General features: G+C 40.4%; 1 protein-coding gene and 1 non-coding gene across 2 annotated transcripts; both read right to left on the bottom strand.

Annotated features, from left to right (window-relative positions):
- Positions 1–923: 923 nt before the first annotated feature.
- Positions 924–32555, bottom strand: DCTN4 (dynactin subunit 4). Its single transcript, XM_007093399.3, has 13 exons — positions 32402–32555; positions 29930–30000; positions 27218–27396; positions 22123–22166; positions 19699–19806; positions 17938–18011; positions 17596–17708; positions 16767–16876; positions 11411–11484; positions 9215–9269; positions 8125–8232; positions 5811–5908; positions 924–3531 (listed from the first exon to the last, which is right to left on the bottom strand). The coding sequence occupies exons 1-13, from the start codon at positions 32534–32536 to the stop codon at positions 3318–3320; spliced, it is 1383 nt and encodes a 460-aa protein (XP_007093461.1). The 5' UTR covers positions 32537–32555; the 3' UTR covers positions 924–3317.
- Positions 18736–18839, bottom strand: LOC122232108. Its single transcript, XR_006209467.1, has one exon. It is a non-coding gene; the product is annotated as a U6 spliceosomal RNA (small nuclear RNA).
- Positions 32556–60948: the final 28393 nt, after the last annotated feature.

Genomic DNA, 60948 nt, shown 5'->3' with positions numbered 1-60948 from the left:
CATCACTAAGAGTGAGCAGAGACAAAAGCATAAGGAATGAGACCTGGCACACTCCAAGCTTGGGACGACAGGAAAGGGCCAGCAAAGGATATGCAAGAAAAGTTGCCAGTAAGATGGAAGCAAAATCAGCTGTGTTCTGGAAACCAAGAGAAAACAGGTTTTCAAGAAGGGAGAGATCAGCTGCCAGATGCTAGTGAGAGATTAAGTAGATAAGGACGGAGAATTAGCCATGTGGATTGTTAGAGAACTTGACAAGAGCAATTTTGGTGACATGCTGGGGTGGCGGCCTAGGTGGAATGGGCTCAGGTGAGTACAGGAGACGGAACTAAAAGTTTTTGAAGGAGTTCTGCTGAAAAGGGAGGAGAGAAATGGGGTGGCAGCTGAAGAGGGGCGTGAGGTCAGCTCCTAAGATAAGAGAGATCCTAGCACGTATATGGCAACGATGCAGGAGAGCGGAGGGCGCACTGCTGAAGGGGCGTCTGGGGACGGGTGAGAGGACGAGACTGACTGTGCCAGGTGGTGGGGCCAGCTTTAGACAGGGGCGCGAATGGGTCACCCACAGTCCTGGGGCGGGGGGAAGGCAGGGTCACAGAAGTCCAGGTGAAGGTGGAGTGGCGGCCACTCGTTGGGGGTGGGCCATTCTGGGCAGCTGCAAGTAAGCTTTGGGAGCAACGACGCAGGATAAAAGCTGAACATAACATTTATATCATGGTTCTGAGAAGACGTCGATAAGGAGCTCAGGCAACATCTACCTGTATGTTACAGGGAACTGACTTGACACGAGGTTTTAGCTTCGTTCATTGAAAGAAATGGAAGAGGGAGCAGGCCCCACCACCTCTCAGACTAACTCTCTTCAAGCCAGTCTTTGGACTCTGAGCCGTGCTATTCCAATCAGCCCTCAGGAAAGCAAACAAAAGACACGCTCAAGCTTTGTCTGCTTTATTTCACTACATTAAGTTAAGCTATAAGGCAAAACAGGAACCTGTGATTCATAAGGATCAAGGAGTGCCTCTCATTCCCAAAAGGGACCAAAAAGGATGTTTCTTCACAAATATGCATGACATTTACTTAGCTCGTTACACCTATAAGCACTGTGAACAAAAGAAACCTTTGGTGGGCTAATCAAACCACAAATCCAAAGTAACCTAACCTTAAGTTTCCAAAACTGTAGTTTCTGGTGCTAATGCCATCTTATTCGCCTGCAGAGATGCACGCTGCCTGTGCACTGGCAGTCTTGCACCTGATCTAATATAAACAAGTAACAAAATTCTGAATTCACCAGCTGCAGGTGTTGAGCCGTTTCTACTAATACACAGAATACTGGCTTGCACTGAAAATTATCTTGAGGAAACATTTATACAATGACTCTGTTATTCTTCACGTTAATTTGACTTCTAAAGGCAAAAAAAAAAATCTGTGATCAAAAGTATTTTTGTGTTTCTGTGTCACCTGGGGGTGATGAGACCCATGGCTTCAACATTATCACTTTTGGGAACGAACACTAGCTACATGCCGTAAACGCACAATATACAACTGTTGTACAGTCTGCAGATGTGTAAACACAGGAAGCCATTCTCCGCTCTGACGTCCAGCTTCTCCACCAGCAAATATGGAGCAGTGGCGTCAGAGCAGGCTCTAGCAGGTAGTGAAATAAAAACTGACTTGACACTGTGGGGTCACAAAAAATTAAACTGTATCTACAGTCTGCAAATTGTCATTATACAACCCCCTGCCCCAACTCCTAAGAGGCTAAACCTTACTAATTACTCTCATAATGTTAGAGATATGTGTATTTTTTTCTCATACTGCAGCATATATATTACTCTGTGGAATATTGTTTCATAAAGTCGGCTTAAGCTTTAGAGTACAATTTAGTGTCTTTCAAAGGCTTCCTAAGTATTTTTATCTTCCAGAGGGAGCTAATAAGTTACTATGTCCTGTCTATGTTCTAGACTACTACATATCTTAATTGTTTTTTAACTAAAGGCTTGAACTTAAAAACAAAACGAGGACAAACAGGAAATTTCTCTTCTCCCCAAAAATGTGTTGGCCACTTGCTAACAATACATTTACAGACAATGTGGTGCAGCTGGTCTACTTGGTCAAATCTCACTTTAGAAAACACAGAAGTTAAGGTCAGCAACCCAACTCCAGGATACCAAGAGAAAACAGCACATGTGCTGTTAGGCAAGTATGCTGAACTGTTTTATGGTTTACAATCAAAATGGTCTTATTTGACACACCATATGATAAAAGTCTTAAACTCAGGAAGAGGAAAGGTTCCTTATCTTAATATCTAGTTTGGGATTCAAGAGATTCTAATCGTTATGTAACCCTTCAAATCAGTGGAAAGAACATTAGTTTTGGATCATGCTAAAAATCTGCATTCCAGAAGTGAACTTGTCCACCAAGTTTTCTTTGGGCTCTTTCCAGGTGCCAAATGTCCAGAACAACTTATTGAGTTAAAGAGGCAGGGCAGAGAGGAGGGGAAGGGAGTGAGACACAGAAGGGCTGCCTCCCAGTGACAGCGGTAACCCCTGGATATTGTGGCAACATTTAAAATGAATGGGATTCGCCACCCCCTTGACATGACATGTGATTGCTTGCTTCTTCAATTCTTCTCAAAAGAGAGCTCCATGTTCTAACAACAAAGAAATTTTAAGAGGAACTGATAAGTAAGTATCCTGTATTCACTTAGAAAAAGGCAAATGGGAGCGCCTTGAGAATCTCACGGGTTTTTTCAAACACCGCAAAACTAAAGACGATGTGACAATTTCTACTTTTCTGTCCAGTGGAAACCTAAGCAAGATGGGAGCCGTGGCAACCAGTGAAGGGGTATGTTTAGAGTGCTAGATTATAGCTAAATGGGATGCAGAGAGCAGACCAGTGCTGGATCATTAACAGCAGGTCCACCTTTCAGTTATCATTTTAGGTTTCATCTGTGAGACCGTGATCCCTTGTGAGATCAGACTGGGAGACAGTATGGTCAGAATTTCTCAGGTGGTAAATCCAATGCCACGCCAAAGAAGAGCCACCACCCCCTTTTTTTGGGAGGGAACTATGCTGCCGTTATTCGACGTGCGGGGTTCAGTAAGGGAGACAGTAATTCACTGGTATTAGCAGAAGTGAGAGCAAGAGAACAGGAGTTACCCCGTGTTCCCAACGCCTTGCCTGTGCCCCCACCTTCCTAGGAATAGGATTCAGTAGTGCCTGGGTACATCGTTACAAACAAGGCTTAACAAAGCAGCGGCTTCCACATTTTAACGTGGGCTCGTGGTGGTACTGTCCTTTGGGATCCGCCCCACTGGTGGCACCTTTTAAGGGAGAAGTGGGCCCAAGCTGAGTTCCACATGCTGGGTGAGCCAGATGACTTCTGTGCCCTGGTCACTTTCTTCGATGGGGCGGATGGGGGCTGCCAGGTTTTTAAAATCATGCTTCATCTTAAAGCACACGGTCACTTCACCCTCCTCACGTTGTGGGGTCACTTTGATGAAGATACCCACTTTGTTGGCCTTTCTGAAGGCTATAATGCTATGAAAAAAAGAAGCACAGTATTAGGCAGGTCACAAGTCAGCCAAGCCACTAAGACTTACATTTTATCTGATGACAAGTTATGACCACCATTCCGTTTATCAGAGATGAAGCATTCTTTCAGCAAAATGTCAATCTATCTTTTTAATATTATAAAAGTAAAATACAGTTGTGGAAAATTTAAATGGGAAAATGTAAGTTCTCCCTCATTTTCCCCCTCAGCACACAGGGAAAAACTACAAACACTTTGGTTCTTAACCTACCAGATATTTTTCTATAAACTTATACTTTCCTGCTTTTCAAACCAACACAAAAGGGGCACACTATTCTGTTAACTTGGTTTTTTCCTCTCAGTTTATCACAAACACCTTTCCATACTGGTATATAGAGATCTTCTCCATTCTACTTAACGACTGCATAGTATTTTCTCATAGAGTTACTATAGTTGGTATATACTGACGTTATTGCCAGTTTTCCTCTGTTATAGACAATGGTGCTACGACTACCCCTTTACATTTATCTTTGTGTGCATGTGGTAATATTTCTATAGGATACAGACTGATATTAACTCAGAGCTGTAACGGAATTTCTGGAACACCACAGATTAATGTGTTTTTGTAAATAAGCTCTGTAAGTTAGAAATTTTTAGAACAGAAAAATGATCTCTTTAGTTGAAGTTTCAACTTTCATCTTCTGTGACATGCACTTGAACTTTGTGCCTCAGTAACTTAGTTTCAAACAAAAAGCTAAAGGGCAATGAGACAGAATTTGATCTACTATCAAATGATACTCACTCTAAGAAAACTTACTGGATTTAAACAGTTACCTACTTATACACTATTATATAGTATTAATGTCCAAATACCTGAAAGTCCTAAAAGTACAATGTGAAATATAGTTCATTCAATTTTTTATTAAATCTGTCATGTAACCTGACTAGAAATTTGTTATCGCAGATGATCTTTTCAGAAACCAACCTTGGTTTAACAAATTTCTATTACCTAATTAATGTCATTTAAGGACCCACATAAAGCAAGGATTATAGAGAATGAATTCTGTATTGGACTAACTCAATGCATTTTGTACTACAGTAAATAACTGAACCCTTGATTTGTATCAGATTCATTAAAAAAAAAACTCGGAAAAAATTAGTGTCTTTCTAGCTGACTTCTCAGGTAACCACTAATATCTAGGAAGCTTTTAAAAAAAAATTCAGATGTCTGGTGCCCCGCTAGACCTGCTAAAGAGAGTATCTGGGTCGGGGCCTGGGACTCTACAGACTAAAAACAAAACAAAACAAAACAAAACAAAACAAAACACAACACCTGCCCTGATGCTTTCTGAAGTTCACTCAAGTTTGCTAATCATTGTACTAATCTCATCTTTGCCCTTTATCCACACCGCCCCGCCAACCCCATCCCATGTTATTTCTTCTTTCTAACGTCTTACTGAGGAAGCTTTGGATCATTCTGTTTAAAAAGCTTATGTGTTCCTTGTGCCTGTATGTGAAGCTATTCTTTCAGCTCCAAGCCCACCTTCTACATCTTGCTTTGTGACACAGGATTCTGCTGTCCATGTTTCTGCTTTGTAGGCTGGCTCCCGACAGGGAGCTTAGGAGGGGTCTAAAGGAGACTGGAAATCTGAAGGGGCAGGGGCTTGCTCCTGCCTATGAGCTTCCTATTTGTGCGTGGTTCCTGTGGGCATCATTCCAGCAATGCTTCCCTCAGGAAGGAGCAGTTTCCAGCTGCAGTTTTAGACTGGTGTACTGATGTACCCTCACCCAGGGAAAGGTTTGGTTGTTACTTCTCAGTTATTAGGTATGAGAGAGTAAAATCTTTTAGTCAAAGGGCAGGGGCTGAGTGGTACATGGACAAATCTAATGATAAAACTATAGGGAGAGAACACTGGATCCTGTCCACACTATTAAAAATCATGTACTTGATATTTTTTATTAAGAGGGACAAATATATTTAAAAGGAAAAAAAGGTTAAAAAACGGCTTACAGAATGATCCCAATGATGGAAGAAATACATGGAAGGCCAAAGACCAAAATGTTAATGGTGCTTTTCTCTGGTAGTGGGATTTTATTTTATTTTCTTCTTCATCATTGTAGATGTATTCAGCAAATTGCTATAGTAATTATTTTTATCATAGGAAAAAAGTATCTCAAAAACCAGGATGAGAAAACTGGGATCTGCACGTGGGGCTCCCATATGAGCCAGCTATGGTGTGTGTGTGAGGTCGGGGTGGGGGGGGGCGGTCACTGAGCGCTCACTCACTCAGGATCGTCCTGGAAGTCCTGCGGTTCTGCCAACTCGTCGTACTCGGCTGCTGCATCCTTGCCGGCCAAGATGAGCTCTTTGGGAGGCACCACAACCTGCAGAGTGAAACAGAGAAGTTTGCCTCCGAATGGGCCAGTGAGTTGCAGGCCATTCATTCGACAAAATACAGCACAGTGTGACACTGACCTAAACACACAGAAGATTCAAGTTTCAAGAAATACACAATATTACTTCACTATTTATACAGTGTTTGAAAACATACTGTTTAGGAACACAGACATTTCCAGCAAAAGTACAAAAACAAAGAACTGTTAAGCATTCTTCAGACTCAGCCTTATGTTGTAAGGAGGCCTCAACTTTGCTATGTCAGAGGTTAGCAGGTAACAACGTCAACCATATTTGTAATTATGGATACAAATGAGCCTGGGGAGGTATGAAGAGAAAGAGAGCAAATCTACAAGCTGGGTGTACATATCAGGCACTTCTTTCTGTCTCACAGGTTATTAGTATTACTAAAAAAGCAAGTTGCAACCACGTGGATGGAACTAGAGTGTGTTCTGCTAAGTGAAAAAATCAGTCAGAGAAAGACAAATATCATATGATTTCACTCATATGTGGAATTTAAGAAACACAACAGATTAACATAGGGGAAGGGAAGGAAAAATAAGGTAAAAACAGAGAAGGAGGCAAACCATCAGAGACTCCTAAATACAGAGGAAAAACTGAAGGTTGCTGGAGGGGAGGTAGAAAGGGGGATGGGCTAAATGGATGATAGGAGCGGGGAGCCTGGGTGGCTCAGTCGGTTAAGCGTCCAACTTCAGCTCAGGTCATGATCTCACGGTCCGTGAGTTCAAGCCCTGCGTCGGGCTCTGTGCTGACCGCTCAGAGCCTGGAGCCTGTTTCGGATTCTGTGTCTCCCTCTCTCTGACCCTCCCCCATTCATGCTCTGTCTCTCTCTGTCTCAAAAATAAATAAACGTTTAAAAAAAAATTAAAAAAAAAATAAATAAATGGATGATAGGAGGGCATTTGTTGGGATGAGCACTGGGTGTTATATGTAAGTGATGAATCATTGGGTTTCACCCCTGAAACCAATATTACACTGTATGTTAACTTACTTAAAATTAAATAAACACATTTTTTAAAACCACAAACTTTTAAAAAGACTAAGGACAGATGAGTGTCATCTCTCTTTGAAAATGATGCTAGTAAGTGAAATCATTAAAAAGCAGAATGAAAGGTGCACCTGGATGGCTCAGTTGGTTAAGCTTCCGACTTCGGCTCAGGTCATGACCTCGTGACTCATGGGTTCGAGCCAGGAGCCTGCTTAGGATTCTGTGTTTCCCTCTCTCTCTGCCTCTCCTTGCTCACATACTCTCTCTCTCAAAAATAAATAAATATTAAAAGAAAAAATTTAATGGAGGGGTGCCTGGGTGGCTCAGTTGGTTAAGCATCTGACTTCGGCTCAGGTCATGATCTCATGGTTTGTGGGTTCAAGCCCTGCATCAGGCTCTGTGCTGACGGCTTGAAGCCTGAAGCCTGTTTCAGATTCTGTCTGCTCCTCCCCTGCTCTCAATCTCTCTCTCTCTCAAAAATAAAATAAAGCATTAAAAAAAATTTTTTTTTTAAATTAAAGGGGTGCCTGGGTGGCTCAGTCAGTTAAGTGTCCGACTTCAGCTCAGGTCATGATCTCACAGCTCGTGAGTTCGAGCCCTGTGTCGGGCTCTGTGCTGACAGCTCAGAGCCTGGAGCCTACTTTGGATTCTGTGTATCCCTCTCTCTCTGCCCCTCCCCCACTCAAGCTCTGTCTCTCTCAAAAATTAAAAAACAAAACAACAACAACAAAAAAAAAACCCATCAAGTTTTTAAAAAAAAAAAAAAAACAGAAGGTCATCCTGGAAGAAAAGATAGAGGGAAGGCCATTAAGCTCTTCTGCTATGCTGAGGAATCTGGGTTTCTTTCCCAAGTCAGAGGGATGCCAATGATCAGCATGTCATGATCCAAGTTAGATTTTAGAAAGATCACTTCGGTGGTAAGACAGAAGATGGGCTGGAATGGAAATGTGGGTGGACTCAAAACAAGGCAGCCAGGAAGTTACTGTCACAGTGCACGTAAGAACGGAAGAGACCTTCCAACAGAGTAATGGTAGGGTGATTGTGCATAAAGTAAAAAAAACTCAAGAGGTAAAATCAAAAGAACTTGATGACGACTTGGATATGGAAACGGAAGACAGCATGGAGTCCTTTAAGCCAGGTCAAAAGGCCCCTCCAGGAAAAGTAAGGGTCCATCAGGATGAGGCAAAATGCACCTACCTTAGCAGTGCTATTGATATTATCCGGGTCTCCCTCCTCACACTCCACCAGTGTCACATGGGTGAGGTTCTCCACTGGATTCGTAAGCGTCAGGAGCACCTGGCTCTCCTGGGGAACACGAAAAGCCTCTCTTAGACATGTTCTACTACTGCCACCTAGGGCCACTTTCTTAGTTGCTATACCAAGCATTTCACAAAATTGTCACCTTCCCCGCAATCCCCCATTATTTCTGAGTAGTTAACACCTACCTACACCTCTACATCACTGGGTCCTCCAAGTGCTCACTGATTCCTATTCTATTATTTATATGTCAGGCTATGTATGCTCTGGAGTTGCTATCACATGAGGAAATAGGACAGATCCCACAGAAAGGGCCAGTTACTAGATCCAGAAAATCTGGGGACTATACATTATCTAAGCAATAAAAGTTTGTAACTCTTGTTCCACCCAGCCCTCCACTTAGGGACTGAAAAAGAAGTCCTCATAAATATGAAAGCCACAGGGTAAGCAGACGTAGAAAAAATCATTCATCAAGACTTAAAAGATTTTTATGATTTCTTGAACCATAATTTGCCCTTATTTGGTACTTTGTTGAGATTAGCAAAATCTTTTAAATGAACATGGACTACATAAACATCTTCATAAGCAGCATGGAAGGAAACAACTAAAGAGGCTGCTGCAGAATATTCTACAACTCATGGTGGGGGGCAGGAGGAGGGGGCGTAGATAAGGACCTCAAAGAAGAGAAAGGCCATGGTAAAGAAATCCAGTTGATTCCTGATTATCTGATACACTCACAGGCATGAGATGGTGGAATCACGTGGCTAAAGATGCTTGTGGGGTAAAACATCTTCTTTCTTTCCCCACCCATGATTCCATCTTTGTATAATGTACACACTACTCCTTCTAAATGTATGCCAAAGATGCTGTTGTCAAGAATCCCTGCTTAAAGAAATTAAAAATCGCAATTCCTTTATGATTCCTTTCTTTTCTATCCCTTGCTCTTGAATCTCACACAGCCACCCACATACATACATGCACACATCTCTGACCAATCCTTTGTCTCCCTGTTAACAAGCGAAGTACTAACCTTCATGTAGCGAAGGTTGGGAATTGACATGATTCTCACTTCTGGAATATAATTGCTATGCATGAATAAAAAAATACATTAATGTTCACTGAAGTCTCTTAAAATTATTGTTACTTTTTTTTAAGTGAGTACGGCAAAGATTTCTTTGATTAGAACATGGCACAGAAATAGAATTTTAAAGAATCATATGATATCATCATAATTAGAACTTAAGAAATGAAACCAACTGCTAAGAAGTTCTTTCTTAAATCTTAAGCACATTTCTAGTTTAGGGCCCATATATCTGTGTGTATCATGGTAGACATCTTCCTTATACGTTTGCTAGACATATTTTTTGAGATTTTATTAATTCATTTCTGTAAATCTAAAAGGCAACTGGTTATGGGACCCAAGACTGACTTAGTAACACCATCCAGGGGTGCAAAAACACCACCACATTACTTACCAAATACTTTTACAAAGCACTATGCATGCCAGGCAATGTTTTAAACACTTAAAAAAATTAACTTACATAATCTTCACTGTAACTGCATGACACAAGTATTATCATCATCATCCCCATTACGGAGATGAAGAAACTAGGCTTGGGAGAAGTAACTTACTGGTGAGTGGCCAGGATTCAAACTCAGACAGTGTAGCTCCACGGTCCTTGCCCTTAACTACCGTATGTTTTGTTGCCTTTTTTTTTTTTTAACGTAAATGTTTATTTTTCAGAGAGTGTGTGTGTGAGCAGGGGTGGGGCAGACACAGAGGGAGACAGAGGATCTAAAGCAGGCTCTGTGATGACAGCAGAGAACCCAACATGGGGCTTGAACTCATGAACCATGAGATCATGACATGAGCCAAAGTTGAATGCTTAACTGACTGAGCCACCCAGGTACCCCTTTGCTGCCTCTTTAAGTAAGAAAATAGAATATTAGACTCACATGTGCTTAGTCTGAACTCAAAACTGCCCAGAGTCAAATCCCAGCTCGGTGTTTATACACCTATTCTCAATGTTTTTGACTGCTGAGACGACTTATGTAGAAGTGCTGCATAATATTCTATACCCTGAGTGTACCTCAATTTAATCAACTAGTTTTTAATGGTTAATTGGCTTGACACAGAAAGCGTTTCTAGCTTTTTGTCATTAAAACGTTATAATACACATCCTTACATATGCATCTTTAGATATTGGTGCTTTTGCTTCAAAGAATAGATTCCTGAGACAGTACTCCTGGGTTTAGTCTATGTAATTTTGTCTGGATATTCCAGACCACTCTCCAAAAAGACTCCATAAAGCAATCTACAAGCCTACCAACAGTGTATGCAAATACGTTTCCCCACATTCTCATGAGCACTAAATGATCTTTATTAAACTTCTCCTAACAAGTCTCAGTATCTTTCCATGTATTCAATAACCATTTGAAATTCCTCTTCTATAAGCTGCTAGTTCAAATCCTTTGTCCTACTCCCATTTTTACCTTTCCAATTTGTGGGAATTCTGTCTTCCAGGGACATCAAATTTTTATCTATCATGGAATACCGAATACTCTTTCCTACTCTACTGTCTGTCCCAGGACTTTGTTGTCTTTTTTTTTTTTTTTTTTTTTTTTTTGCTAAGAGCAAAGCTGTCTATTTTCTTTAGTGGTTTCTGGGTTTCCTGCCTTACTTAGGAAGGTCTCTCTTGCCCTAAAATCAAGACAATTATTTTCCTAATTTCTCAAACTACTTTTCTTGTTTGAAAGGTGATTTTCGTACATAAAATTCCCTTCTCTTGACAAGTCCCAGTGAATTAACACTAATAATCACTTTTATCCCACTCAAAGACTGTTATCAGAACATAATTAAGATGAACAATGAAAGGGATACTCTTCGATTTGCCATACTTTATTATTTTTTACTTTGATATTTTGGATCAATACCAAAACTCGGCACTTTGTAATTTGTAATGAGTGACCAGTGACTCTCTGTCCAATAACAAACAAAACAATCTCTGCCCCGGACCACCCTGTCCCTGTGTCCCTAGTACAAACACCCTTGATTCTAGGTCTATAATTTGTATTTAACTTCATGATATGTAGTTCAAAATCTAAACAGAAGAAATAGCAAAACTGTTCTGATGTCATTTTCTTCTTGTAAGCCCAGAGTAAATACATTTCATATTGAAAAAAGCCAAAAAACGGTAACTAAAAACACCAATCCCAAAATACTCACACAGCAACCAGCTGGATTTTGAATTTGATAGATGTTGGATTAAATTCTGGCTTGCTCAAATTATGTTCACATTTCTAAAAAGAAAAAATTCTAATACGTATCAGAGGAAAACAAGAACACCCATGCTGGATCCACAGAGCTGCTAAATTCAGAAGGACAGCATTTACTCAAGGTTTGTCGTTTCATTCTGCTCTAAGACCACATATACTTTGAAACAGTGTGTATGCTACTGATTACCACAAGTTACAAAAGATGATGTTTTGGACTTGTGGATATAAGCAACCACACTATCAAATACTATCCTACCTTTGTGGGGCCTAACAACTGCTGAAATAATAACACATACTGGGTACATACTATGTGTGTTGAGCAATGTGCTCCTTAATTTAAGTGGATTTAAACATCACATCCACTTTATGAGGAAAGTTACGTACCATAACTATTATTGTCCCCATTTTACAGGTGATGACAATGGGGCATGGGAAGGATGAGTAATCTGTACTACTTCACGGATCCAATAAGAACTGAAGCTGGGATTTAAATCCACATAGTGTGTTTCCAGATTCCATGCTTTAAAATACAGTAACAATTATTTACTTACTTTCTTGAATGGGTACTACATACGTCTGGTTAAAAAAATTTCTTAATAGTACAAAAAAGTACAGCATAAAGGTACCCATCACTTGTCCCCTTGTCCCGCTCCCCAGAGCCCAACCAGTTTCTCGTGTTTTTTTCACAAATAGCCTATGCACGTACAAGTATACACAGACATCATCTTTTTTGCAGTAACACAAAAGGGAGCACTTTATATACTCCTCCGCCCTTTGTCTTCACTTCCTGTCTTGGTATTCCATGTCCGCACACAGAGGTACCTCTGTAACCTACTGTCATCATTTTTTATGCCCAAATTGACGGATATCTAGGATGTTTCCACGACTTTGCTACTATAAATAATGCAGCAATGAGGATTCTTGTACAATCATTTCCCACGCGTTATGTTTTGCTAACCTGGTAACTATCAAATGGTGTCTCACTGTAGTTTTAACAGACACTTTCTGGATTACTGTAGGAATATTTTTCATGTTTACCGGCTACTGGGATTTCCTCTGCCATGACTTGCATGTTACTATTTACTGGGTATTTTTATCCCGTTGTTACCTTTTCCTTACTAATTTGCTAAAGTTCTTCATGTATTCTGGACACTAATCCTTTATTATTTTTTTAAATGTTTATTTATTGGAGCGCCTGGGTGGCTCAGTCAGTTGAGTATCCAACTCTTGGTTTCAGCTCAGGTCATGATCTCACAGTCTGTGGGTTCAAGCCCCACACTGGGCTCTGCACTGGCAACGCGGAGCCTGCTTGGGATTTTATCTCTCTTTCCCCTCTCTCTCTGCCCCTCCCGCACTCTCTTTAAATAAATAAAGAAATAAACTTAAAAGTTTTTTTTTAATGTTTATTTTGAGAGAAGAGAGAAAGAGTACAAGTGGGGGGAGGGGAAGAGAGCATCCCAAGCAGGCTCTGTACTGCCAGCAGGAAGCCCGACATGATGCTTGATCCCATGAACTGTGAGATCACGAACTGAGCCAAAATCAAGAGTCAGATGCTGAACCGAATGAGCCACCCAGGCGCTCCCCCCTTTCTTTTCTTTTGGTAGACAGTCTGTATCAAGTAGAGAAAGTTCACTATTCCTGTTTTCGAGAGTTTTTCTTCTTTTTATCATGAATGGGTGTTTGATTTTGTCAAATGCCTTTTCTGCATCTACCGATATGATCATGTGATTTTTTTTAAGTCTGCTGATGTGACGGATTTCACTGATTTTTAAATGTTGAACCAGCCCTGCATCCCAAGAATATATCCCACTTGGTTATGGTGTATAATTCTTTTAATACTTTTTTGGATTTGATTTGCTAATATTCTGTTGAAGATTTTTGCACATATGTTCATGAGACACTGATCTGTACTTTTCTTGTAATGTCTGCCTGGTTAGTATTAGGGTAATACTGGCCTCATAGAATGAATTAGGATGTATTCCCTTTGCTTCTACCTTCTAAAAAGCCATTATAAGAATTGGTATAATTGGGGCGCCTGGGTGGCTCAGTCGGTTAAACATCTGACTTTGGCTCAAGTCATGATCCCATAGCTTTTGAGTTCAAGTCTCAAATCCAGCTCTGTGCTGACAACTCAGAGCTTGGAGCCTGCTTCAGATTCTGTCTCCCTCTTTCCGCTCATACTCTGTCTCTCTCTCCTTCAAAAGTAAACAAACATTAAAAAAAAAAAAAAAAAGAATTAGTGTAACTAAATATGTGGTAGAATTCACCAGTAAACACGTGTGAGCCTAGGACTTTCTGTTTTGAAGGTTATTAGTGATTCAATTTATTATTTAATAGACATAAGCCTATTCAGATCACACATTTCTTCTTTTATCAGATTTGTGGGCACAGAGTTCATAGTATTTATTATCCTTCTGATTTTCATGGATCTCTAGTGATGTCCCCTTTTTCATTTGACTAGTAATTCGTGCCCTTTCTCTTTTTTCCCTACTTAGCCTGGAGAGAGGCTTATCAATTTTATTGGTCTTTTCAAAGAATCAACTTTTGGTTTTGTTGATATTCTCTACTGATTTCCTATTTTCAATTTCATTGACTTCTGCTTGAATTCTTATTATTTCTTTTCTTCTGCTTACTGTGGATTTAATTTGCTCTTCTTTTTCCAGTTTCCCAAGGTGAAAACTTAGATGACTAATTTTAGATCTCTCCTCTTTTTCTAATCTATGAATGTAATACTATAAATTTCTCTCTAAGCATGGCTTTCACAGCATCACACAAATTTTTCTTTTAAAAACATTTTTTTTAATGTTTATTTATTTTTGAGAGGAGAGAGACAGAGCATGAGCAGGGAAGGAGAGAGAAAGAGGGAGACACAGAATCTGAAACAGGATCCAGGCTCTGAGCTGTCAGCACAGAGCCCGATGTGGGGCTCGAACTCACGGACCGTGAGATCACGACCTGAGCCGAAGTTGGATGCTTCACCGACTGAGCCACCCAGGCGCCCCAGCATCACACAAATTTTGATAAGTAGTTTTCATTTTTATTTAGCTTAAAGTATTTTTAAATTTCTCTTGAGGCTTCTTCTTTGACACATGCTATTTAGAATAGAAATGTGTTGTTTAATCTCCACGTATTTGCTAACTTTCTAGTTTTCTCTTACTTCCTAGTTTAATCCCACGGTGGCCTGAGAGTAGACATTGTATGATTTCTATTCTTTCAAATCCATTATGATGAGCTTTTTGTTTTGTTTTGTTCTTTTTCTGGCCTAAAATGTAGACTGCCTTGGTGAATGTTCCAGATGAGTTTGCGAACAATGTATATTCTGCTGTTGCTAGGTGAAGCAGTCTCCAAATGTCAATTTTATCCAGTGATGGATGACGTTGTTGAGTTCAGCTATGTCCTTACTAATTTTCTGCCTGCTGCATCTGTCCGTTTCTGAGAAAGGGGTGATGAAATGTCAACTATGAGGGTGGATTCACCTATTTCTTCCTGCAGCTCTATCAGGTTTTGCCTCACATAGTTTGACACTAGTGTTAGGCATATACATGTTAAGAACTGTTATGTCTTCCTGGAAAATTAGCCCCTTTATCATTATGTGATGCCCTTCTTTATCCCTGTTAACTTTCTTTACTTTGAAATCTGCTCTGTCTGAAACTAAGATAGCTACACTTGCTTTCTTGATTAGAAAGATTAGTGTTAGCATGTTTATCTGTCTACATCTATTTACTTTTAATCAATACATGTCTTTATACTTAAAATGGGCTTTTCCTTCCTTATTTTTTAAAATTTGTTGAGTACAGTTGACATACAATGCTACATTAATTTCAAGTGTACAACGTAGTGACTCAACATCCCTTTAAGCTATGCTGTGCTCACCATAAGCGTAGCCACTGTCTGTCACCATCCAGCACTACTACAACATCATTGACTATATTCCTTATGCTGTGCCTTTTATTCCAGTGACTTATTCATTCCACAATTAGAAGCCAGTATCTTTTCCTTTTTTCTATGTTTTAAATGTTATTTATTTTTTGAAAGAGAGAGAGAGAGAGCGCACGAGCAGGGGAGGAGCAGAGAGAGAGGGAGACAAAGGATCTGAAGCAGGCTCTGCGCTGAGACCAGAGAGCCTGATGTGGGGCTCGAGCTCACAAACTGATAGATCATGACCTGAGCCGAGGTTGGACACAACCAGCTGAGCCACCCAGGCACCCCTTTCCTTCTTTTTTGAAGAGCTCTTTCATTATAGAAATATTCTTATATATGCAAAATACAAATTAGTAGTAGAAATTCCTAGTACATGTCACACAGCTTCAACAAATTAGCAACCTGTTAGCAACAATGACCAATCTGGTTTCATCTATACTCTCACCCATTCACCATGCCTGATTGTTTTGAAACAAGTATCAGACATCATGTCATTTCATCCATAAATGTTTTGGTATGTATCTCTGAAAGATATTTTTAAAAATAACAATACTATTTTTATCCGTTAAAAACATGGCAAGTTCTTTCGATAGCATCAAAAATCCAGCTAGTGTTTAAATCTCCCCAAAGATTTCATAAATGTTTCTTCCTTTCCTCCCCGCTCCCTGGCCCCTTTCTTATGTTTTGTTTGAATTGGGATTTAAATGAAGTCTACATACTATGTTTGGTAGATCTCTTCTAGAGCTGTATTGTTAACAGTAGCCACTGGTCACAAGTGGTCATTTGAAAGATTTAGCACCTCAGCCACATTTCAGGTGCTAAATAGCAACATGCGACTAGTGGCTACCATGTTGGACTGTGCAAATACAGAACATTTCCATCATCAGAAGAAGTTCTGCTGAATAGCACTGATCTAAAAGGTTTCTTTCCCCTTTTTTTTTTTGTTTTCTTTTATAATTTATTTATTGAAAAAATTCAGTTGTTTGTGTTATAAATTCCTAGAGGCTCGATTTTGCTGTTGTCTTTCCTTTCTTGCTTTCTTTTAAATTATTATTACTCCTTTTCGTTTCCTCTTTATTAGCCTAAAAGTTACATATTCTTTCATGATTTTCTTAGGGATTAGTGCTATGAACTTATTAACCTGTAGGTACCTCAGTTTCCACATCTATAAAACAGGGGTAACAATAGTACCCATATCTCATAGTTGTAAGGATTTTTATCTTGAAGGCGTTTAAAATGATGCCTAGACACCTAGTACATTCTCTGTAAGCATTCTTTATATTTACTACGTCCCCCAAAGTTTCGATGTTAGTCAGATCCCAATGTTTAATTTATTTTTGCTTTTCTCTTATACAAATGGCAACTCTACAAAATGGAATAATTACCCGACAGCGCAGGGACCGCTTGATCAGAAGATGTTTGTGACGAGGATAGAGCTGTGAGGCACAGACTGGCTGGAAGTCAGGCTGCAAGAGGCGCTGCTGAAGGGTGGTCACTAGTATGAAAGGCAGGAACCAGGCTTAGTTTGTAATGACTTGCTCAAAATCAGGCTTATATGAAATTATCACATGAAACAACACTTCCCTTGTGAATAGTTCTTCAAAAAGCTACTATATTGAAATTTGACATTTTAAAGTTCCTCAGGGGTGCCTAGGTGACTCAGTCAATTAAGCATCAAACTTCAGCTCAAGTCACGGTCTCACAGTTTGTGAGTTCGAGCCCCCCCGTCGGACTCTGTTGACAGCTCGGAGCTTGGCTTTGGATTCTGTGTCTCCTTCTCTCTCTAACCTTTCCCCACTCACACTCTGTCTCTCTCTCAAAAAAAAATTTTTTTTAAAGTTCTTCAAATGATTGTATCCATCTCACTTGCTACTTGATTTATTTTACTACTAACAGCTATGGCATTAAAAATCTCAAAACCCAGGGGTGCCTGGGTGGCTCAGTTGGTCAAGTGTCCGACTTTGGCTCAGGTCATGGTCTCACAATTCATGGGTTCAAGCCCTGTGTCAGGCTCTGTCCTGACACCCTGGAGCCTAGAGCCTGCTTTGGATTCTGTGTCTCCCTCTCTCTCTACCCCTCCCTGGCTCATACTCTGTCTCTATCTCAAAAATAAATACCCATTTAAAAAAAAACAAACTCAAAATCCAGGGCATTTAGTAACCAAAGCAGATTAGATGTGAAATAGAAACAAAGTAGAATAATGTAAAATATTACCTTCTGTTAAATTGACTGGCCTTGTATAGTAATCTTCAGGTAGAGGTTCTACTTCGTCCACGGCCTGAGCTGGCTCAATCTTTATCTCTTTTTGGTCCTCTCCTTCTTTAAGGCTAAAAGATAAAAAGCACTAATTTCTCAAAGGTCCACCTGATTATATTCAAAGTCTATGATAGCAATAACTGAAGCATTCTTCTATTGTAGGACATTCTTTCTCTGCTCAGGTCTTTTCTAAGCATGAGACTCTTCTTCCCCAGTAGGCACTGTTTTACGTCACATTCCTTCAATATTCATTTTGATACCTGCTTTTCTCCTCCAAGCCATTTTAATGTCCAAACTTACGACAGTCCGGCAAGAGTACTGATGGTTGCACCAGCTCGTGGTCGCTGAAGCCTCGTTCCAAGACCATATTTGTCCTAAAGAGAGTTCAGAAATCCCGATTACAAATCCCGTATTTATACATCCTATTTACCAAAAGAAAGATTTTGGGGTGGGACAGCATGAGAAGCTCAGGGAAATAAGCAAAAAACAAAAACAAAAACAAAACAAAAAAAAAAACCAAAAAGCTAATTTAAAGTTCCTTTTAAAGAAATTTGTAGCCCCACATCATTTTATTCTTAAAAGAATAATAAAAGCATCACACATGGAGACTGAAACTATATTAGTACAGCAAAATTGAACTAAATGTGATTTTTATTTTATTTTTTACTATTAATCTAAAAGTATCTAAGCAATGGCTCTATGGCTTAGACCAGAACTATGTGGAGTGTCTAAGCTACATGATGAATGTCTTCATGGAACACCAGTGATCACCTGCTAACTTCTTCAGGGTTAGCAAGAATCATAAAAGAGAACTTACCACTACATGAATAGTGTGTTGCTGTAGGCCCCCAAATAGCAGCAGGTTGCAACAGAGACAAAAAAATGCAGCATAAGATAGAAGCAAACTCATACAGCAGGCAGGTTATAAGGGAAGCTGGAAGAATAATGCCTTTAATTCAAATTCCTCTCCTAAACATAGTAGTGCGTATGCTGATTATAGCACTGAACTATTCCGTAAGTTTTATTTAGCCTTCATTAAAGTCTCTGGCAAATGTAGATGCCTTGCATGTCTTAATGTTTTATTAAATACTAAGTTTTTTTTTTATAGAACGCTTCACAAATTTGCATTTATCCTTGTGCAGGGGCCGTGCTAACCTTCTCTGTCGTTCCAATTTTAGTATATGTGCTGCCAAAGCGAGCACAAAACTAAAGGTTTTTATATGGACCTCACCAACCCTTAGAGTTTCAGTGATTTAAACTAATTGTCATACAGAAGCAGGATGGTAAGTTACATTTCCTCAACTGTCAAACTACCCTACAGGATTTTTGTGAGAATTAAATAAAATGGGAAAAGCACTTAGCACGGTGCCTGAGACATCACTGTCCTTCAATAAATGTTATGTATTCAATGTCAACCTGCTGGGCCCCCAGCAAGCATGGAGAAAAGAAATTGTTCTGTGACAGCAAATGAAACTTGGGGGACAATAACAAAAGCGCCAAATCCTAACCTTTTGCGTCTGGATTGGTAGTACAAATAGTCGACAGTGACTTCCATAAATAATTCCTAACAATTACACGTACATATGTTACTATTTATTTAACCACCCAAATGTATTGCGTAAAAGTCAGTGTTCTTCACACTGGAGAAACATAGGAAGGTGCCAGAAATAATCATGAGAGCTGGAAAACCATTACTACAGGATGTCAAAGGTGGGCTACTGGGTAACGTGAATAAAATCTACCACTTGCCCACCTTCTTCTGACTTTCTGTTTAAGAGTTCTGTGATGCCTACAAAATTAAACATGAGCTGTGGGGAATAATCAGGAGAGGGAGGACAGTGATGCAAAAAGGAACACAAATGTCCTTAAAACTGAAAGAACTCAAATAGAACTCGTGATATGGCAAAAGCGTTAACTGCTAGACTTAGACACTAGGATTCTCTGCTACCCATCATTCAGGAATCTAAGGACAGTGGCCAATTTCCGAAAGGGTCACTGTTCTCATGCCACACAGGCCTCGATCAATGAAATACACACTCCTTTTTTGGACCAAGTCCTCACCGAAAAAGCCAAAGGCATATAGTTTCTACGCCGTGCTAGTTTCTTGCGATCTCGTTCAACCTTCTCTTTCTGAGCAAGCTGCTGGTAATACTCAATCAGTTTGTTCATCTGTAAGAAATCAAAGATGCAGTATTTGTTGCATAAAAAGCTAACAGGAAATATGCAAAATTAATCAACACCACTGACTGGACACATAACGAATGAAGGAGACAAATTACTACAGTAGTCAAGTTTGCCCTTCAAAGAGAATTTCTCTTTATCACATTTCTCTCAATTATTTGCAGAATTAAAATGGAAACTGTGGCAACAGGAAGAAACGGGCAATGAAAAGGCTTGGAAATTTCAAGCCCTCTTTTTATTATTCTTTTACTTCTTTACTTGTTTCCCCTCACAATTGCTCCCATTTTCTCCGCATGGCCACAGGACATCTAAGACTGTGACAGCTTGTACTGTCTTCACCACTCATACCTTTTCATTTTTAAAACGTATTTTAATCCTAAGAGCAATATATGTTGTGAAAAGTTCAAACAATATTTAACATAAAGAATAAAAACTGATACTTCTCTTTTCTCTTGTGCCCAAGTCCACCCTTCCCCTCACCAGAGGCATCCACAATTATCAGCTTAGATAGCATTCTTACACACAGACATGGGTATGATAATATTACAATCTGCCTACATTAAAACAAAAACCCCATGTATACATACGTAGCTTTCATAGGTCTGAAAACACTTTTCATATAGGAGAAATAAATTATAACTTTTTATTTGACTAGAAGTATTAGGAACTTTTCATCCAGTCAACAGATCTCATTGTTTTCAAGGCTGCATCTTATTGTGTAACACAGATATCTGTTAAGGTATTTAAGCACTTCCTATGATGCGACTTTAATGGCTTCCTGATATTCACTTTCAGTTCAGCAGCAATTACTTCTTAGAAGCACTAACGTGATCTTGTCAGCACTTAGTTTAAAAACAGTTCAAAGCTTCTCAATCTCCCTGACTTGGTCCAAGTGGTCCCACATGGTCCAACCCCACATTCTTCTGTCCATTTGTCTGATACTGTGCTGTGCTCTGGTCACACTCCCCTTCTTGTCTACAACTTGTTTTGCTTCTTCCATTTATAAGCTCTCTGTATGTGCTGTTTCTCTGCCTTGAATTCTTTCCCTTCTGTGCCTGTTTGTCCTCAGAGCTCAGCACAGTCCTCAGACATGGACTCAACTAGCTGAAATCTCCCTAATAAAGGTTCACAAGGGGCCCAGGTGGCTCAGTCAGTTGAGCATCTGACTCTTGGTTTCAGCTCAGGTCATGATCCCAGGGTCGTGGGATCAAGCCCTGCATCAGGCTCTGCACTAAGCATGGAGCCTGTTTTAGATTCTCTCTCTCTCTCTCTCTCTCTCTCTCTCTCTCTCTCTCCCTCTGCCCCTGTCCCCCACTCTCTAAGATAAATAAAGAAATAAAGATGAAAACAATTTCTTTAAATGTTCACATGGCACAATTTCTTTCTCCTTCACATCACATATCACCCTTTCTCCTTTATCTGGGGATAATTTGATCAAGTTTTATTTCCCCATTGGACTTCAGCTCTATAAAGAAAGGGACCATGTATCCCTACTGTTCAGCATGGCCCCTGGGACATAAGTGCTCAATAAATGTCTGGTCAATGAATATACATATCTTTGTGCATAAATGCAAGTATTTCCGTAGGTCACAGTTCATATAGATGCTGTTGAAAGCTCAAGAAATCTGTACTAATTTACACTAACAATAGGGTATGTGAAAGGTCCAATTCCTCACACTCTCATCCATGGTATTTCTAACTTTTGCTGATATCACAGGTGAGTGATTAGAAGTCACTGCTTAATGTACAGCCTGACCGTAAGTCCTTCATTTCACTACCACGTCATCTTCTTTCTCATGTTTGAGTTTCTGCGGCAACGAATCAGCTCGGGTACCTCCCAAACAGATCAATTCACTTTAAACTGTTAAAGAATGCTCGAGTCGTGCTTCTATCAGCAACCACTGCTTCGTCCAAGGGCATCTTATATGTGTGGTGTTTCTAGGAGTTCAGACATCTATATGTCCATGGTATTTCCAAGAGCATTTGAGAACAAACAGAACCTTAACTTAGTTGGCGGATACATGACAAACAGAAACAAACGCATACTATGTCCTTATTCTGATTCACAACCTGGCCACAGAACTAAAGCTACAGCTAGGTTTTTCTATGAACTTAAGTCAGACTGGAAAACACAGCCATTGTGACTTAATGTCTTATGAGAGCACTTTCTATACGTAACAGATACCAAAAAACACATCACAGATTTCTAAGCATATGCCATATCCATAGTCCGTAACATGGAAGATCTTCAGCTTTCCCTCCATCTTTTTAGCTCATCCTCTCTCTTGATGACACTTCACTCACCCGTTGCGTGTGAGGATTTTCGGGTTCCTGCCAACCACCACTAGCTGCAAGACAAAGGAACGTTAAGCATATTTTCATAATTTAATATTTACATTTTCATAAAAACCAGATCATCTGCGGGCCAAATAATGCAACTTAAACACATAAAATCACAGAATTTCTAACAGTCCTATAAATTATATAAACCAAGACACTCAGAACAAAATTTTCACTAAAAATAATGATGGTGATAAAGATAACCGCTCCCACCACAACTAACACATGCATAGTTTCTGTGCCAGGTATTTGAAATGTATTACATACCCTTTTATACTCATAATAACCCTCTGAGACGGGCATTCTTATTATCAGTCTCATTTTACCAATGAGGAAACTGAGGCTCAAAGTCACATAGATAGTAAGTGGTGAAGCTAGGATTCAAACTCAAGTAGTCTGATTCTTAAGACCCTGCTCTTACCTGTAATGCTGTGCAATTTGTATGTTCTATGACCTTGATTTAGAGAAGAATTTCTTTCATAAGAAATACACCACACAAATCATAATGGAAAAGATTATTCCAGAAAGTTAAAAGTAAAACCATAATGAATATAGCTGACCGCTGAACAACATGGGTTTGAACTGCATGGGTCTACTTATAAGTGGATTTTTTTCAATAAGTACAATACAGTAATGTAAATGTATTTTTTTCTCTAGCTTATTTTATTATAAGAATATATATGTATACAATACATATAACATGCAAAATATGTGTTAATCAACTATTTATGTTATCAGTAAGACTTCCAGTCAACAGTAAGCTATTAGTAGTTGTTTTGCTGGAGTCAAAAGTTATAGCAGATTTTCGACTGCATGGTGGGGGGCGGGGGGGGGGGCGGTCAACATCTCTAACCTCTGCACTGTTCAAGAGTCAACTGTGACTGTGTATCTCAATAAAGCTAACCAAAAAAAGCTGAAAAGCAAACCATAATGAGATACCACTTTATAACCATCAGTTTGGAAAAATCTGGAAGAAGTCCAACAATACTAGACCTGCCAACAATCTGGAGCAATGGGTAGTCTACCCTTGTTACTGGTGGGACCAAAGTTGGGAAGCCATTTTGGAGCACTAAAGATATACACAACTTAAGCAATTTTACTTTCAGTTATGTAGAGAAAACTTTACTCTTGTGACTCAGGAAATATGTACAAGAATGTTTCTAACAGTACTGTTGTCCAAATCCAAAAAATGAAAACAGCCTAAGTGTCCATCAGAAGAGACTGAGTGGGTAAACTGTGGTAAGTCATGCATAAATCAACTACATACCACGAACATAATGCTGACAGAGAAAAGTTGTAGCAGAATGCATGCAGTGTTTTTCCATTTGTTTCCAATTGAAAAGCATTTGGCAGTGGCTACATACATATATGGAGAAGTATAAAGACAGGCATGGGCACTGATAAACTCTAAATTCAGGACTGGGATGATTGCTTCTCTTTAGGAGGCAGAGGAAGGGGGATGCGGTATGGAAAGGCCTACACAAGGGCTTAAACTGTTTTGGTTCTGTTTAATTTCTGCAGCTGGAAGATAAATACAGGAATGTGTATTATTTGTATAACTAAAAATAACCTTTTTCCAAAACAAAAAGGACACTTGTTGAAGGTGACACCATACCTTCTTGCAAGAAACTGCAACAATTAACATCCTTTAGTACAATATTTGTATTTTAAAGGCTGCCTTACTTGAGACAAACATGAAAAACAATTATGTGAAAGCAATGTTTTAGTTGTAATATTTTGAAAACTCTGGATGTTTTTACCTAATTGCTTCCTTAGAACTGGTAATTTATTCTGAAGAGCAATTTGGGAAACATAACAATCTCATTTCTCTGCACTTTACAGACACAATGGCTTACTTACAAATAAACAAATAGTTCTAAGTGGTTTCAGAGCTTCTCACACGCCAATGACATCATGGAAGAAAAAATTGTCTGTACTCTTTAAGAGCTCCTAGTATTCAATTATCATTGTCAAGATACCCTAGAGAAGATAGATTTCTGAAGTAAACACAGGTTTTGAGTTCTGAAATATAAATTTTCCAACCCTAATGGCTCATAATCTAAAAAGCATAAAACATCCTCTACAGAGTAACACTGAGAAATCTATTTGGACTTCTGGGCGTTGTTTCTATAATTTGATAACAAGACACAAAATACAAATGTAGAAAAATACACTTCAACTCACTGGGGCAAATGTACTATGCCACTGTGGGTTGTTTTTCATAATTAACTTAAATTTGTAAGCAAATTCAAACAACTTACTTGCCACACCGACATTAAAACACACACAAACAGGGGCGCCTAGGTGGCTCAGTTGGTTAAGCATCTGACTTTGGCTCAGGTCATGATCTCATGGTTCGTGAGATCAAGCCCCACATTGGGCTCTGTGCTGACAGTGCAGAACATGCTTGGGATTGATTCTCTCTCTGTCTCTCTCTCTGCCCCTCCCAGACTCATACTCTTTCTCTCTCAAAATAAATAAATGAACTTAAAAAAAATAAAAAAAATAAAAAAAACCATGCAAATATTTACTAATGATCTAAAAAGATGCTATAGGAAGGATCTTTCTAACACAAATCACATTTCAGGAAATATCTATCCACCAATGAACATTCTTAAGGAACTAAAGATACACTTGTTAACTTTTGCTTTTGAGGAGTATTTTATCAACCTCATGTACAAAGTCAGAAAACAACCAAGAGCTCAAGCATTCTAAACGAAAAGAGCAAACACCACAGAATCAAATCTTAAATTTTTAAGAACAGAGTTGAATCTAAAGAAACTTCATCCATATTTACTTCTAAAGTATGTGAAAATCTGTAAGTTTTTAGTGCCCAGGTGCCTCAGTCGGTTAAGCATCCAACTCTTGACTCTGGCTCAGGTCCCACGATCTCACAGTCGTGAGACAAAGCCCCGCTTAGAGCCTGCTTAAGATTCTCTCTCCTTCACCCTCTGTGCCCCACTTCCCCCCCACACGCACACACACGTGCTCTCTCACACACAAAAAGTTTTTAAAGCCCATCTTCACTTTTGTTATGTCAACTGACATAATGAGTTTGTTATGGGCTTCCTCATAGACTAGTAAGCTGAAATTTTAATGAAAATCCCCAAATACAAATTTTTAACAAGTCTAAATCAAGTTTCAGAATTGAAATTTCATTCAATTTCAGAAATAAGACAATGAGGAGTTAGCAATACTACTGTTTTTATAAAAACTAAATAGCAACTCAAGATTTTGAACTGACTGTACACAGTTTCTACTTTCTGGTGTTAACCATGGAGTATAGATGAAATGTAAAAATAAAGGAAGTTTCCTTTACTGAAGATAAGTGCAATCTCTGCTCTGAAATACTCAAATGATGGAGAGGTAATTAGGGCCTTAGGTCTTTAGGTCCAAACCAACACAGTTTTTCTGTTTCACTGACAAACATTTTACATATGCACATTTGAGGATGTGTTTGAATGCTCCGGGATATTTGGATATGGAATTGTTGGGGAGAAGAATAAAAGCAATTTAATTTTAATAAATGGTGAAGGTGGAGCCCCTGGGTGGCTCAGTCAGTTAAGTGTCTGACTTTGGCTCAGGTCATGATCTCATGGTTTGTGGGTTCCAGCCCTGAGTCAGGCTCTGTGTTGACAGCTCAGAGCCTGGAGCCTGCTTCAGATTCTGTGCCTCCCTCTCTCTCTGCCCCTTCCTCTTCTCCATTCACACTCAGTCCCTCTCTCTCAAAGATAAACAAACATTAACAAAAAATCTTTAAGTTAAAATAAATGGTGAAGGAGATTTAAGAATACACTATCATGATGAGCACTGAATAATATATAGAAATGTTGAATCACTGTATTATATACCCGAAACTAATGTAATACTGTATGTTAACTGTACTGGAGTTAAATAAATAAATAAAATGTCATTTATTTTGTTAAAATAAAAATAAATATAAATAGAGGTGCCTGGCTGGCTCAGTTGGAGGAACATGTGACTCTTTATCTCGGGGTTGTGAGTTCAAACCTCATGTTGGGTATACATTTTTTTAATAAAAATACATTTTAAATAAATACATTTTTTTAATAAAAATAAAAAGAAATAAATTTAATAAATGTTATCAAACTGCTCTCCAAGGCAGTAGTACATGAAATGACTATTCTCCCATATTCTTGCCAACCCTTGATATTAACAGATTTAAAAAGTTTGTCAAATCAATGAAGTTTTCATTTGCATTTCCCTGATTACTGGTAAAGTTAAACATACCTTTGTGCATATTTATTGACTTAAAAAATTTACCTCACCAAGTTGCGTGTGAAAACAAAAATCCAATCACCTGAACAACGAAAACTAAATGAAAAATTCAGACATTCAAAACAAAGTCTTTGTTCCCAAGAAACTCCTAATAGTGTTAAAAACACCTGAAAAACTCACATATACAGAATATTAATAGTACAAGGCATTTCATGATATTCAAAGAAAGAGTAGAAATAAAAAGAAAGGCCTAAAATATTTCAAGGGTAAGGAAACACGAGGGATGGGACTTGTGAAAATAGAGAATCATTTTAACCCTACTGTGGGTCCTTCCATGCACACACTTTGGTTATTCATCATTTTTATTTCCACTCCTGAGAGCTGCTATTCTTATCCTTAGCCCAATGTTTCTTTGGGGTCTCTTCCTTGATTTACAAGGGTTCTTTATTTTTATTTATTTACCTTTAGTCTGTTATATATGATCCAAATATTTTTCTTAGTCTTGTTACTTTTATCTTTTAGATCTGTTCATGATGTCTTTCATCATCAGGAGTGTTTCTTTTTTATGAAGAGCATTAATATTTTGATTCTAAGAAAGTGTCAGATTTATCCATACTGTTTTACTAACTCTAAGAAAACTAAATAGTTTACCCAGTTTTAGATGAAACATCGTAGCCCACAAATGTGAGAATTTGGGAACATGAAAGATTTAGCTCGGAATTTAGCTCCTACCTTCCACAGGTAACAGAAATAATAATCTGTGGGCGATTACAGCACTGCCAATCTCACAAAATCTCATGCTGAAGTCCACCTGACTCACCCACAGATTTGTCTGCCATGCCCACATCTCTAGATGTCCAGCGACAAAATCCACAGGCCAGGTAATAGGCTTTCTTCATGGTGGTCTTGGCTGGGTCATCTGGAAGCTGTGTGGAGATGCTCGTTGCCCGAGTGGAGAGAGTGTGCATACAGCCGGGACAGTCAAAGCAGTTGGCACACCTATAACACAACAAACACAACTGTCCATTCATTTGACAAATATTTATCAAGCACCTGCCATGTGCCACACATTGTTCTAGGTGTTAGGAATTCAAGAGAGAACTATAAGGAAGGAGTGACCCTCAAACAGTAAGAAATAAAAAAAAGTATTAAAACCTTGTTTAAAAATTTTAAAAATAGGGGCACCTGGGTGGCTCAGTCGGATAAGGGTCCAACTTTAGCTCAGGTCATGATCTCGTGGTTCACGAGTTCGAACCCCACGTCAGGCTCTGTGCCGACAGCTCTGAGCCTGGAGCCTGCTTCAGATTCTGTGTCTCCCTCACTCTCTGCCCCTCCCCTGGCTCATGCTCTCTCTCTCTTTCTCATAAACAAATAAAAAACATTAAAAATTAAAAAAAAAATTTAATATATTTTTATAATAATAATGTTCATTATTTTTTGTAAAAAAAGCAATCAGCACCAAAGTCCCTGAAGAATTAGAGCCTAACCCAATCCTACTCCACAGAGGGAATCACTGTTAAACAGTCTGGGGTTAACTGTTTCAGACTCTTTTTAGGCTTGTACAGATCACGAAGATTTCCGATGAAGACAAATGTCACAGCTCATGCCTTGAGAGAGGAAGAGCAGTTGCACAATGGAAACCTGGGAGGCAACAACACAATAAGCTGTGAAACTGGGTTTGGAAAATAACTGCTTGTGTGCTGTGCCAGAACCGACCCAGCAACCAAACAGTGCCATCAAACTGCAGCAGTTCAGAAGCAGTGCATTTTCAGGGCTTTCTGCTCTCTCCTTAGGCACTACTCTTCCTAGTGCTCAGCCAATGTTTCCCCTCCAGGGGCCCCTGGGCCTTGCTGCTTTTAATTTTCACCATCTGAGATTATTAAGATTTCACTTCCACTCCTGGACTTGTTCTGAAGCTCTGCTCCATAACTCTAATTATGCGGTATTTTGCCATGTGGATAACATCCTCATATAAGGATAATAATAGTACCTGCCCACTGTTTACTGCTCACTGATATTTTGAGGATTAAATAAAAATTAATGTGTGGACAGCATACAAAAAACAGTGTCTGGATCATCAGGAGCTATTTCTTGGGTTCAGGAAGGAAAAATAATAGCGGTTCGCATCCATGGAGGTATACATGCTAAGCTAAAAACCAAATGGCACCCAGTAGCAACAAACATACCTACTACCCAGGTCTTGGTTTTTAATACCAGTTTTCTAATAAAAGGAACCAGGACTCTTTAGAGAAAGAGACTTTAAACTCTTTAGACTAATTAGAGAAATGGCTAATTCAGGACTGAGGCAGAGTCCTGGGATGAGCCTGGATTATCTTGCAATACCAGAAAGTCAGAAAATGCTCAAACAAATGAACAACCTCCCAAACTCCCCGCCCATGCAATGGTGGGGGTAGTAAAAGGGTTACAGGAGTCTACAGAAAGAGCTCCAATGGCCAAAGCTGGAGGGAGGGAGGGAGGGAGGGAGGGAGGGAGGGAAGGAGGGAGGGAGGGAGGGAGGGAGGGAGGGAGGGAAGGAAGGAGGGAGGGAGGGAGGGAGGGAGGGAAGGAAGGAAGGAAGGAAGGAAGGAAGGAAGGAAGGAAGGAGTATTGGATTATATCCTAAGGTATATGAAATCAATATTCATGCTTTAAGTAAATGATTAGATAAATAAATAGGGGAAGAGAGAAAAATCTTCCATGCAAAAGAATTCCAAATAATTGGTGTAGATAACCCTCACAGAGGGGAAGCATAACTCCCTACGATTTGAGTGTTGACTGTAATAGTGGCTTTTCTTCCAAAGAGTGCAGTATAAAAAAGGAGAAAAAGAGTAACTCTACATCAGAGAAACCTGAAAAATACTAGCTCAAGCCAGGTGATCAAGGTTAACATCAACAGTAATAAGTCCTATTGATGGTATGTGCCCCTGATGTGATGTAACAAAAGATGCACTTTACCTCTGTTGTCTTCCTCCCTAAAACACATTTCCCCTGCTGACGAGAAAAACATCAAATTCCGTTTGAAGCACATTCTCCAAAATATCTTACCTGTACTCCTCAAAACCTTTAAGGTCATCAAAACCAAGAAAAGTTTAAGAAAGTGTCACAGCAAGAGGGGCCTAAGGAGACATCACTATTAAATATAATGTGGGTATCCTAAATAGAATCCTGGAACATAAAAAGGAGATTAGGGAAAAACTGAGGCAACCTGAATAAAATATAGCATTTATTTAATAATAAAGTACCAATGCTGCTCATTAATTTGAAGGAAATATACCATACTAACACAAGATGTTAACAATAGGGGAGTCTGTGTATGAAGTAATAGAATTCTCTGTACCATCTTCACAATACTTCTTAAGTCTAAAACTGTCCTAAAATAAAAAATTAATTTAAAAAATCAAAGGACATTTCATCTTTAGCAAAGGTGATGCTAAAAAATGAAAATCAGCTAGTTAAAAATGAGAGTTAATTCCATGTGTTTTATTCAAAAAATAGTTGAGGAAAACAGAAAAAAAATGGATCCCAGTCTTACCTATTCTTTTTTAGTTTGGCTTCAGCCGATGGCATATTTTCTAAGCAACTGGGACAATAATGGGAGTCCACCTAGAAAGAAACAAGAAATAAAAAATCAGAGAAAAAGGCACTCGGTCTAGCTTGTATATATGTCTACGCCAAATAGTGAATTCTAAAATATACTGCAGTGGCAAGTGAGAAACCACTGATCTGCCAAAGAATCTAGACTGTTTTCAGCTTAGGGTTTATTCTTCAACCAAGTTTTTTCTTATCCTCTGGATTTCCTAAAACCCTTCCATTTTTCCTTTCTGCTCTTTCCTGTTCCCTTTCATCAGGGTATCATGTATGAGATGTGTTAAAAGTTGTCTTTGTAAAAGAAGAACTCTATGATAATCTAAGGAACAGATTAGTGAAATAAAATAACCCAATTTGTGAAGCTGTGATCAAATATCCTTCCATCCTGCTTAGCTTTAATGGACTGTAATAACTTGACCACACTTAAACTGTTAAGGAAGACTTAAAAGTTTTCTCCTTACTGAAGTATTACACATTTGCAGAAGTATAGATTAACATTTACAAAATCAGCTAGAGCCAACTATGGAAATATTTAAATGGCAAATTAAACTACTAAGCTAGCAAGATAGTCTTATTGTGTTTAACTCAAAAACACAGTAGAAAATTAAATTCATTGTATTTTTTAAGGTCTGAATAATTATTTTCTTTAATGTAGGTAGATCCTGTTTGACAATTCTAGTAACCCTAATCACCTTCAGATGTAAACACAGATTTATTTGAATATCAGCATGATGATAGAAATTGGCTTCTTCTTTCATCATCTGCTATACACAGGACTACCTTTGAAAAAATAAAGGTGCTGCTCAAATAATCTCCAGGAACATACAGTATTGCTAACTAATATTTACACGTATTCATCATAAAAGGCCAACTATAATTTGTTCCTTCCTGTGGCTCTTTTCAAATTATGCCTGTCCCTTCATATGCAGATCCAATCCCAGGTTCTCACTAAGAACTTTCTGGGTTCCTCCACCCCTCACTAGCCTCATCCTTCTCCAAACCCCAAACGCCCAGGTACACACCAGTCTGTCTGTAAAAGTTGTGGTCACAGACAGACTCTCTAACAGATCCTTAGAAATCATGGAGACTGATCTCTCTAATGACCACCAAATGGGACTCTAATCCAATAAATTCTGGAGGTGAAGGTGGAATAGGAAACATCTAAAAGACAAAGGACCCGCTAAAGAGATATACACAGATAAAATACTAACGGAGAAAGAAAACACATGGATTTTTCTCTCATATTATTTAACTGCTTTCTCTGACAATTCTTAATACTATGAAAAATACACCCAACAAGATAATTATTGTTAATAATAATGTGTAAAATGGCTTACAGTATAGGACACGTTTTCATATGCACTTTTAACAGTCCAGGGATCTTCAATGAAGTTCTCTGAATCGGGTTTCAAATCCTGATTTGAAAGGCTGCAGTTTCAAATCCTGATCCTCCCTGCCACCCCCAAATTTTTGGCTGTGTGATGTAGGGCAAACATTGCGCCTGTTGCTCTAACTACAAAATAGTTTTTTAAAAAGGTATTCATTCTATTGGCCTTAGGTAAACCACAGCATACAGAAAGCACTGACTAAACAGTAACTGTTACCAGTAGTTTTCCTTAACCAGATCATGAATCACTCAACAGCAGGATTTCTGTCTTACTTGTCTTTTAATTTCCGAAGCTTACTAAACGTATTAATAACAAGATGTGCCAAATGGTGCAGAAGTTTGGGAATTTTATTTGATAATTTAAAAAAATGGGGTAGGTCTTTTACGTTCTGAGCAATCCCACTTCCAACCCCACTTGTGCCTGCGAAGGCCAGCACCATTCCCTCTGGAGAAGCGCCATGAATAGAACCCTTTGAGCTTCTTACACGACAGACCTTATTCTAAGCGCTTTTCACTCAATTTGCCCCAACCCAACCTCTTCCTTGCTGCAGGCCTAGGCATGAGCCAGAACACAGCCCGGGCAGACAGAGGAAGGCCCAGTTTCTGGCCAAAGTAGGGGCAGAACTTCCAGGATGGGAGGAGCATGAATGAGAATGCCTGCGGGCTCCACCCGGTATCAATCAGGAAAGACTGTATCTTGCCCCTCAAGTAGCCTGAATAAGCACCTTTACACCTTCCTCCCGACCCACCCAATTACCAACCCACTCCCAGGAGACGGCCAGGGTCCCCAAAGTCAAGTCTATCCAATCAAAGGGTGCTCTAGAACCAAAAGATCAGCTCAGCCCCACCCTAGGCCGCTCCTTCTTTCCAAATGACAAATTATAAGCAAATTAAATCGCAAGCAAATTTGAGCGACAGAAGACACAGCCAATCACCAAGCTAGGAAATAACTACCCGCCAGTCGCGGTGACTAGGACGAACCCTTCTCCCCTCCCCCAACACACACACTTCATGGGACGACTGCGTTACCTCGTGAGACACACATTCCAGCGACCGCAGCTCGCTACAATAGCGGCAGAAATAAAGCTGCGAGAGCGGGGCCCGAACCTTCTTTTCTCCCTGGACTAGGTACAGAACCCGCTCCGATTGCAGCAGGGACGCCATCTTGGAGGGGGAGGAGCCAACGACGCTCTCGCCGCGTCACGTGACCCAAGAGCCTGCGTTTTCCACGCCGCTTTTCCTACGTCTTTCGTAGGAGACTGCGTAAGGTTTCCGATCTAGAGGGGGCCCGGCGCTCGGCGAAAGTTAAAGTGCGCGTGCGCAGCTGGGAATCCCCGTTTCTCCCCCAGCGTTTCAGTGGGCGTTTGCTGCCCGGACGGAAGTCTGACTTTTCGGTCATTAGGTACGCAATCACAGGTCAAATCCACACTGGCCCGGTGCTCTCCTTTTCCTTGTTTCTCCAGAAGGAAAGGATGCTCTTTTGTTTAATTTACAACCGCCTCTCCTGCCCTCACCTTCCAGACCTACTTCCAGAAGGTAGATGGAAGATCTCAGGGACCGAGTGCCTTCGGAACCGGAAGGTTAAGAGTCACACCACACTTGCCACTGACCTGTAGGAAATCTTCATAGACATTATCTCGTTGGAAATTTCCTAGACTGTGAGCTCCTCCACACAGAAACCATTTCTCATTCATTTCCAGGTTTCGAATACTTAGAATTAGGACTAACTCTACATTGTGGGCGTTCTACAAGTATTACTAGTGAAGGAATTAAATCAATGAATGAACATTATTGCTAGGTGTCGGCTACATTTTTTTTTCTAATACATAAACTAAGGCTTATTTTATGTAAAATGACCTATTTTATGTAAAATGTAGCAGAGACTGGAACCCAGAGACTGGAACCCAGGTTACCTGCCACCAGTTGCGTGCTTTTCCCGTTGCGCTGTTGTATTATTTGTCTGACATTAGAGTTGGTGATTGAGAAGAAATGGAACTGAGTATTAACATTAGCTAACATCTATTGAACACTTATTGAGTACAAGACGCTATGAAAAGATTACGTACATTGTCTCGTTTAATTTTCCCCCAAATTCCAAAAGCCAGGTACCATCATTTGTATTGGGAATGATGGGAAACTGAGGCTCAGAAAATTGAAACCACTTGTCTAAGATTTCAAAAATAGCAGCGGAACTATGTTCTGTCTGACTCCAGAGCTTGCCTGCGTCACTCCTATGCATACTGCCTCCAGCATATTTTCTTTCTTTTTTTCCAGCTTTACTGATGTATAATTGACAATTTAAAATGGTATATAGTTAAGGTGTACACCTTGGTGATTTGATATACATTGTGAAATAATGAACTCAAACAATCTAACATATCCATCACCTCATATAATTACCATTTTCTTTCTTTTCTTTTTTTCTGATGAGAACACTTAAGATCGACCCTTTTGGCAAATTTCAAGGGTATAATATACAGTATTAGCTATGGTCACATTGTTATACATTAGGTGTCCAGAAGTTAATTCGCCTTGCATAACTGCAACTTTGTACCCCTTGGCCAACATTTCTTTATTTCCCCCTTTCCCCAGCCATTGGCAACAACCATTCTCTCTGCTTCTATGAGTCTGACTTTGAGAATCCATACATAAGTGAGATCATGCAATATTTGTCTTCCTGGGTCTGGCTTATTTCACATAGCGTAATGTCCTCCAGGTTCATCTGTGTTGCTACAAATGGCAGGATATCTATATTTATATTATATTTATATTACAGTTATTATATTGTATTGTGCATATATTTATATATCACATTTTCTTTATTCATCTGTTGGCATTTATGTTGTTTCCATATCTTGGCTATTGTGAATAATGCTGAAATGATCATGGGAATGCAGCTATCTCTTTAAGATTCTGATTTCATTTCTTTTGACTATATGCCCGGAAGTGGGATTGCTGGATCATAAGATAGATCTATTGTTAATTTTTGAAGAACCTCCATACTGCTTTGCATAGTGGCTGTACCAGTTTACATTCCCACACAATGTATGACAGTTCTCTTTTCTGCACATCCTGACAACCCTGGTTATCTTGTATCTGATAACAGCCATTCTAACAAGTGTGAGGTGATATGTCATTGTGGTTTTGATTTGCATTTCTCTGATAATGAGTGATGTGTAGCACCTTTTCATATATCTGGTTGTCATTTGTATGTTTTCTAGATATATCTGACTTATCTATAGACACATAGACATGTCTATTCAGGTCCTTTGCAGATTTTTAAATTGGAGTATTTATTTATTTTGCTATGTAGTTTGCATATTAACCCCTTATCAACTATATGATTTGCAAGTATTTTCTTCCATTCTGTAGGTTGCCTTTTCATTCTGTTGATTGTTTCCTTTGCTATGTAGAAGGTTTTTAGTTTGATGGAATCCCTTTTGTCTATTTTTGCTCTTGTTGCCTGTGCTTTTGGGGTCATATCCAAGAAATCATTGTCCAGACCAATATCAAGAAGGTTTTCCCCTATGTTTACTTCCGATAGTTTTATGTCTTCAGGTTTTCTGTTTAGGTCTCCTATCTATTTTGAGTTGATTTTTTATATGATTTCATTCTTTTGCATGTGGATATCCAATTTTCCCAACACCATTTATTGTGTCCTTGGCACCCTCATCAAAGATTGGTTAACTGTTGATGTGTGAATTCATTTTTGGGCTCTCTATTCTGTTCCATTGGTCTATATGTTTGTGTTTATGCCTGTTTTGATTACTGTAGCTTGTAACATATTTTAAATCAAGATCTGTGATGCCTCTTCCTTTGTTCTCTTTGCTCAAAAAGGAGTCTTTTGTGGTTCCATATGAATTTTAGGGTTGTTTTTTCTATTTCTGTAAAGAATGAATTTGGGATTTTGATAGGAATGGCGTTGAATCAGTAGATCACTTTGAATGGTATGGATATTACAACAATATTAATTCTCTTCTAATACATGAACACAGGATGTCTTTCCATTTATTAGTATTTTCTTTAATTTCTTTCATCAATGTATAATTTTCAGTGTACAAATCTTTCATCTCTTTGGTTAAGTTTAAGTATTTTATTTATTTTTTTGCAATTGTGAGATTGTCTTTTTAATTTCCTTGTCAGATAGCTCATTATTAGTGTATAGAAACACTATTGATTTTTATATGTTGACTTTGTATCCATCAACTTTGCTGAATTTATTAGTTCCAACAGCTTTTTTTTGAGTCTTCAGAGTTTTCTACATATATGATGATGTTATCTACAAACATAGATAATTTTACTTCTTCCCTTCTAATTTAGATGCCTTTTGTTTATTTTTCTTGTCTAATTACTCCAGCTAGGACTTCAAGTACTATGTGGGATAGAAGTTATAAAAGTGAGCATCCTTGCCTTGTACCAGATCTAAGAAGGAAAGCTTTTAAGTTTTTCTGTTATTTGTGGACTTTTCATATATGGCCTTTATTATGTTGAGGTAAGTTCCTTCTATACTCATTTTGCTGACAGTTTTAATAATGAATGGATCTGAACTTTGTCAAATACCTTTTCTGTGTCTATTTATGATCGTGTGGTTTCTTTCATTTTTTTAATTGTGTTGTATTGCATTGATTGATTTGTATACATTGAACCATCCTTGCATCCCAGGGATAGATCCCAATTGGTCATGGTGTGTATGATCCTTTTATTTTTTTTATTTAAAAAAAAAATTTTTTTTTAACGTTTTTTATTTATTTTTGAGACAGAGAGAGACAGAGCATGAACGGGGGAGGAGCAGAGAGAGAGAGGGAGACACAGAATTGGAAGCAGGCTCCAGGCTCTGAGCCATCAGCCCAGAGCCCGACGTGGGGCTTGAACTCACGGACCGCGAGATCGTGACCTGAGCCGAAGTCAGCCGCTTAACTGACTGAGCCACCCAGGCGCCCCTGTATGATCCTTTTAATGTGTTATTGAATTTAGTTTGTTTGAAGATTTTTATGTCTATATTCATCAGAGATATTGGCCTGTAGTTTTCTTTTCCTGTGGTCTTTGTCTGTTTTTGTAATCAGGGTGATGCTGGCCTTGTGAAAAGAATTTGGGAGTGGTTCCTCTCCTGTTCTTAAAAGATTTTAAAGAGGAGGGGTGCCTGGGTGGTTCAGTCGGTTGAGCGTCCGACTTTGACTCAGGTCATGATCTCGTGGTTCTTGGGTTCGGGCCCTGCATCGGGCTCTGTGCTGACAGCATAGAGCCTGGAGCCTGCTTCGAATTCTGTGTCTCCTTCTCTCTCTGCTCCTCCCCTGCTCATGCTCTGTCTCTCTCTCTCCTTCAAAAATAAATAAAAAAACATTAAAAAAAATAATTTATTTTTATTTTTTTTAACGTTTATTTATTTTTGAGACAGAGAAAGACAGAGAATGAATGGGGGAGGGTCAGAGAGAGAGGGAGACACAGAATCTGAAACAGGCTCCAGGCTCTGAGTTGTCAGCACAGAACCCGACGCGGGGCTCGAACCCACGGACCGTGAGATCATGACCTGATCGAAGTCGGCCGCTTAACCGACCGAGCCCTGATCTTCTTAATTTTGAAGGCTAATTTTGTGGCCTAACATGTGATCTGTCCTGGAGGAAAACCCCCGTGTGCTTGAGAAGAAGACATTTTCTATGGCTGTTAGGTACGATGTTCAGTTAACATCTGTTAGGTCCATTTGGCCTATCGTGTTGTTCAAGTCAACTGTTCCTTTATTGTTTTCTGTCTGGATATTCTATTCATTATGGTAAGTAGAGCATTGAAGTCCCCTTGTTGTACCATCAATTTCTGTTTTCAGATCTGTCAGTATTTGCTTTACACATTTAGGTGTTCTGTCTACTGTATTTTTTACTATGATGATGTTAGTAATATCTTACAGGGAATATAGTGCTTTTTGATTTATACAGTGTTCTCCTATATGTTATCTCAGAGGTTGTGTCCCATTTTAACAATTTAAGCCTAAAAGTCAGTAAATTCCATTTACTCTGACCTCTTATTCACCAAGCAATAGTTTCATGGGTGGACTCTGCTCCTACAAGAAAATGTATTTCTTCCTGTTAATGAATTCCTTGGCTTTATGGCTTATAACCTAGTCTCTGCTGAGTGTTAATCGCTTTTGCTGGACTAAACTCCTCTGGTAAAATCAAGTCCCAGAGACTACAGGTAGAGGGAGGCTACAGACCTAAGCTGACTCCATGTGAAACACTTTTTGGAGCAGTGGTTTCAAACAATTCAGTTCAATGGGCAATTATTTTGTCCCTTTGTGACAGGAATTAGGGAGGGAAGCAGAGATAAAGGAGACAATTACTGCCCCCAAAGGACTCAGAGTCTAGGCCCCAGGGCAGTGGTTCTCAAGTGTGGACCTGGGTCACCTACACTAGAATTACCTGAGAATTACCACTATAAACGAGGATTCCAGGCCCTTATCAAGACCCAAATTAGAATTTGGGGGGCAGGGCCCAGAAATCTAAATCTTTATTAAGCTTCCAGCTGAATCTCATGCCCACAAATTTGGAGAACCACTGTGGTTTGATAATCACTTGTTTAATTTTCTATCTTTGGCCCCAAGACTGAGCATGGTGGGCCTTGTCTCTGCTGCCTTGTGACCATTGCCTAGCAGGATATCAGATAGTCTCTGCCCACTGTGCTATGGAATATGGAAAGTCTCCAATGACAGAAACAGAAAGCATCCTGCCTCTTTTTTATTATTATTATTTTTTACGTTTTATTTATTGTATTTTTAAAATATAATTTATTGTCAAGTTGGCTAACATACAGTGTATACAGTGTGCTCTTGGTTTTGGGGCAGATTCCCATGATTCATTACTTACATACAGTACCCAGTGCTCATCTCAACAAGTGCCTTCCTCAATGCCCGTCGCCCTTTCCCACCACCCCCCCCCCGCCCTGCCCCCACCAACCCTCAGTTTCTGCCTATCTCTTGGTAGGACTCTCTCCCCACCTTCAGGGGGATGGATTCTATTCTCCATGATTCCAGTTCCACAGAGCCCTACCTGTCAGACTTTGAAAATTAGACTTCACTGTGAAGATCTGCCTTCCAGTGCCAACTCCAGTCGCCAGGCCCAGGTCCTCCCCAACCCTTTTCACTTTTAACTGTGATTACTACACGAATACCTTCTTGAAATCCCTCTGGGAATCCACTTGGCAAACCTGGAAGTGTGAAGGAGTTAACATTTTATGGGACAATTGTTCACCAACCTAGGTGGGAACCTATCAATAAATGCCCCCCTCTCCCTTCTCCCAGACATTCTCAGTGTGACGTTAGGGGGTACCAGCAAGATCGAGCCCTAGTTGCATGCAGTAATGCCCAGCTTGATGATGTGCTCTTGTATTGACCTTTCTTCCAACTGGTTGACTTTTCCTGGCTCCCTGCCTGCAAGCTCTCATTTTGGTCTCTCTGCTGTCTAAGGGAAGCTGAGGCTAAGATAGGGACCCAAAAGTTGAGCTGCTGTCTAACTGGTAACCATATTTAATAATTATTGGTGGGGCGCCTGGGTGGCTCAGTCCGTTAAACCTCTGACTTCAGCTCAGGTCATGATCTCACGGTTCATGAGTTCTAGCCCCATGTCGGGCTCTGCGCTGACAGCATGGAGCCCGGAGCCTGCTTCAGATTCTGTGCCTCCCTCTCTCTCTGCTCCTCCCTCACTCATGCTCTGTCTCTGTCTCTGAGAAATGAATAAACCATAAAAAAGAAATTCAAAAAAAATTATTGGCAATGAGCTCTTGTGAAGAGACCAGACCAATGTATACTCTCACAGTAAGTATCCAAGGCTCCCAATTCCCCATTGTTCTGCCAACACGGAATATTATCAAATATGGGTGAATAGTTTTGCACTTTCTAGCTATGTGATCTTGAAAAAGCCATTTCCACCTCTGAGTCTCATTTCATAACACATAGAATGGGAAAAATAATTCCTGTCTTGGTGAAAATAGAAAAAAACCCCACAGCTATAAAAGCACTTTGTGAACTATGAAGTACTAGGCACATGTAAGAAATGGCCCCTAATTATCCCATGAATGAAAAACCCAAAGGGGTTTTCATTTCTCTAAAGAATCCTTCAGAGTAAATCCACAATAACAACTAAAAAAAACTGAAGTCAGTCACACTTTGGTCAAATGAGGTCTTGCGGAGAGGGCTGAAATTGAGCTCCCACATCAAAGGCTCAGGCTCCTCTACAGCTTAAGAATCCTGGCTGGCTGAGTGCCTGGGAGGCTCAGTCAGTTGGGTGTCTGGCTTTGTCTCAGCTCGTTATCTCACAGTTTGTGGGTTCGAGCCCTGCATCAGGCTCACTGCATTCAGTACAGAGCCTGCTTTGGAGCCTCTGTCCCCCTCTCTCTTTGCTCCCCGCCCCCAACTCCCCTGCTCACATGCTCTCTAAAAAATAAACCAAACCTTTAAAAAGATGCCAAGATGTGACAAGTATTATGCTAGAATATCAAAATTATTAAAAAACAAAACAAGGGGCGCCTGGGTGGCTCAGTTGGTTGAGCGTCCGACTTCAGCTCAGGTCACGATCTCATGGTCTGTGAGTTCGAGCCCTGTGTCCGGCTCTGGGCTGATGGCTCAGAGCCTGGAGCCTGCTTCCGATTCTGTGTCTTCCTCTCTTTCTGCCCCTCCCCCGTTCATGCTCTGTCTCTCTCTGTCTCAAAAATAAATAAATGTTAAAAAAAAATTTTAAAATAAATAAATAAATAACAAAACAAAACAATCCCGGCAGGCTACTCTGACCCGTGCTGGCCATCTGCCTGGGCGAACTTTCTCGTTTTGGTTTCTTGCTGGAAAACTGCATTAATCACAGGTTTCCCTGCATTGAATCTGCACACTCATCTAAAAGTCATAGTAAGTAAACAGAAGGGGAAGAAGAAAAAAAGCCGCTGTTTCATCAGACCCCTCCTGGCCCTTCCGAGGGGCCCTGCCCAGGAAATGTGATGGTAGTGCTGGCCTCTGCATATTTCCCAAGTGTAAACATAGCAGAGGACTGCAGCTATGGCTTCATTCTGGGAAACTGTCCACAGACTGGACTTTGAACGTTTTTACAGAGCTCCCTACCTTTCCACATATCCTGACCTCTGTTACTGTAGCTATGCCCTTACTCTCATGTAAGTGCCCCAGCCCAAAACCTCGGTGCTTCCTGGGTGGCTCTTCCCTTTGGATTCTACCTCCCAAATAACTCATCCACCTGTCTCTCTTCGTCCTCATAGCCACCACCTTCATTCAGTTTTACAATCTTTCTCTTGGATGTACTGTAGCTTCTTGACTGCTCCTTGGTTGGCTCTTCGTGTTGAGCCAGAGTGATGTTTCTGAAAGCCATATTTTGATCTTGATCCTTTTTTTGTGGTTGTTCCGCTTTCTCCAGTGACTCTCCAACATTTAGCAACAGGAGACTCCCCCAGACTCTTGGGATAGTGATAAGGTCCCCCAGGCTCCGGGGCCTGCCTACCTCTTCAGCCCCACCTTCCAAACATCTCCCACTTGCCCTCAAGGCCACCAACAAGAATGTGCAGTGTCCTTGTTTGCCTTCATGTCTGTGTACATGCAGTTCCATCAGCCAGGAATACCCTTTATCTGCCTGCCAGCTCGAGGTTAATTTCCTCAGTGGAACCTTGTCTGAAACTACAGAGAGGGACTTGGACACACTTGCCTTTGTCCCACAGCTGTGTCCTGTTAGAGCAACTGACACACTGCATTGCCTTTGTCTTTTAACAAGTCTATCTTCCCTTCCAGACCATGGCCTGGCAGAGGGCCTGGCCGAGAGTAGGGACTCAGAAAATTTTGTTTGATGACATACATCTGGGACTATGTGTTATGTGCACAGATTGCTAAATCTGCTCACATTGCCTGATTGGTGTTGTTCACAAGTCACCTAACATATATACAGCAAGCCTATCCGGCAGACGCTCTAGCTATTAACTCAGTCTTACAGGTAAGGAAACAGGTTCAGAGAAGTTAAGGACCTTGCCCGAGGTCTTGCTAATAGGAAGTGGATGAACTCGGGTCATCTGACTCCATACTTTACCGTCTTACAGATGACACTACAGCCATGGGTTGGCAAACTTGTTCTGTAAAGGGCCAGATAGCAAATATCTCCAGGCCTTGCAGGCCAAGAGGCAAAATCAAGGATATTATATAGCTAAATAACAACAGAGAAAACTTCTGTTCCATCTCCCTGTATTGCCCCCTGCAAGATGATGGGCACACGTTGCCCCAAGTTGAAGACCTTCTCCCAGCGAAGAGGGAGAAAGGCCAGTGACAAGGGGGTGCGGTAAAGGGGGACAGGAGAGAGAGGCCACCACCACGGTCAGTTTAACTTTCTTCCCTAGTGACCTTTGTTTGGGTGCCTTCACCTCCCAAGAGAGCCTGCCCACCGCAGCTAGGACAGACAGAATTCTGTGCTCAGTGACTGGCAATCACTGGGAAAGAATCCCCAGGGTGCAGATAGTTAGCAGCATGGGCCCCGGACAGCAGCAAGGCCCATGCACTGGCCTGGGAGGCAGGCCCTTGGAGCAGTGAGAAAATGAGGACCACAGGAGGACACCTGGTTTGGTTTCCAAGGCTTGCCATGCCAACCTGCTTCAGTGGTGTCTGCACCATTGCATTCCCAGCAATGGGCAGTAGCCATGGTTTGGAGTTTGCTGGCCCCTGGTGACGATTCAGAATCATCACATACTAGAAAGACCCTACTTCAATCCCTGCATTTTCAGGCGGTGAAAATGAAGTCCAGAGAGTCAAGAAATATGCTCCTGTTGCCATATTCTGTTTTCTCATTTCCACGAATGCTCTTCCCTGCTTCATACCTCATCAGTTAATTCGTATCTACAGCTGAGTAAGAAACCAGTCACTCTAACAACACTTAAAAAAGAAGAAGAAAGCAAGCAAATGCAGGCATCAGTGGAATGCTAATGGATAGCCTGTTCAAGTTTGCCCTGGAAGTTTGCTGGGATTGCACCCTTCCCATCGGAGGCAGTACATTTCCCACCTCTAGAGTGCTCTCCCCTCGCCTCCCCCTGCCCCCCCCCCCCTGGAGAATTTCCCAAGCACACTTCAAGCCAAAGCAAAGCCTGTCCCCCTCACTCTCCCTTCTCTGGGCTTAGTAGACCAACAGAAAGCTGATGTCAGTTCTGCGGCACCAGGGAACACTTCCTCTGTGCTCTCCTAAGGATGTGGAGACGGGAGCAGGGTGTCCTCTTTCAGCCAGAGGATCCACAGGGCGACCTCGGGTTAACCACTGCAGCTGTTACCCAACTGCTGCCGCTGCTTAAGGCAGACCTCTGGCCTCTCAAGTGCTGGCTCGCAAGGGACAGCTCATGGCCGTGCCTTCCGCTCATATCCTCCTTCTCTGGCTTGTTTGCCCACTCACCCTTGGGAACTCACAATTAGCTCAAGAGACGCAGCCCTCAGGGAAATAAGGGTAAAATCATGGAACAGTAGGCCAGAAGTGACCTTAAAGAGTAACTAGACCACTCTCCTTGTTGTAAAGATGAACTACAGCCAGCCCAGAAAAGGGAAGGGATTCGTTAAGACCACAGAGGAAGTTAGATGTGAAGCCAGGGTTTGAACACATGTGCTCATTTCAAGGTTATTGCCTTCACTACACTTGGCTGGACCTGCATCTCTACACAATTCACCACCGCCCTGCAAGCCTGGCTTCTAGAAGACCACCAGTGTGTTGATTGTGGATTTGAATAAAATGAAATTGAATATTGAGTTCCTGCCTAACTGGTGCCTGACACAGAGCAGGCACTCAATAAGCATGTGCTGAATGGATGAATACTACCTTCAACTATCTGGAATTTGCTGGCAGACGGAAGTCTGCAAATAAAAAAAAAAAATACTTCCCTTTTGATCTTTAAGCAATTCCTTCTTTCAGAAGGAAATGGGGGAAGGGAGGCAAGTTGCAATTTTAGATAGAGTGGTCAGGGTAGGCCTCGTGAGAAGGTAGGATTTGACCAGATATTTGAAGGAGGTGGGGAGTAGGCTGGTGGCTATCTGACTCTTCCAAGCAGAGCCTAGCAAAGTCTCTAAGGCCTGACTAAGGATAAGCAAGGAAGCAGAGGGGCTGTTAAGGAGTGAGCAAGGGGAGAAGTTTCGGAGATGAAGTCCCAGAGGTAAGGGGGTTGTAGCTCATGTAGGATCTTGAAGGGCATTTTAAGGACATTGGATTTTTCCTCTGAAGGAAGGGGGAGCCATCGCAGGATTTCAGGCAGAGCAGTGACATGATCCAGCTCACGTTTTACAAGGGTCACCCTGGATGCTATTTTGAGAATGGACTACAGAAAGACAAAGTGTGGTAATTACTGCAATCATCCAGGCAGGACAGGACAGTGCCATGGACAAGAAATTCTGACTATATTTTGAAGGTAGAGCCTACAGGATTTCCTGATGCCCAACCCAGGGACATCATGCACTCAGACTACCAAATGACTGGTGGGTAGGAGTCACACTTGGGCCAGGGGATAATCCATTTCATGGTTTAGCTCAATTCAGCTACTGAGAGTTTATTTCCCTTATCAAGACTATCTGTTTCTTCTTTCTGAAGTCAAAATAAAAACATCACGGAAAGGATCGGACGCTTTTATGTTCAAAACAAGGGGATGAAACTAACTTGTCCAGTCTCTACTTTGTTCCAAATCACAAAGCATGATGATTACCACAGGAAATTACCAGGAAAGCATATTTCACAATAGGCCCGGAGAAAGAGCCAGTCTGCTGCTAAACATATTCATCAGATCTTCAGAGCTCCTGCTCGGACTGAGAAGGGGATGCTGGTGTGGGAGAGGGCAGGCCATTTGGAAGGGTGTCAAGGGCTCTTCCAAACAAGCTTTACCCTTTGCCGTGAAGGTAAAACAAGTGAATAAAAGTTTAAGCGCGTAGAACATAGACCGTGTTAGGTTGCTATGTAAGTATTTGCCATCAGACCACAGAGTTTAGTCTGATTCCTTCATTTACAAGTGGAAAAACAGGTTCAGACAGAGGAAGTGGTTTGTCTGAAGTTAAACTGGATCTCCAGCTTACTGAATGAGCACCAAGTTATTTCTTTTATTATGTTTGGATGACCGGGATTTCTAGTCTTGCCCACACCGCCATCTATCTGTGCCTCTTGGGTGCCTCTTAACAATTCATTTCTTGGGGACGCTTTTAGGTTTTGAGCCATCAGTGTTTCATCTGAGAATTTTCCTGCCCTCCCAGGAAAGTTTTTTTGTTTGGTTTTAGATTCCATCTGTAGGACATTCCAGGACGTATCCGTAAGTGAAGAGATCATATGATAATTGCCTTCCTCTGTCTGACTTATTTCACTTCACACATGCTCATGAGGTCCATCCGTGTTGTCACGAGTGGCAAGATTTCATTTGTTTTTATGGTCGAATAATATCCATCGCATTTATTGCACAATTTCTTCATCCGCTTATCCATCGATGGACACTTCGGTTGTTTCCATACCTTGGCTATTGTATATAATGAACATCGTATATAATGAACATGGTGGTGCGTGTATCTTTTTGAGTTAGTGTTTTTGCTTACAAAAAGGGTGAGTGGAGCAGAGCATAATCGCAAGGAATGCTGGAACACCCCCGGGGCTAGTAAACATGAGGTGCCATTTATGGCCTGAGGCCTGAAGGGGCCAGGGGACGGAGTACTTACTGGAACTTGGAGTCGGAGGGAGCAATGTGAAGAGGGCCTCCTCACAGGAGCTGGCACCTTTGGGCCCAGGACAGAGGCAGGCTTTGGCATCCCCAGGGTGGAAGGTAGAATGTACAACGCCTCCGCTCCTGCTGCCTCTTTCCCCTTAGCTGACTGCAACGGGAAGCCAGACATCCAGGAAATTTCTCTTCGTTCGGCTTCCCTCTGAGGCACACTATGCCATGAGGGTTTCAGTGCAATCCTTTATGGAGAAGCTCAGGAAATGCTTGTAGAGGAGGGTGGGTGACTGGAGCTCGGTGTCACAGAGAAACTCTGGGGAACAATGGAAACACATGCCTCAAAACGTCTCCACCAGAGGGTCAAGGAGTCGGGGTGTTTATGACTCTAGCGTCTCTGACCAAAGGCTGCTCCTGGGGACGGGTGTGAATTCCTAAGTACTTTTGGATTGCCAGCCTGGCAGACAGAGCTTGTGTGGGAAAAGCCCTCAGCCACCAAGGAGCAGATGCTGGCAGTGGAGAGCCTGTGGAGGGCTAAAGTGGGGGGAGGTCCAAGGGACTTGGCCACGGCACTGACAGTGTCCCGCCGACGTGGGCTACAACTGATGGGGGTTACAGCTTGTACAGACGCACCTCCCATGCACATCGCAGGCTGGAGGAGTGTGTGGGGGGTGAATCCAGATGCACAAATAAAACTTACATGCATATTTAAAATGTGTAGAGGGGCACCTGGGTGGCTCAGTTGGTTGGGTGTCCGACTTTGGCTCAGGTCATGATCCCACAGTCTGTGAGTCCTAGCCCCACGTCGGGCTCTGTGCTGACAGCTCAGAGCCTGGAGCCTGCTTTGGATTCTGTGTGTGTCTCTCTCTCTGCCCCTCCCCTGCTCATGCTCTGTCTCTCTCTGTCTCAAAACAAACAAACAAACAAAAACATTAAAACGTGCAGAGGCCCCTGGCTAGCTCAGTAGGAAAAGCATGTGACTGTTGATCTCGGAGTGAGTTCAAGCCCCATGTTGGGTGTAGAGATTACTTAAATGAATAAATAAACAATTTTTTTTAAAGAAGTAATTCGGGGGTCGGGAGGGCGGCACCTGGGTGGCTCAGACGGTTAAGCCACTGACTCTTGAGTTCAGCTCAGGTCATGATCTCAACGGTTTGTGAGTTTGAGTCCCTCATCAGGCTCTGCACAGATGGCATGGAGCTTACTTGAGATTCTGTCTCTCCTTCTCTCTGCCCCTCCCCCTCTTGTGCTCTCTCTCTCTCTCTCTCTCTCAAAACAAATAAATAAACATTGAAAAAAATCAGGCTCTGTACTGATGTTACAGAGCTGGCTTGAGATCCTTTCTCCTCCCTCTCTCTCTACCCCTCCCCTGCTCTCTCTCTCTCACTCCGACTCTCTCAAAATAAATAAATAAACTTTAGAAAAAAAAAAAAAAAAAGAAGTAGAGGCACCTGGGTGGCTCAGTCGGTTAAGTGTCCAGCTTCAATTCAGGTCATGATCTTGCGATTCATGAGTTTGAGCCCCACATCAGGCTCTGTGCTGACAGCTGGGAGCCTGAAGCCTGCTTCAGATTCTGTCTCCCTCTCTCTGCCCCTCCCCTGCTCATGCTCATGCTCTGTCTCTTGAAAATAATTAAATATTAAAAAAAGTAAAAAAAAAAAACACAAAAAATAATTCAGGGATAAAGACAAAAAGATGGGGGCTCCTGGGTGGCTCAGTTGGTTAAGTGTCTGACTCTTGATTTTGGCTCAGGTCATGATCTCACAGTTTGTGGGATCGAGACCCACATTGGGTTCTGTCCAGATGGCTTGGAGCGTGCTTGGGATTTTCTCTCTCTTCCTCTCTCTCTGCCCCTTCCCTGGTTGCACTCTCTCCCTTTCTCTCTGGCTCTCAAAAAAAGACAAAAAATAAAGTAAATGAGTAATACTTACCAATACTCTCTAAAATTTAATAGCACTGTGTTTTGGTTTCAAAACACTTTTTCCTTCAACTCTCCCAATTCTTGTCCTTTGCCCCCATCATAGTCATACATCTAATAGTCTGTGCTTGTACGCTGTGCATCGCACATTAGTCAGGGCAGGGATTACTCCTTCTCATGGAGCAGAGAACAGGGGCCCAGCGCAGGGAGGACCACACTCAGTGAGTCAGCTGGAGGACATTTAGAAACGGTCCTGTCACTTCCTGGCTGAGTAATCTTAGGCAAGTCAGCTTGTCCTCTTTGGGGCTCTGTTCTCCCATGTGTAAAATGAGGGTTAATAACATCTGCATCACAGAATTGCTGCCAGGATTAAGTGGTTTGATGCATGTAAGATTCTTGCTACAGGGCAAATGCTAAAGAAGTTTTAAGTAATCTTTTTTGGAAAAAAAAATAAGGGCATGATTTTATGTATATCATATATTTATATAATTTATAAATTATATAATTTTATAAATTTATAAATATACATTATATTTATTTTATAAATATACATTATATTTATATACAATATTATATATTATATAATATAATGTATATTTATATATTATTATTTTTATATATTTATAATATATATGTTATATATCATATATATGATATATATGATAATATATATTTTTATATATGATATATATATTATATATATATATATATATATATTTTTTTTTTTCCTTAAGGCCACTGTTTACTTCAAAAATTATACTGGCTGGACTGTGATATCTGCCAGTAATAGGCACTCTCTTCCCTCTCAGCTACATGATTGTGATAATTGAACACTTTGGAATGAAGCCATGAGAATTAATGCATATAATTACAACCACACTCATGAGACCACGTGACTATCCACTTGAAAGCTATAATGTGGAACCCTTCTGTCTCCATTTCTTTCTTCCTGTCTGCACAGCAGCTTGTTTTTTTTTTTATCTCAAATTCCACATGTTTAGAAAGTCTCATCATTTTACCTTCTTGCCTAATCGCTAATTCAACGAAGTCTTTTGGCTACAATAAAATAGGTTGTAATTAAAAACTCCTGCATTGCGGAATTAAAATAAAAATTCTTGCATCAGGAATTCAAAAGAAATGAATTCAGAATTTCTTTTGAAAGTTAGCAAGCCAGTGGGGCTTCCCCTAAGAGTTAGATGGCATGTTGCCTAAGGATCTACACAGTAGAAATGCTCTTGGAAATTGTTCCAGGGAAATAAGGGAAGGGAGAGAACAGGCATCTCAGGAGTCCTGCTGCCCAGTGCCTGACTCTTTGGGAAGAACTGAGCTGTTGAGGAGTCAGTCTGTAAGGAGGGATTGATGTCTGAGCAGACATTTTGGTATGTGGAACAAGATGGGTTGTCCTGCATGGGTATGCGTTAACTCAAAACTATAGCGGTCTTCAGATCCTGAGTTCTTAGCTTTGAAAAGATATTGGTATTGCAAGTGACTTCAAAGAATATCTAATTCACCTCCCTTCTTTCTACTTTGGGGGCCAAAAGACCTTGAGAGGGATGGGGACTCATTGAAGGTCACGTGGCAAGCTAGTGATAGAGCCAGAACAAGGAGCCACAGTTTAGAACTGTTTAGTGCCATTTTAGTGCCATTTCCATCATGCCCGTGGGTGCAGTCACTCACCCCTGTCTCACCAGCCCTCCACCAATGGAGTCCTCTGCAACATCACTTTGCTTGCATACCTCCAGTGTTAGGGAGCTCATGACATCCCAAGAAAGCCCATTCTGTTCTATTTTCAGACAGCTCTCAAAACATTCCTTCTTAGAGCAAACTAAGATCTGCCTATCTTCAATGACCCTCTTTAGTTCTACATCAGCCCTCTGGTTGGCTCCCAAAGCCCCAACATACCTCCGAGGTTTGCTCAGAGTCTCCATGACCTCCATGATTTCCTCGTCTCTAGACCAAACATTTTGGCCTATTTTAGAATCCAAGAGAGTTTTTATATCCTAGATTGATCAATTACGTAGTTAAGATTTTGTTCGGACACCCATAGCCAGAAGGGTACACAAATGTGATGTTTATGTTTCAAGTTGGCTGGGCCATGGTTTCCAGATACTTGGTCAAACACTTCTTGGTGTTGCTGTGAAGACTTTTTTGTTTTTGTTTTTGTTTTTTTTTTTTTTAGATGAGATTGACATTTTCATAAGTAGAATTTGAGTAAAGCAGATTACCCTGCATAATGGGGGCAGACCTCACCCAATCAGTTGAAGGCCTTAAGAAAAAGACTGACCAGGGGCACCTGGGTGGCTCAGTCAGTTGAGCATCTGACTTCAGCTCAAGTCATGATCTCACAGTTCGTGGGTTTGATCCCCGAGTCAGGCTCTGTGCTGAGAGCTCAGAGCCTGGAGCCTGCTCTAGATTCTGTGTCTCCGCCTCTCTCTGCCCCTCCCTTGCTCACTCTCTGTCTTTCTCTCAAAACTAAATAAATATTTAAAAAAATAAAATAAATCAAGCTCTCTTTTCACACACACACACACACACACACACACACACACACACACACACACACCATCAGATTGGTTCTGTTTCTTTGGAGAACCGTCACTAATACAACCAGTTTTCAAGCCTTTAGGCACAACCTCAGAACCAGAAAGAGAAGTCTTTGTTGATCCCTCATCTTCCTCTCCATATCCTGTCATTTATTCACTCCACAAAAGAGCATTATTCTGCACGAGGTGCTGGTGATAGAAAGGAAAATGTGGCACCCAATATTGCAACCTCTGAACTGATCAGACCCTACCCCAGATCGCTAGTGCAATGACACAGAATTTAGACTCTGTAGTCAGACAGCTCTGGGCTAGTATTCTGCCTTTGACAACGGCCAGCTCGTGACCTTGGAAAACTGCCCAGCCTTCCTGAGCCTCGGCTTAGTTTCCCCATATGTAAAAGGAAGAGTTTGCTGTAAGTGATCTTTAATTTTCCCTTTAATTCTGGAAGCGCAGTGTCTTTATTGAAAATTCAGGAAGATGGGGTGCCTGAGTGGCTCAGTCGGGTAAGTGGCCAAGTTCGGCTCGGGTCATGACCTCGTAGTTTGTGAGTTCGAGTGCTGCATTGGGCTCTGTGCAGACAGCTCAGAGCCTGGAGCCTGCTTCGGATTCTGTGTCTTCCCCTCTCTCTGCCCCTTTCCTGCTCATGCTCAGTGTCTCTCTGTGTCTCAATAATAAATAAATGTTAAAAAAAATTTTTTTAAAAACTATAAGCGAAAATTCAGGAAGAGAAGAATCGTAAATAGTAACAGTCAACCAGTAAGATGACAAAGAATACTGAAACAAGACTGATAAATAAGATGCAGAATTAGTTAACACTCTATAGGGCAATAGAACATCTACTTCAGGGCCCAGAAAAAACCCATACATGAATATATGCTCCATACATATTATGGATACAAATAAGTGGTGCTTACCAGTCATAGGCTCTTCCACATTCGTGATTTTGCTCGATCCCACTTCCTCCTCACTAAAATCCCTTGAGGAAGGTATTGCCATTCACATTTGTAGAAGGGAAACCTGAGGCTCGTAGACATTAAATACTTTGCCCAAGGTCACACAGTTAGTGCCAGAGCCAGGATTTAAACTCAATTAAAAAAAATATTTTTTAATATTTATTTATTTTTGAGAGAGAGAGAGACAAAGCACAAGCAGGGGAGGGACAAAGAGAGAGAGAGAGAGAGAGAGAGAGAGAGAGAGAGAGAGTCACAGAATCCGAAGCAGGCTCCAGGCTCTGAGCTGTCAGCACAGAGCCTGACGCGGGGCTTGAACTCATGAACCATGAGATCATGACCCGATCTGAAGTCAGGCACCTAACCGACCCAGCCACCCAGGCGCCCCCCAATATTTTTTAAAGATTTTACTTTTGTATAATCTCAATAGCCAACATGGGGCTTGAACTCACAAGCCCGAGATCAAGAATTGCATTGACTCCACTGACTAAGCCAGCCAGGTACCCCTCAAACTCAATTTTTAAAATCTCTAAACTACACGATCACGCATCCTTTTGCTTAGGGATTTGGGCCATTTGGGAAGAGTTTAAGAAGTCTGGGATGTGTTTCCAGCACAGCGTTCTCTCCAAATAGTTTGGCAAAGTGTAATTTTAAAAATATTAAAAATATAATTTTTATGCATGCATGTAATGAGCATGCATCCAAGTTTTCCTTAGGTGTTTAACAAAGGAACCAGCAGGATGCCAAAGAATGCTGGAATACGTTTGATGGGTTAAATGCAAAGTTGTTAATGCCCTAGAGGGCAATAAAACACAACCTTGGGGCTACCTTTTAGAAGTCATTTGCATCTCTACTGGACAAACCAAACCAACAGATTTATACCTTATTAAACTTTCTACAAGTTAGGATCTAACTTTACAGAGTTGCCAAATGTAGACCCTTAAATTAATAGTAAATGGTAAATCAAACAAAGGTACACACCCCCGGAGAGTCAGATGATCTTTAGGCAGACTTGCGAAGCCGTGCCCTTGCATGATGTTAACAAGACATCTACATGAAGACCTCTAGTCCTCCTTTTGGTTTATTTCCCAGTTCTGGATAATTTTTATAACTCCACCTCTATGATCACAAACTTCAAAAAATTATTCATGATCATACAAATGGCTGATTTCATTATATTTGGGGGCTAGTTGACCTGTCCTATTTGCATAGAAGCCTCATCGTTTTGCGTGGTCAGTAAATGTGGAGCATATGGTATTGAACGACTACTACAGCCAGAGCATTGACTTCTGTTTGGACATTTCACAAAGAACTAGGATTGAATTTTCAATACCCACTATCCTTCCAAAGATATTCTTATCTTGATTGAGATATAAATCACATAGCATCCAATTCACTCTTTTAAAGTACACGATACGTTGGCTTTTAGTACGTTCACAGAGTGGTGCAACTATCATCACAACCAGTTATAGATTTTCATTACCCCCAGATTGCTGAGTAAATATTCCACTGTTTGCTCATGAAGTTTTAGTCCTGAAGTTTTCTTCTAAGAGTTTTACAACTTTAACTCTTTCATTTATGTCTTTGATCCATTTTTAGTTTATTTTTGTATATGGTATACTGGATTTCTTTATTCTGTTGCCTTTGGATATCTAATTGTCCCAGCACCAATTCTTGGAGAGACGGTTCTTTCCTCCCACTTAATTGTTTTGGCACTCTTCTCGAAAATCAGTTGACCATAAATGTGAGGGTTTATTTCTGGACTCTCAATTATTTCACCATCAATCTATGTACCTATCACTATTCCAGTACTACACTGTTGATCATTACAGCTCTGTAAGTTTTGAAATTGGAAAGTAGGAATCCTTCAACTTTCTTTTTGTTGGAGTTCTTCTTGTTTAGGAGTGTTTGGGCTACTTGTGATCCTTTGCATTTTCATCATATGAATTTAATTTATAAGCTTGTCCATTTCTGCAAGAAAAAGCAATTGGGATTTTGGTAGAAATTGCACTGAATTTGTGTCTATTGAGATGATTATGTCATTTTTCCTTTATTCTCTTGATATGGTATATTACATTAATTGATTTTTGCATATTAAACCAAACTTGCATTCCTGGGGTAAACCCCACCTGGTCATGGTATACAAATTTTGTTATTTATTTCTGAATTCCATTTGTTGGTATTTTGTTGAGGATTTTTGTGACTATAAGAAACATCGGTCTATAGTTTTCTTGTGGTATCTTTGCCTTGTTTGGTCTTCTTTTTCTGGTGTTGATGAGGTTGTTGATATGAGACCTTTTTTTTTTAACATAGGCACTTATACCTATACAGTTTCCTCTGTGTGCTGTTTTGTTGCATCCCATAGACTTTTTATGTTATGTCCTCATTTTCATGCATCTTATTTTCTTTTTTCTTTTTCTTTTATTTTTTTTTTTAATTTTAGAGAGAGAGAGAGCATGAGTAGGGGAAGGACAGAGGGAAAGGGAGAGAGAGAATCCCAAGCAGGCTCCAGGCTCATCCCTCAGTCCAATGTGGGGCTGGATCCCACCACCCCGGGATCATGACCTAAGCCGAAACCAAGAGTCAGGCGCTCAACCGACTGAGTCACCCCGGTGCCCCCGTGATTTCTTCTTTGATACACTGGTTATTTAGTAGTATGATGCTTAATTTCCACATATTTGTTAATATCCCCAATTTCTTTTTGCTATTAATTTCCAACCTCACACCATCCTGATTAGAGAATGTGGTTGGAAAGATTTCAGCCAATTTAAATGTATTGAGACTTATGTTGCAGCCTGAAATCTGGTCTAATATTCTACGTAAGGAGAATGTGTATTCTTCTGTCATTGGGTAGATCTGTCTTTTAAATCTAGCTTGTGTACAATACTGTTCAATTCTTCCATTTCCTTGTTAATCTTCTGTCCAGTTGTTCTATCCAACATTGAAAGTGAGGTATGAGAATCCCTGAAAATTATTATTACACTGTCTACTTCTCCCCTCAATTCTATCAACCTTCATGGTGTATGTGTGTGTGTTGCTAGGTGCATATATGTTTATAATTTCCTCATGGCTTTATGCTTTTATCATTAGAAAATGTGCCTCCTTATTTCTAATGACATTTTGTTTACGAGTCTATTTTTTCCTGTATCAGTATAGCCACTCCAGCCTTCCTATGGTTGCTGTTTGCTTTGCGTCATACATCTTTTCTATCCTTTTACTTTCAATCTATTCATGTGATGGCATCTAAAGTGTGCCTCTTGTAGATAGCATGTAGTTGGAGCTTGTTTTTGTTTTATCTAGTCTGAAAAATCTCTCCTTTTTGATTGGACTGTTTGATTCATTTACACTTAATATTATCATTAATATAGTTGAATTTACATCTGCCGTTTCATTTTTTTATATCATACATTTTTTTATCTTTGTTCCTTCTTTGCTGCTATCTTTTATATCGAGTGGATATTTTCTAGTGTTAATATTTTAATTATTCAATGATTGATGTCTTTGCTCATCTATTCCAATATCATCCAAAACTAAAAAACCAAAGCTAAAACCAAAGCTAAAAAATCAATCTCTATCAGGCTCTACTTGCAGTCCCTAAAAATAAGAGACTTCATCTTTTTCTTAAGGTCTCTAACATTTCCTAGGGTTGGTGACCTGACAGCAAATGAACTTCCTTACCAGTATAATGTTAGGACACTGTGAACCACAGAATAGGCTCACCAGACCAGTCTCCTGGAAGGTCATTATACACACAGGAGGTATAACTCTTGTTCCTTATAGCCAATTAGATGCAATTTTTTTTCTCAAATATAAAACCTTTTAGATGGATTCGTTTGTGTAATAGATTTGTCCAATTACATCCTGGTAAAGAGGAGGGCAGTTTCTTTTGATCTTTACAAATAAATTAATTTCTAGGGACTCAGTAAAAGTGCTCACTCTTGAATTCTGAGGGGTCAGTGGGAACAAGATATCACTAAAAAAATATTTTCTTTTAGTTTGCATAAGCATAGCTTGCTAAATTGAGCCTTAGAGATAGGTCTAGAAGAAAGTAGAAAAGAAAAAAAAAGGGGGGGGGAAAAGGACTTCCTTATAAGCACATCAAATACAAAGCATTAAAAACAATCCAATACCATTCTAAAACAAACAACCACAATTATATTCCCCTGATGAACTTATTTGGCTCATGTGATTTATTCTTTTCATTTTTTAAAATAATTTATTGTCAAGTTAGCCAACATACAGTATATACGGTGTGCTCTTAGATTCCCATGATTCATCGCTTACATACAACACCTAGTGCTCACCCTACAAGTGCCCTCCTCAATTCTCATGGCCCATTCCCCCCAACCCACCCATCAACCCTCAGTTTGTTCTCTGTGTTTGAGTCTCTTATGCTTTGTTTCCCTCTCTGTTTGAAACTATTTTTCCCCCTTCCCCTCCCTGATGGTCTTCTGTTAAGTTTCTCAAGTTCCACGTATGAGTGAAAACATATGGTATCTGCCTTTCTCTGACTGACTTATTTCACCTAGCATAATACCCTCCAGTTCCACCCACGTTGCTGCAAATGGCAGGATTTCATTCATTTTCATTGCCAAGTAGTATTCCATTGTATATATAAACCACATCTTCTTTATCCATTCATCAGTTGATAGACATTTGGGCTTTTTCCATGACTTGGCTATCGTTTAAAGTGCTGCTATAAACATTGGGGTACGTGTGCCCCTATGAATCATCATTCCTATATCCTTTGGATAAATTCCTAGTAGTGCTATCTCTGGGTCGTAGGGTAGTTCTATTTTTAATTTTTTGAGGAACCTCCACACTGTTTTCCAGAGTGGCTGCACCAGCTTGCATTCCCACCACCAGTGCAAGAGGATTCCCATTTCTCCATATCCTCGCCATCATCTGTTGTTTCCGGAGTTGTTAATTTTAGCCACTCTGACTGGTGTGAGGTGGTATCTCAATGTGGTTTTGATTTGTAGTTCCCTGATGATGAGTGATATCGAGCATCTTTTCATGTGTCTGTTGGCCATCTGGATGTCTTCTTTGGAAAAGCATCTATTCATGTCTTCTGCCCATTTCTTCACTGGATTATTTGTTTTTTGGGTGTTGAGTTTGGTAAGTTCTTTATAGATTTTGGATACTAACCCTTTATCCATTATGTCATTTGCAAATATCTCCTCCCATTCCATCGGTTGCCTTTTAGTTTTGTTTATTGTTTCCTTTGCAGTGCAGAAGCTTTTTATCTTGATGAGGTCCCAGTAGTTCATTTTTGCTTGTATTTCCCTTGCCTTTGGAGACGTGTAGAGCAAGAAGTTGCTGTGGCTGAGGTCAAAGAGGTTATTGCCTGTTTTCTCCTCTGGGGTTTTGATGGTTTCCTGTCTCATATTCAGGTCTTTCATCCATTTTGAGTTTTTTTGTATGGTGTAAGAAAGTGGCCCAGTTTCATTCTTCCTCATGTTGCTGTCCAGTTCTCCCAGCACCATTTGCTAAAGGGACTGTCTTTTTTCCATTGGATACTCTTTTCTGCTTTGTCAAAGATTAGTTGGCCATACATTTGTGGGTCTAATTCTGGGTTCTCTATTCCATTCGTCTATGTGTCTGTTCTTGTGCCAACACCATACTGTCTTGATGATTACAGCTTTGTAGTAGAGGCTAAAGTCTGGGATTGTGTGCCTCCTGCTTTGGTTTTCTTTTTCAACATTACTTTGGCTATTCAGGGTCTTTTGTGGTTCCAAACAAATTTTAGGATTGTTTGTTCTAGCTTTGAGAAGAATGTCAGTGCAATTTTGATAGGGACTGCATTGAATGTGTAGACTGCTTTGGGTAGTATTGACATTTTAACAATATTTGTTCTTCCAATCCATGAGCATGGAATATTTTTCCATTTCCTTGTGTCTTCTTCAATTTCCTTCATGAGTCTTCTATAGTTTTCCGTATACAGATCTTTTACATCTTTGCTTAGGTTTATTCCTAGGTATTTTGTAGTTCTTGGTGCAATTGTAAATGGGATTAATTTCTTGATTTCTCTTTATGTTGCTTCATTATTGGTGTATAGAAATGCAACTGATTTCTGTACATTGATTTTGTATCCTGTGACTTTGATGAATCCATGTATCAGTTCTAGCAGCTTTTTGGTGGAGTCTTTGGATTTTCCATGTAAAGTATCATGTCATCTGCAAAAAGTGAACTTTTGACTTCTTTGCCAATTTGGATGCTTTTTATTTCATTTTGTTGTCTGATTGCTGAGGCTAGGACTTCCAACAGTATGTTAAACAACAGTGGTGAGAGTGGACATCCCTGCATGTTTCTGATCTCAGGGGGAAAGCTCTCAGTTTTTCCCCATTGAGGATGATATTAGCTGTGGGCTTTTCATATATGGCTTTTATGATGTTAAGGTATGTTCCTTCTATCCCAACTTGCTTGAGAGTTTTTATTAAGAAAGGGTGCTATATTTTGTCAAATGCTTTTCCTACATCTATTGACAGGATCATATGGTTCTTATCCTTTCTTCTATTAATGTGATGTATTACATTGATTGTTTTGCAAATATTGAACCAGCCCTGCAGCCCAGGAATGAATCCCACCTGATCGTGGTGAATACTTCTTTTAATATACTGTTGAATTCAATTTGCTAGTATCTTGTTGAGAATTTTGGCATCATGTGATTTTCTTGACTCATAAACTTTGGATCAACAGCGTATTTGCGTGAAGTTGTTTGTTTCTGTACTAAAACGAGTCCTAGCAATCCTGATTCGGTCCTATGGTTCAGTCTATAGATATCTGCTTATGGTTACAATGTCAGTTTATGGTGAGAAGTCTGGCCCTATAAGCCTATTCCAGTTAAGAGTACCTGATGCAATCTTTCTCGCCACGTCCCTGGGACTGTCCTTTGTTTGAGACACTTTAATGTGTAGCAGAGGACTTCAGGTAAGCATGTAGAGAAAGCAAAAACCACTTGTTGATTAGACTGAAGCCTCTGTTGATTTATTAGGCGAGGCAACTATATCAGAGAAGAGGAGAGTAAAATCCCACCGGGTTATGGTTTTTGCCAGTGTTTCCTCAAAAGTAAGAATGTATGGTGGAAATGGGGACACAGACAAATCTACTTTTAAAAATAAACATGGAGGGGTGCCTGGGTGGCGCAGTTGGTTGGGCGTCCAACTTCAGCTCAGGTCACGATCTCGCGGTCTGTGAGTTCGAGCCCCGCGTCGGGCTCTGGGCTGATGGCTCGGAGCCTGGAGCCTGCTTCCAATTCTGTGTCTCCTTCTCTCTCTGCCCCTCCCCCCTTCATGCTCTGTCTCTCTCTGTCTCAAAAATAAATAAAAACGTTAAAATAAATAAATAAATAAATAAATAAATAAATAAATAAACATGGGGAAGATAGAATGTACTTTTTTTGATTGGATAGTTTATCGCATTTTGTGGGCTTAATACATAATGCAAATCCTATAACAGTAGTAAGACAACTAAGAAATATGGAGCATTTTAAACATACATAATTAATTCTACCTACTCTCCCTCCTGATTGTGAATGAGAGACACATCATGGGTTATAACGTGAGAGATGAAGCCTCTGGCCTTTTAGCTATCCAGGAAGCACCAAAGATGGTTTGACATGTGAAAACCCATTGCATTTTTATAAACTACTGAACTGATCTTGGGAAGGTAATGTCAAAAAGAATTTTCAAAAAAGAATCATCCCTAGCTTAAGACGGAAGTATACATGCCTGGAAACAATGAATGGTTGTAGCGTGGCTACCTAATTTAAAAAAATTTTCTTTAATGTCTATTTTTTTTAAGTTTATTTATTTATTTTGAGAGGGAGAGAGAGAGAGCACAAGCAGGGGAGGGGCAGAGAGAGGGAGAGACAGAATGCCAATCACTGATGGTACAGAGCCTGATACGGGGCTCAAACTCACCAACTGTGAGATCATGACCTGGGCCGAGATCAAGAGTTGGATGCTTAACCAACTGTGCCACCCAGGCACCCCAATGTCTGTTTATTTTTGAGAAAGAGCAGAGCACCAGCAGGAGGGGCAGAGAGAGAGAGGGAGACCCAGAATCAGAAGCAGGCTCCCAGCTCTGAGCTGTCAGCACAGAGCCCAACGCAGGGCTCAAACCCATAAACTGTGAGATCATGACCCGAGCTGAAATCGGATGCTTAACCCAGGCACCGCTGCTGCCTATTAATCAGAGAAGCAATATGCTAGTACTAAATAAACATAACTGTAGATGGGCACCTGGGTGGCTCAGTCAGTTAAGCGTTGGGCTCAGGTCATGATCTTGTGGTTTGTGGGTTCAAGCCTTGCGTCAGGCTCTGTGCTGTCGGTGCAGAGCCTGCTTGGGATTCTCTTTCTCTCTCTCTCTGCCCCTCCCCTGCTCATGCTCTCTCTTTCTCTCTCAAAATAAATAAACTTAAAAAAATAAACATAACTGTAGGTATGATTATAAGAAACTTTATTTAAGAAATGAGGAACTTCTGCTATTGTTTTGTTTTTAATATATGTGCTGCTGATGTGAGCACTGTTTTGTTTTTAAATAATCAAGGGCATGACAAAGCTCAAAACACAGCAAGTTATTCTGATCAGATATATACTATCTGCTATTTGGGCAGATTATACAGAAATTAAAAATAACTTTCACTACCTCTTGTTAAGAACAGAAGATGTGAGGGTGATCTGGCTGTGACATCTGTCACCTCATTGATTGCCAGGGTTGATTTGGCTGATCTGGCTCACTAGGCAGGTGTCCCCTTTCTACCTCACTGCTCCCTGTAAGTCCCTTCCCCTCCCAAAGCTGCACGCGGTGGAAGAGGATGACCTTCCCCCATAGAGAAGGACTGTTTCTCCGTCAAGTGCATACAGGTCACTGTGCTCTCCTGCTAGAACCTCCAAACAAGCTCTCAAGGGCCATTTGTAGGAGAACGTAGGGTAGTTGAGCCCGCAAGACTCCAGACACATCCAAATGAGCCACTGCATGTGGCAGTCTGCCTTTCAGAAGAAGAAGAAGAAGACGAAGAAGAAGAAAAAGAAAAAGAATATTCTAAGACTAGTGTGTCATTTTAACACAGAGAAAAACAAAACCAAATTCTACCTGTGTGTTAATATAACAATTGCCAGAAAGACCTTTTTAAAGTCTTATGACCAAGCCCATTAAAACAGAGCCAATTTTATCAAAATTTTAACATACTTCATTGTTTCCTTTTAGACTCATAATTTGCAGGTATTATAAACCAAGGAGACAAAGTTTCCTGGGGTGTCTGGGTGGCTCGGTCGGTAAGCATCCGGACTTTGGCTCAGGTCATGATCTCACGGTTTGTGACATCGAGCCCCATGTCAGGCTCTGTGCTGGTAGTTAAGAGCCTGGAGCCTGCTTTGGATTCTTTGTCTCCCTCTCTCTCTGCCCTTCCCCTCTTCGTGCTCTCTCTCTCTCTCTCTCTCTCTCTCTCTCTCTCTCTCACAAAATTTAGTAAACATTTTAAAAAAATTTTTTAAAGGAAACAAAGTTTCCTTTTCATCAAACTTCTACAACTTACACATTCAAAATTTGTCTTTGCTAATCTTTCACATTCTGGCACAGTTTTTTACTTCAAGAGGAAATTGTTCTCTTTTTCCTTTGATAACAAAATTACACTCATAATCTTATTCCATATTCATATTTCTTTACTATTCCAGTTCTTAAGATAGTCTCAATGCCCCATATAAATTACAATGTTTTCTAGGTTTATACATTTATTTGAAGAGAATTGTCATTGTTACAGAGTAGATTTTTCTTCTTGAAAGATGACATGTTCATACATTTGATCATATCTTATTTTGTGTACCTTAAAAAAAGATTTTTCTAGTTTTCATCATATTGAATAAAATGAGATCCTAGCCATTTCTCTTTTTTCCTGCTTTATTGAGATACAATTGACACTGAACATTGTGTGAGTCTAAGGTGCCCAACATGTTGATATGATACATTTAAAAACTGCAAAATGATTACTGCCATCATATCAGCTACCACTTCCATCTGGTCACATAGTTACCATTTCTTTTCTGTGGTGACAACATTGAGATCTTAGCACATAAATCACATCTTTTAAGTAATGTAAATGCCTTCTATTTCCTCAAGTAAATAACTGCAGGCAGGTAACTGAGTATGGTTTGAAATATACAAACATTAAGTGGACCAGCAAAACAAACATTTAAAAACCTATGACCACACACATCCCATTTGCATTTCTTAAAATGGCAAAATTGAACGTATACATTCATGAACCCCAAAGGTTTATCTACTCTCGGGACGCCTGGGTGGCTCAGTCGGTTAAGCGGCCGACTTCGGCTCAGGTCACGATCTCGCGGTCCGTGAGTTCGAGCCCCGCGTCGGGCTCTGTGCTGACAGCTCAGAGCCTGGAGCCTGTTTCCGATTCTGTGTCTCCCTCTCTCTCTGCCCCTCCCCTGTTCATGCTCTGTCTCTCTCTGTCTCAAAAATAAATAAACG

Source organism: Panthera tigris, chromosome A1, assembly GCF_018350195.1.
Source record: "Panthera tigris isolate Pti1 chromosome A1, P.tigris_Pti1_mat1.1, whole genome shotgun sequence".
Lineage (NCBI taxonomy): Eukaryota > Metazoa > Chordata > Mammalia > Carnivora > Felidae > Panthera > Panthera tigris.
This window is presented reverse-complemented; position numbering and strand designations above follow the sequence as displayed.

Excerpts from the sequence above, each read along its gene's own strand:
- DCTN4 (XM_007093399.3), bottom strand. The coding sequence starts at position 32,536 with ATGGCGTCCCTGCTGCAATCGGAGCGGGTTCTGTACCTAGTCCAGGGA. Across the intron at positions 27,397-29,929 it reads GCCAAACTAAAAAAGAATAG|GTGTGCCAACTGCTTTGACT; the intron begins GTAAGACTGGGA and ends GTTGTGTTATAG. Across the intron at positions 11,485-16,766 it reads AGCGGTCCCTGCGCTGTCGG|AAATGTGAACATAATTTGAG; the intron begins GTAATTATTCCA and ends TTTTCTTTTTAG.